The 72,089-nt window shown below is 43.2% G+C and overlaps 1 protein-coding gene across 1 annotated transcript; it reads right to left on the bottom strand.

Annotated features, from left to right (window-relative positions):
- Positions 1–24,752: 24,752 nt before the first annotated feature.
- Positions 24,753–47,779, bottom strand: LOC148183332 (uncharacterized). The gene is given in 6 exon segments (XM_088061441.1): positions 24,753–25,537; positions 31,661–31,855; positions 42,879–44,438; positions 46,849–46,945; positions 47,198–47,378; positions 47,673–47,779. Coding segments are annotated over 6 exon segments (2,925 nt in total).
- Between the last annotated feature and the right edge of the window lie 24,310 nt (positions 47,780–72,089).

Raw genomic sequence — 72,089 nt, 5'->3', positions numbered from 1 at the left:
CCCCACTGGCTCATCTTTCAGCACATAGGGGCAACCTGCTCCTGTGCCTTCAAGGTTTCTTCCTTGAAGTACGTCCATCCTTCTTGGACCCTTTTGTTTTAAAGTCTCCTGGAGTGACTTTATGATGCTGTGTATTCCCTATTGCCTGATCTGCTGGGTGGCCAGAAAGGGGTCCTGTAGATATAAGCTAGGCCCAGAGAGAGGGGGGGGAAGCAGTGGAATTTTTTTCCGCTTGTATTCAAAACACAGAGATATAAGGCTCTCAATTCTCTCAGAGTTCTTGGCTTTGCAGAGAGAGAGATGGGGAGATTTCCTTTGCTTTTTTTTCACTGGTTTCCTTGTTAGCTAAGGCAAGAAAAGTTTTCCCAGGACTGTGGCTTCTTCTTCCGGAACCGTTCAGCTTCTCCCCGGTCCAGAACACCAGGACAATTTCCCAGCACCCCCCAAATCTGCACTGCAGCCTGGACACTGGGCCCAAGCCCTGGAGATACTGGACTATGGATGCAAACTATGAGGAAAAGCAGGGAGCACAGTGCCTGTGGAATAGCAGGCCACATAATTTTCTCAGACTCGCCTGAGAAAGTGGCCTGGGAAATCATAAGAAGGAATTAAAACAATCCTCAGACATAGAAGACAGCCTTGCAGGTGCTGTTTGTCAGTTTCTTGTTTTCTTGCGAGAGAAGGTTGAGGGGTGGTGTACCCCACTGACCAATGATGGCGATGTGTTAGTTCACTAACCAATAAGAGTTTTACTTTCTGTACTTTTCACGTATTGGTCTATAAAAGAAGATCTGAAGTAATAAACCTTAAAAGAGGAACTCTCCTGTTCAACTCACAAGAGAGTCTGTGTCGTTCTTCTCGCTGTTCCCAATAGAGTGACACTGGATGAGACAGACACACCCACAGAAGGACTCTGAACCACAGAAGGTCTGTCTGAATTTGCCATCTCTTCAGAACAGCGAGAGGTTTCACTGTTGTAGTGGTTTAGATTTGCTAATTTTGTTTTCCCAGCCAATGCACCAAATAAATGTCGTGGTTTTAAAGCAGCAACTAAAAAATCTCTAGAAAACTTTCTTATTTCTTGCTGTGAGAGATGGATTAGAACAAGACCAAAACAGGCTTAAAACTTAAAAGGAATAAAGAAAGTTTATTAACAAAACTACAAGAATAAGAACACTAGAATAAAACCTCCAGAAAACTTCCTTTCTCCCCCACTACCTAACCATTCCTTTGTTTACATGACAACATAGAGACAAAAAACTTTGGAACTTTGGTGTTTAAAACAGTCCCAATTTTTGCCAGAGTCTTTTCATCAGTCTTTGTAGCGAAACAGAAGTCTTCTCCTAATCTATGGAGTTTCTCACAAGAAAACTCTTTCTGTTATAGCTTTCTATTTCTCTGATGCCAGCTGCCCGGAAATCTGTCATCAGTTGTCTCCTCCCATTTCACATCACTCTGAGGTGTGCTATGGTCAATGAGTCAAGATGGGATGTCATTTTTAAGGATGAGTTATTCAAAGGCAAAAGTTCTCTTCATCTGTCTCTGTGAGCCTCCCTGGAAACACAAGTTTTCTCTTTGCCTCTCAAGGCCACAAATCTTCAACTATTACTTCTCCCCCCTCTATTCCAGCACCTCACTGTATCACAGTTAGTCCACCTTTTGCTCAAAATCCGCACTTTGAACACTCCATTCTTCCCAATATACTCTGTCATGAATTAAAGGAGTTTTTTTTAAGAACACTACTGTCCATCTCCACAGCTTTAAGAGAAAAATATTTCAGCTTATTAAAGCATTTCCTTATTTTCTCTTTCCCCTCGAAAACTTAACTCTTATTGTCACTTTCTTTGATGGTTTTATGATGTCTTCTTCATGTTGACTATCTCCCTCTCTCTCTTCTTTCTTTCTCTCTGGGAAAAGGATTAATCTGTAAGTCTCATCCAGGCAGTAAAAGAGTTAAAGTCTTAGAAAAGCTGCAGATGTTCATGGTGTCAGGTTTCAGTTCAGCAGCAGAAACTGCAAACCAAGTCAGGCCAGCCAGCTCTGTTTCTCCCCCCCTGCCCTCTGTGGCCTTGTCCGGCCTGGAGGAAGGGGAGGAGGCTGAGACCGAGCCCTGTTACCTCATCAGAAGCCGGAAACCAAAGAGAGCAAGAGAACCCTGGCTTTACATCTTAAAGTGGTGTTCACAAGTTGATCTCACTTCTCAATGGTTAAAACCATCGCTAATTCTCAGAAATGACCAATAATTGGTCACAAGAAAAAACTCCCATCAGCCTCCAGCAGCTTCAACTTCTCCCCAGCTCCCGAAGCTATCTTAAAGGTAAAGTCACCCCTTCAGCTGTTTAATATTATTCATTTTTCCATGCTTGTGAATACTTTGCTTGTTAAATAAACAGTTTTTTCCATTTTCTCCAAGGAGATTTTCTCCTGAACTGGCTGGGAGAGGGGCTGGCTGAAATCTGCCTTTTCAGAGGAGACAATTTTTGGAAAGTTCCCTCCCAAATTTGTCTCAAACCAGGACAAATATTTAGACAAGCCAAGGTGGGGCTTGAGAGAGTGGAAAAAAAACTGCTTATTGCATTTTAGTTATACTTACTCTGTATTGGGATAAAGCAGTCAGTAGCCATGCTGCTTGAATTTATACTGTCTCTCTGGTTTGAGTTATTCATGTTTCTCTGGTCCCTAGGCCTGTTTGAGGTGTTAATTCTTTTCTGGTCCCTCGGCTTGTATTCCTATCCAAAGATAGCTCCAGTATTGTCCCTGGCATGTAGCTTTTATAGTAGAGGGGCAGGGATTCGGGTTGCTATTTTGCTACGTGTGGTGATAATGATTTATAGGGAGTGAACAAAGGTACTGGGGTTTGTTGAAAATATGTATGGTCTGTTGTTTCTCCATCCTAATCTCCATCCTAGTTTTGGTAGCCTGAATTGGGGGTTTATTAGTAATTGCACGTAGTTTATTAGGGGAAGAGCAGGGGATAAGGCTTTTCAGCCTTTCCTTCTTCTCCTTTGAATCTGTTACATGACTTTTTGAGAAATTCAGTTTCCCTTGAATGTAAGAGACCACTTTCCTGGTAGTTTACCTGGTAAACTTCCTCTATATGGTCTGCAGCATGTCTAGAGTGAGGGCTGATATGTCCAGAGGAGCTGATGAGACGATGTAGTGGTTTAGATTTGCCAATTTGAGGCTCCCAGAGAATGCACCAAATAATGTGGTGGGTTTTAAGCCAAGCTAAAATGACAAGGGTACTTACTCATTTCTTGATGTGAGATATGGATTAGGAGAAGGGAAGAAAAACAGGCTTAAAATTTAAAAGGTATATACAATTTTATTAACAGAACTACAAGAATAAGAAACATCAGAATAAAACTTCCAGAACACCTTTCCTCCTCCTGCCCAAATTTTTGCTTTCCCAGCTGACTACATAGAGACAAAACCTGTGATGTTAAAGCAGTACCAAATATACAATACTCTTTCATCAGTTCTTCTAGGGAGAGGAATTTTCTCTTGTCATTCTATGGAGAGTTCTCCACAAGAAACAGTTTTCTTGTGGCTTGTCATTTCCATGAATAGCAGCCTCCCAAGCAAAAAAAATCTGCATCATGACATTTCTTCCCATTTTCACAGCCCTCCAAGTGGTGTGTCCATGGGCCATGCACTCATGGAGTGTTAAGTCCAGTCTTAAGGCAGGAATCAGACAGCACACCAATGTGATGTGGAACTGAGACCTTTATTTCTTGCTCTTGCATTGCTTATATAGTTTAAGCCAAGTATCTAAAAATAGAATACAAACTTATAGCTCTATTTTATAACACTGTTTTCGTTCTTCTCTAAACACGTTACTATCCTTATCTTAAAGCAAATTACTAGATGCTTGCAGACCTTTGTTTGATCCTTTTTCTTGCTCAACAAGCAGGAATATTTATCACCTTGTTTTCTTTGGCAGTCAACTGTTAGGGTCAGCATGCTCTGTAAAGAGGCTGTAAGCCAAGCATACCTGCAAAAGCCCTAACACTTCCCCCTCTTTTTTCAAAACCAGAATCAGCTATGGCTGATATATGACTAGACAAACAACGGATCAAACATGGGCCTACAAGTAACACAATGATAACAATCAATAAAATCCAACTAATTGTTTTAACAATTTCTTTTATCCAAGAGGTAATTCTCTAAGATTCTAGCTATTCATATAAAGGACTACGATTAACAGTAATTTTTTCAGCATGATCCTTCATCGCAATCAGGAGACAAAGTAGATATATTTCTTTTGACTTTATTTGCCGTGAGAGATCTCAAAATTTCGGCATTAGGTGTTAACATTGCTAAAGTACCTAAATAGTATGGACTTCTTTGAGCATATCTCGGAATACCTTGCCATGCACGATCTCCACAAATAAGGTAAACTTTCGGGGGTAAAGCTTTTGCAGAGTCATCTATGAAAATATGAACATGAGAACTATCTCAGCCATAGGATTGACGTCGACACAAAAACGTTGCATCTGTTAATTCGGGTTGTTTTGGGGTAAGCTAAAGCATTTTACGACTAGTAAGGTTTTAATGTCTAAATTTTACACATCTAGTCTCATTGGGGTGGAATCGCTTGCTACTAAGTAAATTTATTTCTTGAGGATTTCATGGCAAAGATTTAGTTAAACTTTATAATAGCATGGTAGTACAATGACTAGTGTTTTTAGCAGTAGAACAATTGTTGGTGGTCTAACCATTAAAATCGCCAAGGTTATACTCAGGAGCTCTAACTAAACAGGTGTGAAAAGGATCAGTAGCTGCTGTCAGGTGCAAACAAAAGGCAGGATTGTTAGTTCAATTGGCCCATGTAACTCAAAAATTAGCTCGAGTTTCTAGTCCTTGATTCATTACAAACGACATCAAAACAAAAAGATTCATTATCGCTATAATACTCTTCATAATGCTTCATACACAAAATACGATATTTGGAATCAGCTATTTTAATAAATACGATAAATTTTACTCTTTTTACTAATTGTGGAAGACTTCTAAGGCAACAGCCTTAGATTGTGCTAATACACGAGTATTCAGTGCAGCTTGTCGCCGTGGGTCACTATAAACACTCGTGCCCATTAACTGTTCTAGGGAAGCTGCATGCAGTGGATCTCATGTGTTCAGAGGCACACAGTCTGGTCAGATGAACAGGTGACCTTTTTGAACCTGCCAACAAAACACAGACACTTCTCCCTTTGAAGTTAATGAATTACACTAATTAAATGCTTTTAGGGCATCAATCTCTCCTGTTTTCTTAAAAAAAATAAAAATGAGATGTACTTCTGTTATAAACATCAACATCAACACAAAACCATATACACAATGAATAAGAACCTATAACAGTTAAAAATCAATTAAATCATAAATATTATTAATAACATATGTAATATAAAACTACTATTAATTACTAAAACACTGCACCAGCATCTCATAGTTAGCAAACAAACAGAAACAACAAAAAAATCAGTGAAGGATTGGATAATCACCTCCGGAAATGATTCTCCAAGCTCACTTCAAAATTGATCCAGCTGTCATAATAATAGGGTCAAATTGCTGAGTCAAAAAGTGACTCAAATACTGATTTGGTGCAGAAAACATCTGGATCTGTTGGCAAACATTCTATCCAGGTAAAATCAAGGCATGGCCAGGGCCTAGGCTTTAACCTGGAAAGATGCCTCTTAACATATTTATAAAACAAGGTTCTCAATAGTAGCAGCTATGAGATGTTTACAGCACAGCAAACTGTTGAAATGCATTTGTACAAAGCAAATGATCAGAAGCCGTAGGTACCAGACTAATTAAACTATGCAGTAGTTGGTTTAATCTGAAGCTTCTCCCATGGCAGTTGATTTTCAGCAATGGTGCATCTTAAAATTCTGGAAACACTGAAAAATAAGAAAGCTATAATAAACAAAAACTGCAGAGATTGCAACAACTAATAGAGCTCTCGATAAAATCAAGGGTGTCACAGTCAGCATTCACTTCTATCCCCAAGCAGGTGTTTATCAGTGTTCTATCACAGCTATTTCAGTTGTGGCTGTCTTCATATGTTGCTATATTTTATATATTAGTAAAAGCCTGTATGCACAAACCAGCCTTTGAAATAAGTCATGATATTAAGGGCTAAAATCCTTGAAACTTGCCTGCAGAAGAGAGAGTAAAGCAAAACAATATTCTTGTGTGTAGGAGAAAAAATGTAAACTGTGTGTGTTAGCCAATAGTAGCTTGCTCTGCCCGTGGACCCTGTAAAACCCTATAAAAGGTGTGCTAAAGACAGAAATAAACAGCGTTCACAATTACTTCTGTGAAGACTGGTGAATAGCTCGGGGGTCCTTCAACATCTGGCGCTCCGACCAAGGACACCCCTGTGGGCAGAGGGGCTTTTTTAGCGGAGTGGATCTGGGTGTTAGACGTCGTGGGCTTGGATCGGCACCGGATAGGCAGCCTGAGCACGGTGAGACGCGGAGCGGTTGGACGTGGAAGTAAGGCTGCTGGGGGGGGCCCAGGCAGGCAAGGGCGTAGTAGAAGGGTCGCAACCTTCCCCCTTGCGGGTTGCCGTCAGCATGGATGTGGAATTTGCGGCAGCAGATAAACTGCTTCTCTGCATCCTCGTTAAACGAGGCGAAGCAGCCCAGGAAAAGGACCTGGATATGCTCATTATATGGGCTAATTGTCATGGGCATTTAGTAGTGCCATCACTGCTTTTTGCGGTGCAAGAACGGACTGATATATCGGCTCTGATATGGGAAACGGCAATTACGGAAAAGAGCAAGGACACTGTGTCTCTCGGTCGAACTTGGCAGATTGTAATTAATACCTTAAAATCAGAAAAGCGAGATATGCTGAGGCTGTGAGCTCCGTAATTCTACCTGCGTCACAGCGGCAGATGCCTTTACCTCCCACTGCTGCAAGCACTCCTATCTGTGCTGCTCATGGAGAGAGGGAGGGAGAGTCAAAGAGAAGAAAATAATGAGAAAAAAAAAAAGTTCCACAGCAAACGCTGAAACAACGAACAGAATCTGTTCAGTTATGGCAGGATGTGATACATCCAGAAATATTTGCTTCATTTTTGGAGTCACTTTTAGCATTACAATCTTATTTAAGTTCCATCTTTACCACCCTGGAAGAAAAGATGTCGTTCTAATTAGGAACGGCGGGAAAGAACGACACAGACTCTCAAGGGAGTCAGAACAGGAGAATATCCTAGTTTATTGCTCCAGGCCTGTTTTATAGACAGATACGTGGAAAGTACAGAAAGGAAACTCTTATTGGTTCGCAAACTGCTACATTACCATCATTGGTCAGTGCCTCACCACCCCCCTGACTTTCTCTTGCAAGGAAAACAAGGAATAGAAAACAACACCTGCAAGGCTGTTTTGTGTCCCTGAGGATTGTTTTGATTCCTCCTTAAAACTTCCCAGGCTACTTTCTCAGGCTGGACTTGAGAAAGCTGTGCGGCCTGTAATTTGTACGGGCACTGTGGTTCAGATTTAGCATCCATAAAAAGAAGCCGAATTTAAATTGGTTTCCACCCGAACCAGGGGGACATGGGGGAGAGAGGTGGGTGCAGAGAACAAAGGCACCCTGGGGGTAGAAGCAGCGCAAGAAAAGTTCCAAGGCCACGCTGATAAGGTGCAATGATCGCCGCTGTTAGCACCTGGCCGTGAGAGACTTTTCGTGTAACATCACCTGCTTCTGTAAAATCGTGCCCTCTTTTCCTCTATCGGCGAACAACAAGAGAGATTGAGAGAAAAAACTGCATTTATTAAAGTTAACTTTGTGAGGTTTTTTTTTTTTTTTCTTTCTCTCCGTTTTTCCTCGCTGTGAGAGTATGTAGAGAATATGAAGGAAAATAAGAGCAGAGCTGCAGCAGCAGCAGGGCGGGCAGTTCACCCCCCCCCCCCGCTCCCTCTCTAAGAAAAAGCATCAGGATTGTACCTAGTTTGTTAAAAAGTCATGATTTATTGGGTTTTCAAAATGTTTTTATATATCCATTTTAGAGTTAATTTTGTGTTTTAAGTAATTATGAGTTTATGCAATTGCAGTTTTTAGGATTTTACTAGAGAAGTTATTGTGATTCTTTGAACGATTAAAAAAAAAAAAAAAAGAGAAAGTGTTTAACAGAAGTTGCCTTGCAATAATTGGTTTTAGAACCCAATGTTAAAACATGGTGTGATTTACAGCTTCTAGGAAAACCTTCCAATTAATGTTATCTACAGAAGAGATTTATGGTTTAAAAAACAATTAGTTAAGAGAACTTTACTGTACAAGACAAAGTTAAGTTAAAGCATATATTATCTATTTGCTTGTTTTTTCCACAATTTTAATAAGGTAATTTTAATGTGAGTTCTTTTGTTATATAAAACACATATAACTGCATATACACCAATTTGGATTTTGGGTTTTAGTTTAAGAATTGGACTTAATGTTTCTGAAAAAATGTAAATGTAGTACTTTTCAAAAGTGCTACAAAAGCTAAATGGCAACCTGCCAAATCCTGTGTTGTTGTGGTTTTTCTCCAGAAAAACTACACTTTAAAATCCTAACCAATTTAAGCATATACTAGGTAAATTCCTGTTATGAATGAATATTTTTAGTAACATTTGCAGTTATTGTGGGTTATTCTCAAAGCGAGATGACATAGAATTGTGATGTATTTGTTACATTTTTATAATCTTTATAGTGAATCCATGTTATTGTTATATTGTGTTTAAAAGGTATATATCAAACTTTTAGTTGCTTTTTTGTAGTAACAGAATAAGATTAAGTTATGTTTTCATTTAATATAGATTAAGTGTTAATAGAATTAAGGATAGTTGAGTTTTATTATGCTTAGGCTTGAATGTTTTTAAGTTAAGTTTTCTAACTTAGATATTCTTTTAAGGTTAAGTTTGTTATTTCCTTTTGTCATAAATAATTATTTTTAGGTTTAAATATTGTTTAATTTAAATTGTTTTATGTTTTATTGGAGATACTTGTTTAAACTGCAAAGTATAGTTATTTTCCTAGAGAGATGAAGACAGCCACAACTGAAACAGCAGTGATGGAACACTGGTGAACACCTGTTTGTGGATGGAGGTGAATGCAGTCTGTGACACCCTTGACTTCACCGGGAGTTCTATTGGTTGTTGCAATCTCTGCAGTTTTTGTTTGTTATAGCTTTCTTATTTTTCAGTGTTTCCAGAATTTTAAGAAGATGTATCATTGTTGAAGATCAGCTGCCATGGGAGAGGCTTCAGATTAAACCAACTGCTGCATGGTTTAATTGGTCTGGTACCTGAGGCTCCTGATCATTTGATTTGTACAAATGCGTTTTAACAGTTTGCTGTGCTGTAAGCATCTCATAGCTGCTGCTATTGAGAACCTTGTTCTAGAAATATGTTAAAAGGCATCTTTCCAGTTTAAAGCCAGGCCCTGGCCAAGCCTTGACTTTACCTGGATGGAATGTTTGCCAGCAGATCCAGATGTTTTTTGTACCAAAAGAGTATTTGAGTCACTTTTTGACTCAACAATTTGACCCCATTAATATGACAGTTGGATCAATTTTGAAGTGAGCTTGGAGAATCATTTCCGGAGATGATTACCCAATCCTTCACTGATTTTTTTTGTTTCTGTTTGTTTGCTAACTATGGGATGCTGGTGCAGTGTTTTAGTAATTAATAGTAGTTTTATATTACATATGTTATTAATAATGTTTATGATTTAATTGATTTTTAACTGTTATAAGTTCTTATTCATTGTGTATATGGTTTTGTGTTGATGTTGATGTTTATAACAGAAGTACATCTCATTTTATTTTTTTTTTAAGAAAACGGGGGAAATGGATGCCCTAAAAGCATCTAATTAGTGTAATTCATTAACTTCAAGGGGAGAAGTGTCTGTGTTTTGTTGGCAGGTTCAAAAAGGTCACCTGTCCATCTGACCAGACTGTGTGCCTCTGAACACACGAGATCCAGTGAACAGAGATGTCATCACACAGCCTTGGTACTCCAGACATGGATCAGAAGTGAACCTGTCAGGACACAGTTGTGTCTGAACACTATACAGACAGTTTACCAACAGAACTTTTATGTTGTTATTATGATGTTGTGTCTCTACCAATTTTTCAGGTATCCTTTGTTTTAAGATTTAGAAGGATCTGAAGAACAACCTGAACATCAAAGCCCTCAGTCACCGATCAGCTGCCAGCTGACATCACGGGAGCAGTGAACGTTCCAGGACTGAATCGTGTTAGAGAAATTCTGTAGAAGATCTAAGAAGTGTAGAGACTCCATTTAACTGTATATAAAGCAAATTGTAGTTGTGTGTTTACCCTTTCAGCAAATTGCTTTCACGCTTAGACTACATATATACCAGAGCACGTGTGTTAAAGGTAGCTAGATAATAGTTTAAGATAAAGAGTTTAGCCTGTGTAGTAATTGTTATGTTAGTATAAAGTATAAGTATTCCCCCTTCAAGAGGTAGTGTAAGCATCTTTGAAAGTTCATTTAACGATTGAAGTTTTAGCTGTGAGTTTGTAAGTATGGTGTCATTTACATGGAACAAACTGCTTACGGTAATTGTGATGTTTATAGTCATGACCAACTGTCTGCTAACCAACATCCAAAAGCGACAGAACATATGGGTCACTCTGGCACACTGAACTGGCCAAAGGTCAATGTGTTTGAGCCTAGCCACCCCTGGAGATCCTTTCGCACCTATCTCATAGGAGTCCCTGAATGGGATCCTCCAGCATTTAAAGGTTTAATTAGTAATGAGACTCAACTGAATCAATTGGCAATGTTGCAAGAGTGCAGTCGCACTGTTGGCTTCACATTAAGACAACTTGAAGCCTGTTGGCAAGCAAAAATTACCAAAGTTCTCAATGTTACAACCCTCAGAAGAATTAGATTTGTTAAGTTCCACCAATACCTCAGGTGGATGGATAATGTTTGAACCCCCGACAAAAAGTCATTCTAACAAAGTAATGTAGCACTGAGCTGCAGTCAACCCTATAGCTGATCTCATTACTACCATTAAAAGTAAAGCCTTTATTTGTGGTGCAATCTCATAGGACAATTACCAAAGCGATTACCGAGTTCCATATTCCTAATCTGTGGAGATAGAGCATGGAATTAGATTCCTGCTAGTCCACAGAAGACCCTGTTATCTTGGGAAACTTAACTTTGTTCCACCCAAGCCTACATCAATTGCTGAATGTAGCTAGCAAAATGAAAAACATCACAGTCAAAGCGAAGCCTGAATGAATTAAAGCCTAGCCACTCTAAAAAGGCTCGCTTGCTAGACTAAGAAAGAATTAAATTTAATATCCACAATGTTAAGTGAGCTTTCAGCCGATGTGAGTAGTGTATGTCATGCAGTATTATGAAATCGAGCTGCAATTGACTTTTTGCTCTTAGCACAAGGACATGGTTGTGAGGAGTTTGAAAGCATGTGCTGCTTGGATCTTACTGATCATTCAGCTTCCATCCATAAGCAACTGCAACAGCTACAGGATGGGTTACATGCCCTGAAGGAAGATAGTGACCCCATTGGAAGTTGGTTCGCCAGGTGGGGCATCACTGGATGGTTGAGGTCTCTTGTGCTAGAAGGGGGATGGACTTTACTTATAATGTTAATCGGGATGACAGTCTAAGTTGTATGATATCCAAAGCCTGGTTTGTGCAAAAAGAGAAAGGGGGAATTGTTGTTATATTTTATATATTAGTAAAGGCCTGTATGCACAAACCAGCCTTTGAAATAAGTCGTGATATTAAGGGCTAAAGTCCTTGAAACCTTCATGCAGAAGAGAGAGTAAAGCAAAACAATATCCTTGTGTGTAGGAGAAAAAATGTAAACCTGTGTGTGTTAGCCAATAGTACCTTACTCTGCCTGCAGACCCTGTAGAACCCTATAAAAGGTGTGCTAAAGATAGAAATAAACGGGGTTCACAATTACTTCTGTGAAGACTGGTGAATAGCTCGGGGGTCCTTCAACATTCATATCTCTAGGAAAATAACTATACTTTGCAGTTTAAACAAGTGTCTCCAATAAAACATAAAACAATTTAAATTAAACAATATTTAAACCTAACAATAATTATTTATGACAAAAGGAAATAACAAACTTAACCTTAAAAGAATATCAAAGTTAGAAAACTTAACTTAAAAACATTCAAACCTAAACTTAATAAAACTTGACTATCTTTAATTTTATTAACACTTAATCTATATTAAATGAAAACAACTTAATCTTATTCTCTTACTACAAAAAAATTAGCTAAAAGTTTGATATATACTTTTTAAACACAATATAACAATAACATGGATTCACTATAAAGATTATAAAAATATAACAAATACATCACAATTCTATGTCATCTAGTTTTGAGAATAACCCACAATAACTGTAAATGTTACTAAAAATACTCATAACAGGAATTTGCCTTGTATATGCTTAAATTGGTTAGGATTTTAAAGTGCAGTTTTTCTAGAGAAAAACCACAACAACACAGGATTTGGCAAGTCGCCATTTAGCTTTTGTAGCACTTTTTAAAAGCATTAAGTCCAATTTTTAAACTAAAATTCAAAATCACAATTGGTATATATGCAGTTATATGTGTTTTATATAACAAAAAGACTCACATTGAAATTACTTTTTTAAAATTGTGGAAAAAACAAGCAAATCGATAATATATGCTCTAACAACTTTGTCTTGTACAGTAAAGTTCTCTTAGCTAATTATTTTTTAAACCACAAATCTCTTCTCTAGATAACATTAATTGGAAGGTTTTCTTAGAAGCTGTAAATCACACCATATTTTAACTTTAGGTTCTAAAACCAATTATTGCAAGGCAACTTCTGTTAAACACTTTTTCTGTCTTTTTTTTTTTTTTTTTTTATCTTTCAACGAATCACAATAACTTCTCTAGTAAAACTCTAAAAACTGCAACTGCATAAACTCATAATTACTTAAAACACAAAATTAACTCTAAAAGGGTATATAAAAACATTTTGAAAACCTAATAAATCATGACTCTGTAACAAACTGGATATTATCCCGGTGCTTTTTCTTAGAGAGGGAGCGGGGGGGTGAACTGCCCACTCTGCTGCTGCTCTCTGCTGCTGCCATCCTCTTATTTCTCTCTTTTCCTCTGGAGTTATTCGAGTCACAGTTCCATCCTTAGAACAAAGATAACTATCAGCCTCCTCCACAGACCATTCCCTATCTTTCACATAATTCAAAAGGACTTTGCTTTTGCTAATGACAAAGATTGTGACGGCTTCTGAGATGGCTGTTTAGGTGTTAAAAGGGAAGGTCCTGGCACACTATCATTTAGATCTCTTAATTGACTTTCAGTGTTCTTAAGTCTACTCACAATTGCATCGTGTGCCTTTTTATATGCTTGCTTTACAGTAGCAGATTTTACATCCTGATCTAAAAGTTGCATTTCTTGTAAAAGTTGTGTCATAACGCCTGCTTGTTGTGATAATAAAGTTTTTAATGTCTCTGACTCAGTCTTGGGATCAGGAGGGAGGGGGACTGCAGCTGGGTCAATTTCCATGGGCAGCGGGAGAGCAGAGGGCGGCACTGAGGGATTTACGAGGGACGATGTCTGCGGGACCTGGGAATTGCTGTCCCATGGTGGAATCAAATCGTCATAGGGTCTCTTACGCACTGGAGCAGCAACCATATGAGGGGTAGGAATATTTTCGTTACTCCGATCACAGTCATTTTCACTCCCTGGCTGCTTGTTACTCGACTTTTCAGCTGCTTTTCTTTCTGTGGCAGCGTAAATTCCCTTCACAGCTGTGTCGATCTCAGCCTCTGCACCCAACTGCTCTATCATTAATCTAACTTGACCATACATTTGCGCTAGAGCTTTAGCTTCTTTTGAGCCAGACTGTACAGCTAGCCACAAATCTTCTCGCACCCTTTTCCAGGTGGCATTAGTAAAAACATCGGCAGTCTCAGTGATTAATCCCTGCCGCTTTGCCCAAAATAATAAATCTGTCAGAAGCGTATGATCTAAAGGAGTCTCCGCTTTCTGACTCATCCGGAGCAAGGCTTCTATTGTAGCTTTCTCCACGGCTGATACAGCATTGCCCATCCCACCAATTTCCAGCTCAAAAGCTGCCGACTCACCAGTCAATCCTGTGGCCACACGCATCTCTTGGACGCCCAGTCGCAACCGCCGTGGGATTCTTCTTCTTTTCAGCCTTAGATTATGCCAGACTCTTCACACGCGGGACCAAAGCTCATCATGCCAGGGTCCCCAGATGTTAAGTCCAGTCTTAAGGCAGGAATCAGACAGCACACCAATGTGATGTGGAACTGAGACCTTTATTTCTTGCTCTTGCATTACTTATATAGTTTAAGCCAAGTATCTAAAAATAGAATACAAACTTATAGCTCTATTTTATAACACTGTTTTCATTCTTCTCTAAACACGTTACTATCCTTATCTTAAAGCAAATTACTAGATGCTTGCAGACCTTTGTTTGATCCTTTTTCTTGCTCAACAAGCAGGAATATTTATCACCTTGTTTTCTTTGGCAGTCAACTGTTAGGGTCAGCATGCTCTGTAAAGAGGCTGTAAGCCAAGCACACCTGCAAAAGCCCTAACAATGGAGTATTATTTTAAGGATGAATTGTTAAGGCAATGGTTCTCTTCATCTGTCTCTGTGATCATCTCTGGGAACAGAGGTTTTCTTCAACTCTCCCTGGGGGCAAAGGGTTTTCATCAACTCTCATCTCTCTCTCTCTCTGTTTAAGTGTCTCATGGGATCACAGCTACTCCAGCATTTGCTTAACTTCATCAATGGATGCCTCTGTTGTAATGCAGTTAGGAAAAATGGTATGATCCAAAGAATGTACCCCCAAAAATGTAGAATTGTAAATTTCTTTCCCTTATCTTTTTCACCCCAGTTCCCCTTATTGGTTGTGTGAATGTAACCCACTCTTTCCCCCTGCCTTCAAAAAGGGGTGCTTATTGATACCTCTTCCTCTTTCCCTCTTGCTCTCCGACTCCATAGGATCCCAAGAAAATAAAGCTGCAACTGCCATCTCAGCTAAGGGATAGAGCCTCATTTTTAAGTTCTTCTTTGCTAAGCTAAAACTATTTCCTCTGTCTCCCTGGCTGCTGCTGGGCAGATAGTGGTGACAGGGAGTCAGGGGACATAGGAAATATAGCATGCCTCTGCTCAAATCTACAGCTTGAATACTTTATCCCCCATACTCTCATAAATTAAAGGAGATATTTCAGTATATCATTGTCCATTTCCATGGCAATACCAAAAGAATATTTCAGCCATATTCAGCATCTCCTCATCCTCCTTTCATCTGAGGCTTGACTCTGTCTTTACTGATTTTGGTATTTTCATGTTGTCAGTCCTACGTGTTGTCACTGTCCTTTTCTGTCCCTGAAGAGAGGAACAAGGTCTGCAGGTCTCATCTGTGTAGTGAAAGGGTTAAATCTTGCTCAGGCCACAGCAGTCATGGTGTTGGATTTCAGGCCATGCTGGGCACCTCCCTCCGCCCGGCAGCCGCTGGGGGGCCGGGAAATCGTCTTGAAGCCATCTTCACGGCCGGAGGGGGTGTTGCAACGTGCCTCAGGGGAGACAAAGAGTTACATTGTTCCACCCTGTCCTGGGGTGACTTTATGATACTGGTATCCCCAATCGTCTAGTTTATGTTATATATTAAGTTCTGCACCTTTAAGACTGGCTTTGAGAGCAAGAGAGGGGGATGAAGAAGCACGCAGTTTGTGTTAAAGAAAAACATCACTCCCACACATCCCGCTCCTGGACTGTGGTGTCTGCAGCACGGACAGACAGCGGGATAGAGCTTCTCTCTGGCTTTTAGTTAGTTCTAGCTAGCTGAGGCAGAGGAGTTCCCTGGACCTTTGTTTTTTTCCCAATTTTCTTGGATCTGTGCAAGCCTGCTCTGGACTGAACACCCAGCCAAACCCCGGGAGCTCACGCCTGTGGCCCACCGGGGCCTGGGCCTCGGCACTTTCCAGCGCCGGAGGGACTGATAAGAACCTGAGCGAGCCCAGCTACACCACATGAAAAGGACTTTTCTTCATAGACTTGCCATTCCATCGAACAGCGAGAGATTTTACTGTTTAATATTATTCAATTTCTGTTAAATAAACAGCTTTTTCCACTTCTCTCCAAAGAATTTTTTTTCTTTCCTGGACCAGTTGGTGGGGAGGGGGCATTTCCCGGGGGAAACCCCCATTTGGAGTTTTCCTCCCTAATTTGCCCTAACCTAGGACAAATACAGTTATTGGTGCCCAACGTAGGGCGAAAAAGTTAAAAAAACCTGTACTGATTGTTAGTTGCATTTTTAGTTGTATTTATTCTGTATTGAGATAAAGCAGTCAGTAGCCACGTTGTTTAGATGCATAATATCTCTCGGGGTAGAGGCCTTCATGTGGATCTGGTCCCTAGAATTTTTTGAGGTTTTAATACCTGTCTTTTCCCTCTTTTACAGTAGAGGGGTACGGATTAGAATAGTTATTGTGCTGGGCTCGGTGATAATTATTAATAAGAACTTCATAGAACCACTGAAGTTTCTGTCAAGTATGTTTGGCTTATAGTTTCTTTGCCCGACCCTGCTTCCCAGTCCCAGTAGCACATTTTGAGAGTTTATTAGTAATTGTACCCAGTTTGTTAGAGGAAGAGCAGGGGATGAGGCTTTTCAGCCTTTCCTTCTTCTCCTTTGAATCTGTTATGTCCCTCTTTGAGAATATCCAGTTTCCCCTGAGTGTTAAGGATACCACATTCCTGGTCACTTTCCTGGTAGTTCAGCTGTTAAGCTTCCTCTATATGGTCTGCAACTTCTCTAGAGTGAGGGCTGAGATATCCAGAGGAGCCAACAAAACCCCTGCCCCAGAAGTAGACTCAAGTGTAAGAAATCCTGAGTAGTGTAGGGAATGAGAGAAAATGAGCCGAACTCTGAAGAAATTTTCTGATCCCCCAGCCTGGGAATTTTCACGTGAACAAATTCAGAACCCAGATGAAGTAGGGAAATATCTGGAAGAGAATTGCTATGATGATTCTAAGGAGAAAAATATCATTGCAATAAGCTGGGCCCTAGCGTATGCTTATCGCACGCTGCTAGATACTGTAGGGCAGGGAGATAAATCAGCAGCTACCCCAGTCACTCAGGCTGCAGCCAAGCTAGCAGCCAAACCAGACAGTGAGCCTAAGCCAGTGTCTGTTGCTCCTACCACGAGAGGCATGAAATTCAAAACCAAAACCGATCGGCCAGTAGATGATGATAATGGTGATGCGGGGGAAGGACCCTCAAGACCAGCAACTGATCAAAAATCAGAAGGCACTGGTGAACCTTTCTCCCTGAAAGACCTTCGTGGCCTGAAAAAAGATTACACTTGACGACCTGATGAATCTATAATTAGTTGGTTAGTCCGTCTGTGAGATGCTGCAAGTGAGGCTACAGCTCTGGATGGCACTGAAGCGGGGCATCTGGGATCCCTGTCACACGATCCGGTTATCGACCAAGGAATGATGAGGGGGGCTGACCCTTATAGTCTCTAGGAACGAGTCCTAAGAAGTGTGGCACAAAGATATCTGTGTGCAGATGATCTCTATATACAGCAAGCTCGTTGCAAGACCATAGAACAAGGGATTCAGCACTTGAGAGAAATGGCAATAGTAGAGATTGTCTTCGTGAGTGACTAAGGTACTAGAAATCCAGACTTGGTGCCATGTACATCTGTGATGTGGCGAAAACTTGTTCGACTTGGGCCACAAGAATATGCTTCTGCTTTAGCAACAATGAAGTGGGATGACCGGGGAGGAGACAGTGCTGGATATGGCGAAGAAGCTCCGAGCATATGCAGATACCGTGCATGGCCCCATACAGGCAACAATTGAAGTTATGGGAACACGCATGCAGAACTTCCAAGACAAAATAGAAGAGAATCTCAAGAAACTCAGCGAGGACCTTCTTCCAGTCTCGGCAGTACAGACCAGGAGCCCTGGTACTCAACGCAGAAGTTCTCCAGATAGGGAGAAAAAGCTACAAGCTGAGCTGTGGTTTTTCCTACGTGACTGTGGAGAAAACATGAAAAGATGGGATGGAAAATCTACTGCTGCTCTGGCAAAATGGGTGCATGAATTAGAAGACAGCAAGACTCAGGGGGGATACTCCACCAAAAAGAAAGCCTCTCCAGTAACCTGTAGTCAAACTGACAAGTATGATAATGATGACATGTCTGATTCCCTTGAAAGAACCTCCAAGACATATACCCAAGGAAAGAAGGAGAACCACGCCTAGAGGGGCCCTGCCTCTAGCCAGGTAGAGGCTAGGGAAAACCGTGTCTTTTGGACTGTGTAGATTCGTTAGCCTGGCACATCAGAACCAGGAAAATATGAGGCCTTAGTTGACACTGGTGCACAGTGCATGCTAATCCCATCAAGACATGTAGGGGCAGAATCTGTTTCTATTGCTGGTGTGACAGGGGCATCACAGGACTTTACTTTAGTGGAAGCTGATGTGAGCCTAACTGGAAATGAGTGGAAGAAACACCCCATTGTGACTGGCCCAGAGGCCCCGTGCATTTTGGGCATAGACTACTTCCGAAGCGGGTATTTTAAGGACCCAAAGGGGCTTAGGTGGGCATTTGAGATAGCAGCTGTAAAAACAGAGGGCATCAAGCAATTGAACACCTTGCCTGGACTATCAGAGAACCCATCTGCAGTAAAACTCCTAAAAGCAGAAGAACAGCAAGTACCAATTGCCACCTCGACGATGCACCGCCGACAGTATAGGACAAATCGAGATGCTGTGATCCCCATCCACAAGATGATCCGAGAACTAGAGAGTCAAGGAGTGGTCAGCAAAACCCACTCACCCTTCAACAGCCCCATTTAGCCTGTTCGTAAATCTGAAAGAGATTAGAGATTGACTGTGGACTATCGTGCATTAAATGAAGTGACTCCACCGCTGAGCGCTGCCATGCCGGACATGCTAGAGCTCCAGTACGAGTTGGAGTCCAAGGCAGCAAAGTGGTACGCCACTATTGACATTGCCAATGCATTTTTCTCCATTCCCCTGGCACCAGAATGCAGGCCTCAGTTTGTCTTCACATAGAGGAGAGTGCAGTACACCTGGAACCGACTGCCCCAGGGGTGGAAGCACAGCCCCACCATCTGCCATGAACTGATTTGGGCTGCTCTGGAAAAGGGTGAAGTTCCAGAACATCTGCAGTACATTGATGACATCATTGTTTAGGGAAAGACAGCTGCAGAAGTCTTTGAGAAAGGAGAGAAAATCATCCAGGTTCTCCTGAAAGCCGGTTTTGCCATCAAGAAGAGCAAAGTTAAGAGACCTGCTCGAGAGATCCAGTTCCTGCGAGTAAAGTGGCAAGATGGATGGCGTCAGATTCCTACTGCCGTCATCAACAAGATCACAGCAATGTCTCCACCAGCCAACAAGAAAGAAACGCAAGCTTTCCTAGGTGCCATAGGTTTTTGGAGAATGCACATTCCTGAGTACAGTCAGATTGTGAGCTCTCTTTACCTGATCACCAGCAAAAAGAACACTTTCCAGTGGGGCCCTGAACAACAACAAGCCTTTGCTCAGATCAAGCAGGAGATCGCTCATGCGGTAGCCCTTGGCCCAGTCAGAACAGGACCAGATGTGAAGAACGTGCTCTACTCTGCAGCCGGGAACAATGGCTTGTCCTGGAGCCTTTGGCAGAAAGTGCCTGGTGAGACTTGAGGCCGACCACTGGGATTCCGGAGCTGTAGCTACAGAGAGTCCAAAGCCAACTATACTCCCACAGAGAAAGAAATTTTAGCTGCCTATGAAAGAGTTCAAGCTGCCTCAGAAGTGACTGGCACAGAAACACAACACCTCCTGGCACCCCGACTGCCAGTGCTGGGGTGAATGTTCAAAGGAAAGGTTCCCTCTATCCAACATGCCACCAATACCACATAGAGCAAGTGGATTGCCCTCATCACGTAGCGTGCCCGTATTGGAAACCCAAATCACCCTGAGATTTTAGAGATAATTACAAACTGGCCAGAAGGTGAAAACTGTGGTCTCACTGATGAAGTGGAGCAGGAACAAGTGACACGGGCTGAAGAAGCTCCACCGTACAACCAGCTGCCAGTAGAAGAAACATGCTGTGCTCTGTTCACTGATGGTTCCTGTTGCATTGTAGAGATGAACCGGAAGTGGAAAGCAGCAGTATGGAGCCCCACACGAGATGTCGCAGAAGCTACTGAAAGAGAAGGTAGATCAAGCCAACTTGCTGAACTCAAAGCTGTTCAACTGGCCCTGGACATTGCTCGAAGAGAGAAGTGGCTAAAGCTCTACCTCTACACTGATTCATGGATGGTAGCCAATGCTCTGTGGAGATGGCTAGAAAGGTAGAAAAGGGCCAACTGGCAATGCAGAGGAAAGCCAATCTGGGCTGCTGATCAGTAGAAAGACATTGCTACAAGAGTAGAGAAACTGTCTGTGAAAGTCCGTCATGTAGATGTCCACGTCCCCAAGAGTAAGACTAATGAAGAGCACCGAAACAATGAGCAGGTAGATCAGGCTGCAAAGATAGAGGTGTCAAAGATAGACTTAGATTGGCAACACAAGAGAGAGTTGTTCCTAGCTCGATGGGCCCATGATGCCTCAGGTCATCAGGGTAGAGATGCTGTCGCTCTATTAGGAACGGCGAGAAGAACGACACAGACTCTCTAGGCGTCGATCAGGAGAATTTCTCCTCGGTTTATTGCTTTAGATCTTTTTTATAGACCGATACGTGAAAAGTACAGAAAAGAAGCTCTTATTGGTTAGTAAACTAACACATCACCATCATTGGTCAGTGGGGTTCACCACCCCTCGACCTTCTCTTGCCAGAAAACAAGGAAGAGACAAACAGCACCTGCAAGGCTGTTTTCTGTCTCTGAGGATTGTCTTAATTCCTCCCATGATTTCCCAGGCCACTTTCTCAGGCAAGACTGAGAAAGCTATGCGGCCTGCAATTTCTACAGGCACTATGCTGCCTGCTTCAGAGTTAGCATCCATAAGATGCCACCTATAAGTGAACACGAAACTGAAGAGTAGATCTAACCATGGACAGTATTTCTCAAGTTATCCATGACTGTGAGACGTGTGCCACGATCAAGCAGGCCAAGCAGTTGAAGCCGCTATAGTACAGTGAGCGTTGGTCCAAATATAGGTATGGAGAGGCCTGGCAGATTAACTACATCACACTGCCCCAAACCCGCCAAGGCAAGCGCTTACGTGCTCACGATGGTAGAAGCCACCACTAGGTGGTCGGAAACCTACCCTTTGCCTCATGCTACAGCCCGTAACACCATCCTAAGACTTGAAAAGCAGATCCTTTGGAAGCATGGTACCCCTGAGAAGACTGAGTCAGACAATGAGACTCATTTCAGGAATAACCTTATAAACACCTGGGCTAGGGAACATGGCATTGAGTGGGTGTACCATATCCCCTACCATGCACCTGCTGCAAAGAAAGTAGAGAGGTACAATAGACTGTTAAAGACTACCTTGAAAACGTTAGGTAAGAGATCTTTCAAAAATTGAGAGCAGCATCTAGCAAAAGCCACATGGATAGTTAACACCCGAAGTTCCACCAACGAAGCAGTCCCAGCCCAATCCGAGCCCCTGCATAAAGTAGATGGAGACAAAGTCCCAGCAGTACATCTCAGAAGATTGTTAAGAAAGACAGTTTAGATCAATTCTACTTCGAGTGCAGACAAACCCATTCGTGGAGTTATTTTTGCTCAGGGACCAGGTTGCACATGGTGGATAATGCGAAAAGATAGAACAACACAATGTGTACCTCAGAGAGATCTGATTGTTAGGTGAAGATCATGAATGAATGCCCTTGTCTGTATATAATGTATGTGTTGTAGAGTTAAAATATATATATATTAATTTTGATAATAAGTTGACAATATGGGGATAAGGGGTGGAATGTCCTGGGGTGACTTTATGATACTGGTATCCCCAATTGTCTGGTTTATGTTATATATAAAGTTCTGCACCTTTAAGACTGGGTGTGAGAGCGAGAGCAGAGAGATGAAGAAGCAGAGTTTGTGTTAAAGAAAAACATCACTCCCCCACATCCCGCTCCTGGACTGTGGTATCTGCAGCACGGACAGACAGCGGGACAGAGCTTCTCTCTGGCTTTTAGTTAGTTCTAGCTAGCTGAGGCAGAGGAGTTCCCCGGACCTTTGTTTTTTCCCTTTTTTCTTAGATCGGTGCAAACCTGCTCTGGACTGAACACCCAGCCAAACCCCGGGAGCTCATGCCTTTGGCCCACTGGGGCCTGGGCCTCGGCACTTTCCAGCGCTGAAAAGACTGATAAGAACCTGAGCGAGCCCAGCTACACCACATGAAAAGGACTTTTCTTCCTAGACATGCCATTCCATTGAACAGCGAGAGGTTTTATTATTTAATATTATTCAATTTCTGTTAAATAAGCAGCTTTTTCCACTTCTCTCCAAGGAATTTTTTTTCCTTTCCTGGACCAGTTGGTGGGGAGGTGGCATTTCCCAGGGGAAACCCCCATTTGGAGTTTTCCTCCCTAATTTGCCCTAAACTAGGACACACCCCAAACCCCTTGTGAAGTGCGGCCCAGGTGTTCTGATTGGGTTTGAGTCCCTGGGGGTTTCTCCCTTGGTGTGCTGTTACCGCTGAAGATCAGTAGATCACGCGAACACAGGTTGAGGTGTGGTGCAAGAAAGAGCAGAGTTTATTTTTCCTCCCAGGATTTATAGGCTTCCTACCACGGCCAGGGACTGGATGGTCAGGATAACACTTTCTCACTGCACTGGCCATGAGAGGTGCCCATTACAAGACGTGTAACAGAAGGAATGTACACATATCTATGTTTATAGTTACTGTCCTGGGAAAGTCTTTAGAAAACTATGTTAGCAAGCTCAGAGGCTGAGTTTTCAGGGCGACATCTCACCCTTTTTAGTTTAACAAAAAGAAAAGAAAAAGAAAAATGAACAAAGAAACTAGCAACGTTATAAACAATCAAAAAATAAATAATAGAAAAATACAATACTCCATACAATCAGAAGGCTGTAATTTCAGGGTGATATCTCACCCTTTCGTTATTACAAAAAAAAACAAAGAAAAAACCAGAAAAACAACAAAACTCAAAATAAATGACACAGTTGTCCAACATCAACACCTGCTTGTGGATGGCTCTCAATTTGGTCACGGAGGCAGAATCCATGGCTAAATTGAAAGGTGCCTGGGAAAACTTATGAAATGCTATGACAGCAGCCCGTAATTCTATCAATTGGGCTGATCCAGCCTCATGACTCTCTAAAAAAAACCCCAAAAAACAAACCAGCGACATCAATGGAAAGATTAACGTAATAAACTTGAGAAGGAGAAACTGCTCACAGAACCTTCTTCAGCATCTACTGTGCCAGTGGGTCAGTGTCAGAGGTGACTTTAAAATCAGAGTCCCCATTTAATAGACCAAAAGAGGGAGACAGTTCTGTCGTGGTCAGTCCCATATAAGGACACAACCATGTAAAAATCCATCAATATCTGGACATCATTCATGCAATGTCTGCACTGAATGCAAAAAAAATAATTGCACCTCCAAATGCGGGACTGTTTGTCCCAAAATTATTTTGACCCTCAAATAATTTCAAGGAGGTTGTTTCAGGAGTCACTTGCAGCTCCAGAGAGGGCTAAAGCCCCATATCATCGGCAAATGCCGGCAAATTTTGCATGCCTTATGGCAAAATCTCCATTGATATCTCTGCATGGGCTCAGCATTAATGATAGCTGGCACCAGAAAAGCAAATTTCGGTCTGTCATCGGGATGCAAAGGAATAGCAAAAAACAATCCTTCAGATCCACAATGAGGACTAGCCAATCAGCAGGAAACATGGCAGGCGAAGGCATGCTAGCCTGCATCATCCCCATGCTTTCCATCATAGCAGTAACTTTCTGGAGGTATTGCAGTAACCTCCATTTCCCAGACTTCTTGATACAGAAAATTATAGCAACCCCCATTTCCCAGACTTCTTGATACAGAAAACAGGAATGTCCCAGGGATTGGTTGAAACTCCAGATCACTGTGATCCGATTGTCCTTGCATAATGTCACGGATGGTGACTAGTCTATCATGAGAGAAGACAACAGAAAATGCTGAACAAAGAGTCAGTATCAAGTTCTTCTTTGTGTTGAATGTGTCAGCATCGGGTCCATCAGCAAACCTGTCAATTGTGATGTCCATGCCAGTGTCAAAACTCACGGAAGCTAGTCTCTGACAGCATCTCACCAAGGATGGACCGGGTGCAGACCCGTTCAGGATGATCCCTGGCTGTCAAACAACAGTCCGTGAACCCAGGGAGGTCCAGGGAACCCGAAGCCACCATCTCCCCGCAGCTGGTTCTCAGCTCTGCAAACATAAAACTCAAAAGGCACAAGGTGAGCAAATCCAGGTCCCACAGCGATAGAAACAGGAGGGGTGCGTGTGGAACCCATGGCAGAAATGCACCCCAGGAATTCCGAATCAACGTCCCCTAGGTGAGCAATGGTGCCTTGGGCAGTGACATTCAACCACGCCACAAGAAGAGCACTCATGGCCTCACCCACCGGACCAAAGCATTTGGAAGCACATGGAATGCCTGATACGCTCAGCTGCACAGTCATTTCACAGAAGGACAAAGTCCACAGGCCAGCTGAAGAGGCTCCAGCAGCCTGGGACCCCTGGCCCGTCAAGGCCACCGGCTTTTCCCCCGCGGCATCACCACCCGAGCCAGTGGTAAACAGCTCAGGACCTTGGTCTGACACAGCCGCAGGAGGCGGCGGGGGAGGGGTGGCTCCAGCCGCAGGCTCGGGCGATGCCCGAGAACCCGAGGCGGGGGGGGGGGTGGGGGCAGTTCAGCACAGCCCGCCTCCCGCGCCGGGGAGGGCCGAGGCGCCGGTACAGGCCCAGCCTGCGAAGCCGCGGCATTGTCCTCCTCCGCTGCCAGGGAACAGCCCGGGCCCGCAGGGGGAAAAACCGGCAGCGTGGGGTCCGGGCCCGGCCCGTCCCCCACCCCGGGGCAGGGCACTGCCCAGCCGCAGCAGGGACACGGGACAGACCCTGAGGCGCCCCCCAGGGCCGGCGCGGCCCCCCGTTCAGGCACCCCCCCCTCGGTCTGTGCCGGGAGGGCACACGGAGGTGGCGACCCCGACCCGGGCTTCCACCGCCGGGGTGCGGGCTGAGGCGGCGTTACACCCCCCGGGTCCGCGGCGCCCCGGACAGCCTGCCGGCAGAAATCCAACCCCGCCCCGGGCTTCCACCGCCGGGGCGCTGGCCAAGGCGGCGTTACACCCCCCGGGTCCGCGGGGCCCCCGTTCAACCTGCTGGGGGCCCCGGCGATCCCAGGGGAGCCACCTCGGGACCCGACCTCAGAAAGCCACACCTCCGCCAGATCCCGAGCAGCCGGAGCACCCGGGGCTGATAACCGACCAGGAGACACTCGATCAGGGAATCGCCTAAAGCCTCCCAAGCTGACTGCGAAAAAATCGCTTCAACCACAGGGAAAAACCCCTCTATTCTGCCATACTCACACAATCGCTGGAAGTCAGCATACGAAACATCAATCCCTCTTTGATCAGGCACCGCATGCCATATCTCCAGAACCAGGCCCTCCGTAAGAGAAAGCCCAAAACCATCCATAGCCACAGTCTAGACAGTACCCTGTAACACATGTGCAAGACACGGCGGGGTTCACCAGACGTTACCGCTGAAGATCAATAGATCACGCGAACACAGGTTGAGGTGTGGTGCAAGAAAGAGCAGAGTTTATTTTTCCTCCCAGGATTTATAGGCTTCCTACCACGGCCAGGGACTGGATGGTCAGGATAACACTTTCTCACTGCACTGGCCATGAGAGGTGCCCATTACAAGACGTGTAACAGAAGGAATGTACACATATCTATGTTTATAGTTACTGTCCTGGGAAAGTCCTTAGAAAACTATGTTAGCAAGCTCAGAGGCTGAGTTTTCAGGGCGACAGTGTGCTTCTATTGGTCCCTGACCCTGAACTCCACCCTCAAAGCTGGAAACCCTCGGGGGTTCTGTCCCTGAAAAACCCCTGCTGTGCCTCTGTTCAGAGCTCTCTGTTCTTGACCTGAGTTTGTTCCCATGCTGAATAAATGGTTTCATGAACGGGAGCCCGTCTCGGTTGGTGTTCCATGCTGGTCCCCAGAATCCTGCGGCTTCCCTGGACGAGATCCTGAGGTTGCTGACTGCAACAAGGGGGGGTTTAGTATTAGCAATATGTCAGCATCTGTGGCTCGGCCCAGCCTGTGGCTGGGACCCACAGCCTCCATCCCCTGCCTGGGAGCCTCTGGGGTCTGGCCCAGCCCCCCCAGGCCCTGGGGGACCAGGGCCGGCCTCACCATGTTGAAGTCTGAGGCACAGAGTGCATGCCCTTATCTCTGATACCTGGCTCTGACATCCAAGAAAATACTGAATTTCATATAACACCATAAAAACAACTGTTGAAGTTAAATAGAAAAGCTAAAGTGTGTGTAAATTAGAAGGTTTTCTTAAGTCACTGGGTGAAAAAGTTAAAATTCAGATTTTAAACTAGTTTAGAGAACAGAAGACAATATGGAGGATTTAGGGTGTTGTCTCTTGTCCTTCTTTTTGCTTCATCTTCTTCTGGAGGTTTTTAGGTAATAGTAAATGATTGGATAGAGAATGCTGCAGTGCAGCACACAGGTGTTGGGTCATTGGGTCGCTAAGAAAAATAATTCACATGTCTATTGTTAATTGGGTGAAAATAAGTATAAAGATAAAAGAGATGTGTATTTTGAGGCCATTTTGTGCCTTTCAAGCCAATTTGAGCCAGGCGATGGTGGGTTGAACTTGAGCAGAAAGTCTGGGGAAGACATGCCAAGTCTTTTGATAATACATTAATAAACATGAGAAACAAGAGCCTAACGAGCCTTTGGAGTATCCTTCCTGACACACAACCAAGATAAGTGAAACTCCCCGTGAGGGAGTATCCCAGAAGAACTCGGCCCTGAAAAGACCGAGATCGAGCGACACACCAGAGCTCCATTCCTTTCTGAGGCTGGAAAAAAAGAGAAAAAAGTTCCTGGGCTTGTGGTTTTTAAAATGTGGATCATCACAGAGGCAAATCTAATTTCTAAATGGTACAAAATGTTGTCACTTCTCAGAACTAACCAGCTATTGGCCTGTCTCAGGCACAGAGGAAGCTCCCAGCAGTTTCTCTCAATGAAATCACTTCTGTGGGTGGTTCTTACTTCTTTTCCTAAATGTCACTGAATGTCAACCTACCACAGACCCCTGACGAAGGAGTAGACCAAAGCATGGAAAATCCTGAATGGTGTAGACAAGGGGAGGATATGGGCCAAACCCTGAAAGAATTTTCTGACCCTATAGCCTGGGACTTTCCATGTGAACAAATACAAAACCCAGCTGAGGTGGAAAATGTCTGAAAGAGAAGTGTAATGATTATTCTAATGAAAAAAACCTGATGGCAAGAAGCTGGGCCCCAGCATACGTTTATTGCACACTGCTAGATACTGTAAGGCAGGAGATAAAGGCAGGGGAGCAGGGAGATAAATCAGCAACTACCCCAGTCACTCAGGTTGCAGCTAAAACAGACAGTGAGCTTAAGCCAACAGCTAAACCAGACAGTGAGCCTAAGCCACTGGCATTTGCTACTGTGGGAAAGAAGCACAAAACCAAAACAAATCAGCCAGTGGATGATGATGATCCGGGGGAGGGACCCTCAAAGCCAGCTCCAGCAACTGACTCAAAATCAGAAGTCACTATTGAGTCCTTTTTCCTGAAGGACCTTTGTGGCCAAAAGGATTATACTCAATGACCTGATGAATCTGTAATTAGTTGGTTAATTTGTCTTTGGGATGCTGCAAGTGAGGCTACAATTCTGGGTGGTACTGAAGCAAGGCATTTGGAATCCCTGTCACATGATCCAGATATTGACCAATGAATGATAAGAAGGGTTAACCCTCACAGTCTCTGGGCACAGATCTTGAGAAGTGTGGGACAAAGACATCTGTGTACAGACAATCCCTATATGCAGCAAACCCAGTGGAAGACCATAGAACAAGAGATTCAGTGCTTGAGAAAAATGACAGTGGCAGAGATTGTCTTCTCAGCTGACCAAACAACTAAAAATAGACTTGGTACCATGTACATCCATGATGTGGCAAAAACTTGTATGACTTGGGCCACAAAAATTCACTTCTGCTTTAGCCATAATGAAACAGATGACAGGAATGAGACCGTACTTGATATGGCAAAAAACGCTCCAAACATATGTAGATGCTGTGCATGGCCCAACACATGGAAAATCACAGCTCTGGAATCATGTCTGCAGAAATTAGAAGATAAGATAGAGGAGAATCACAAGAAACTCAGAAAAGAGATTAAAGATGACCTTCTCCAAATCTCGGCAGTACAGATCAGAAGTTCTGGTACCAAACACAGACATCCCCCAGATAGGGAGAGAAGGTACATCCCACTAGGTGAGCTGTAATTCTTCCAGCATGATTGTGGGGAAAACATGTGGAGATGGGACGGAAGACCCACTGGTGCTCTGGGGCAACGGGTGCAGTAACTGAAGGACAGCAAGACTCAGAGAGGAAGTTCCACCAAAAATGAAACAGCTCCAGTTACTCGTAGCTGAACTGCCAGGCATAATGATGAAGACATGTTCTTGAAAGAACCTCTTAAGACATATGCCCAGGGAAGGAAGGATAACTAGGCTTAGAGGGGCCCTACGTCTAACCAGGGAGAGGCTAGGGAAAAATGTATCATTTGGACTGTGTGGATTAGTTCACCTGGCACATGAGAACCACGAAAATATGAGGCTGTCTCAGTTTTGGAAGACAGGTGTCTGCTGGGGAGGGCAGGAGCCTCCCTTGGAATGAAAATGTAGACCCCCTCCCTCTGAATTATTATAATTTTGAAATCAAGGGGCTCTCAGGCAGACATCTGGGGATAGGAATAACAGTTCTTTACTAGTATGCATAACGAGGCAAACAAACAACAATAACTACAGCGTTAACAACAAAACAGAACTGGGGACCTCGTGACAGCCTTCTCGGCCGAGATGGGAAGGGTAGGAGGAGAGAGAGAGGCTTTGCTTCACAAACCTCCTCGGGCGGGCAGTCAGTCCTGGTGCTCCTGCAGGACTCTGAGGAACACTAAGCTGGAACAGCAGGAATGAGCAAAGATCCCAGGCCGGTGGATGAGGTGTATCAGCAGCTTCGCAGTGGTGGCTGGCACTGCTACATGTCCCGGCAGGACAGGGGGTGCGACGCCCACCAATGAAGAGGGAAGAAGGAGAAAAAGAAGCAGCAGCTTTGTCTGGGTGACGGCAAATCCCCTTCTCCCCGCAGCAACAGCTCCCAGCAAGTGTCCTTCTCTGAAGCCAAAGAAAATCAGCAAAACTGCCTCCACCCTCCCTTTTTCCTGCCCCACTTCCCCCCTGGGCTCAGCCGAACTCTGTTTCTCAAACACCCACTAAGTACCAGCAGTCAGGTTTTCCCTGCAACTAATGGGTAAGAATTCCACAGGTGAGCAAGAACTAAAGGAAGGACTCCTAACCCCCAACAATGGTTCATATCCCATAGCCATTTTTTGTGCCTGGAATTGTCACTGCTCCCTGCCCCTCCTCCCCCAGCTTGGGGATATTGCAATGGGTGAAGTGCGGCCCAGGATCCTGCAGGGGGCTGGGCCCAGGGACTGTTTTTCCTTCCGGTGGGGGTGATCGGCACAGCGGCCATGAGGCATGGTGGATGAGTCTGACCTGAGATCCTGTTGCCTTGTGGCTTTTGGTTTATTTTCTTCTTTTGGCGCTGTAATCAGGCCCTGGCAGCTTGCTTCTCTGCTTCTCTGCTGCTTGGAAGCCCAGAGCCAGTGCATGTGGTGCCGAGACTCGGGAGACAGGAGCATCCCAACAGGGCTGTTTTCTCTGTGCGATGGCCTGACTTCAGGACCAGCTATTGCCAGTGAGCTGTGCAAAGGATCAATCCCCTGCCCAGCCCCCTGCTGTTTACTGCAACTGCTTTGTGGGGTTTTGCTACACTTTGATTCGCTACCTCGGGTCTGCTCACCTCTGCTGTTCCAATCCTCCACTCTGAGGTTCCTGCTGCAATCCAGCTTGAGTTAAGAAAATTAGGAAATTAAGATTTTAACTAGAATGTAATCCTATGCATATGTAATAATTTAGGGAATAAGTAGGGAATGAGGGGCAGTGGTAGGGCACACACATCTTTGAGAGGTGACTTCACGTGCCGCCTGGCCATAATAAACATACCCTCTCTAACTTCAAATAGTTAGAGCCCTTTGTCCATAATTTTACTGCTTCAAGCTCGCCACCCAGAGTGGAACTGAGACCAGCTGGTCCCTGTGAATTTTGTAAGATGAGCCATCTCCCCTCTACCCCCTCGTCTGAGCCACCATTGCCAGTGGAGAGGGTGCTGACTTCACACCACCGTGCCCCCTGCAGCCACGGGGCAATCATCACAGCTGCCCTGCCTCTCTGGAGCCCACCAGCACCCCTGCCACTTGTGGTCATAACTACACCAAAGGGGGAACTGCTTGATGGGCAAGAGAAGGCTGTTGCTTAGTTTCTGTTTTGTTTGTTGTTGCTGCTGTTGTTGTTGTGTTTGTCTTGTTATATATATTCTAGTAAATAACTTATTTCTTTTCCCATATCTTTTCCTGAAAGCCCCGTAATTTCAAAGTTATAATAACCTGGAGGGAAAGAGGTCATATTTTCCATTCCAGGAAGGTTCCCACCTTCATGGGCAGACACCTGTCTCTTAAACCAGGATATCACTCTTGACTCAAATAGTTAGAAATGGTTTGCTTTTAAGTGGGGGATTCCAAACACTGGGTGGAAAGCACAGCTAACATGGAGTGTTCTACCCCATGGCTTCAAAAGAGCCCCATTATATTTGACAATCAGTTAAAAAAACAAGTATTAAAAAAAAATCTTAACAGAATTTGTCTTGGGGTGATTTTATGATGATCCTCTATTTCCTAATCTTCTGCTTTATGCAAAGAAATGGCTGCTGTAGTTTTAAGGTGAATAAAGGGGAGGAGCGGAAGCCTTTGAGCTCCTACACGGCCTTTATTCAAAGGCTCTCAGCAGTGTGCCTGCTGTGGTGCAGATCAGACTTTGCATTGTTGCTTTCGCTAGATTATTTTTTTGCTAGCTGGAGCAAGAAGTTTCCTTTTTTCCTTCCCCTGGCCTGGAGGCTGCACTGGCAAATCCTTTCGGCACCTTCTGTTTTGTTTTCTCTTGAACTGTTTGGCTTGGTTTTCATCCAAAGTCAGGTCATTGCTGAGGCGGTTGATCTGGGACCTGTGGTAAAACATTTCAACAGAGTAAAAGCATGATATTTTTAGTAAAAGCCTGTCTATACAAGCCAGCCTTTGGTATAAGCAATGATATTAAAGGTAGTGTCCTTGAAACTCTCCTGAAGCAGAGAGAATGAAAGAAAAACAATAGCCTTGTGTATTGGGGAAAGAATGTAAACCATATGTATTAACCAATAGTAGCTTGTTAAGCCCGCAGACCCTGTCAGACCCTATAAAAGTGTGCTAAAGATAGAAATAAACAACTTTCGCCATATTTCTGTGAAGACTTGGTGAATAGTCTGAGCAGTTTCTCAATATCTGGTGCTCCAACAGGAACTTTCTGCGGGCAGAAGGATTTGGTGGTAGAGCCAGTGGAGCGGATCAGTGGGCGGGAAGACGCGGACGCGGATCGGTACTGCGTAGGCAAGTCTGTGCACGGGAGGAGGCAGACGCGGGCCTCTGGGGGAGACCGAGGGCGAAGGAGCTGGGGCGAAGACCGAGGGCAAGGGCGCATCAGCACCCAGGAGGAGGGGCCACTACCCTCCCCTGCCCATGGCCACAAAGAATGGATGGGTTTGTGGAAGCACAAACTGCTTCTAAGAATTTTCATCAAACAAAGCAAAGCAATCAAGGATATGGACCTTGGAAAGACCGTTTTATGGGCTAGAGATAATAGGCGTGGGCACCTCCAGGTTTTGCTGCTGCCTTTTGCAGCGGAAGAATGGAAAGACAGAGGAGATTTGTTGTGGAAGAAAACGATTACAGGGAAAAGCAAGGACACTCTGTCTCTCGGTCCAACTTGGCAGATTGTAATTAATACCTTAAAAACAGGAAAGCAAGATATGCTCAGGCTGCAAGCGCCGTAATTCTCAGCCAGCAGCAGCCGCCTTTACCTCCCACTGCTGGGCAAGCATTCCTGTCTATGCTGCCCTTGGAGAGAGGGGGGGAAGAGCCAGAGAAGAAAATAAGGAGATGTTCAATGTTTTTAAATTGATTGTAGAAATACAGGGACAAGATATTAAATCTACTGTCGCCCTGAAAACTCAGCTTCTGAGCTTGCTGACATTCCCAGGACAGTAACTGTAAACATAGATATGTGTACATTCTTTCTGTTACACGTCTTATGTTGGACATCTCTCATGGCCAGTGCAGTGGGAAAGTGTTATCCTGACCATCCAATCCCTGGCCATGGTCAGAAACCTATAAATCCTGGGAGGAAAAATAAACTCTCTTCTTTTCACCACACCTCGAGCTGTGTCTGTGTGATCTATTCAGCACCAGCGGCAACAATCTGCCTTTGAAGAGAAGCCAAATCTAGATCAGTTTCTGCCCGAACCAGGGGGGCATGGGGGAAACATTGGAGCGTGCGCAGAGAACAAAAGCACCCCCCATGGCAGAGGCATTGCAGAAGAAGCTCCAAGGCCATGCTAGACAAATATCAGCAATTACAGAAACAGTTGAACAGAAACAGGTGGCTCAGACAGCTTCAAAGAGACACAAAATAGCCAAAAAATCGCTAACTATATGATATCTAGTTCTAAATTCGTCACTGTAATTAAAAGTTAAGAAGCTGCAATGATCAACGTTGTTACCACCTGGCCCTGAGAGACTTTTCGTGTAACATTGCCTGTTTTTGTAAAATCGTGCCCCTTTTCCTCTATCTGTGAATGAGAAAAACATTGAGAGAAAGAACTGCATTTGTTAAAGTTAACTTTGTGAGTTGTTTTTTTTTTCTCTTTGTTTTTCCCATCTGCAAGAATATGTGGGGGATGTCAAGAAAGATAACAGCATCAGAGCAGCAGTAAAGTGGGCAGTTCTCCCCACCCCACCCCCCACCCCCGCTCCTTCTCCAAGAAGAGGCACTGGGATAGCACCCAGTTTGTTAAAAAGTCATGATTCATTGGTTTTTTAGAATGTTTTTATATACCTTTTTAGAGTTAATTTTGTGTTTTAAATAGTTGTGAGTTTGTGCAGTTGCAGTTTTTTTGAGTTTTACTAGAGAAATTGTTGTGATTTTTTGAAAGTTTATAAAGCCCCTTTTTAAAAAAGTGTTTAAGGTGAAGAGTAACAGAAGTAAAAGTTACCTTGCAATAATTAGTTTTAAAACCTAATGTTAAAATATTGAATGATTTACAGCTACTAATGCAACAACCTTCCAATTAATGTTATCTACAAAAGATATTGATGGTTTAAAAATTACTAGCTAAGAAAACTTCACTGCACAAGACAAAATTAAGTTAAGCATATATTACCCATTTATTTGTTTTTTCCACAATTCTAATAAGATAATTTCAATGTGAGGCCTTCTGTTATAAAAAACACGTATAACAGCATATATATCAATTCGGACTTCAGATTTTAATTAAGAATTGGACGTGATGTTTTTGAAAAGTGCTACAAAAGCTGAATGGAAACTTGCCGAATCATGTGTTGTTGTGGTTTTTCCCTAGTAAAACTGCACTTTAAAAATCCTAGTAAACTTAAGCATATACCAAGCAATTCCTATTATGAATAAGTATTTTCAGTAACATTTACAGTTATTGTGAGTTATTCTCAAAGCCAGATGACACAGAATTGTGATGTATTTGTTACATTTTTTGTACTTCTTATAGTGAATCCATGTTGCTGTTATATTGTGTTTAAAAGGTATATATCAAACTTTCAGTTGCCTTATTATAATAATAAAGTTATGTTTTTATTTGATATAGATTAAGTGTTAATAGAATTAAGCAAAGTTAAGTTTTATTATGTTTAGGTTTGAATGTTTTTAAGTTAAGTTCTATAACTTTGATATTCCTTTAAAGTTAAGTTTTATGATTTCCTTTTGTCATAATTAATTTTTATCAGGTTTAAATATTGTTTAATTTGAATTGTTTTATGTTTTTTTGAGGACACTTGCTTAAACTGCGAAGTATAGTTATTTTCCTAGAGAGATGAAGATGACTAAAACTGAAACAGCTGTGATGGAACACTGATGAACACCTCCTTGTGGATAGAAGTAAATGCAGCCTGTGACACCCTTGATTTCATTGGGAGTTCTATTGTTTGTTGCAATCTCTGCAATTTTTGTTTGTTATAGCTTTCTTAATTTTCAGTGTTTCCAGAATTCCAAGAAAATGTATCATTGCTGAGGGTCAGCTGCCATGGGAGAGTGTAGTGGTTTAGATCTGCCAATTTCGATTTCCCGGCCAATGCACCAAATAAATGTCGTGGTTTTAAAGCAGCAACTAAAAAATCTCTAGAAAACTTACTTATTTCTTGCTGTGAGATATGGATTAGAACAAGAGCAAAACAGGCTTAAAACTTAAAAGGAACAAAGAAAGTTTATTAACAAAAACTACAAGAATAAGAAACCAGAATAAAACCTTCAGAAAACCCTTTTTTCCCCCCCACTACCCAACCATTCCCTTGTTCACATGACAACATAGAGACAAAAAAACATTGGTGTTTAAAACAGTCCCAATTCTTGCTATAATCCTTTCATCAGTCTTTGAAGAGAAAAAGAAGTCTTCTTCTGCTAATCTATGGAGTTTCTCACAAGAAAACTATTTTTCTTTATAGCTTTCTATTTCTCTGATGCCAGCTGGCTGGAAATTCTGCCATCAGTTTACTCCTCCCATTTCACATCACTCTAAGGTGTGTTATGGGTCAAATGAGTCTAGGGATGTCATTTATAAGGATGAGTTATTCAAAGGCAAAAGTTCTCTTCATCTGTTTTTGTGAGCCTCTCTGGAAACAGAAGTTTTCTCTTTGACTCTTAAAGGCCACAAATCTTCAACTATTACTTCTCCCCCTCTGTTCCAGCATCTCACAGTATCACAACCACTTCACCATTTATTCATTAACCACACTTTGAAACACTCCATTCCTCCCAATATACTCTGTCATGAATTAAAGGAGTTTTTTTTTTAAGAACACTACTGTCCATCTCCATAGCTTTAACAGAAAAATATTTCAGCTTATTAAAGCATCTCCTTATTTCTCTTCCCCCTCTAAAACTTAATTCTTTTTGTCACTGTTTTTGATAGTTTGTGGTGTCTCCTTACATGTTGATCACTCCCTCTCTCTCTTCCCCTCTCTCTGGGAAAAAGGATTAATCTGCAAGTCTCATCCAGGTAGTAAAAGAGTTAAAGTCTTGCTCAAGCTGCAGATGTTCATGGTGTCAGGTTTCAGTTCAGCGGTACAAACTGCAACCAAGTCAGGCCAGCCGGCTCCGATTTTGTCCCCCCCAGCCCTCTGCGGCCTTGTCCAGCCTGGTGGGGGGGCGGGGGGAAGAGGCTGAGCCGGAGCCTGTTACCTCATCAGAAGCCGGAAACCAAAGAGAGCCAGAAATTCCCAGGCTTACATCTTAAGGTAGGTGTTCACAGGTTGATCTCACTTTTCAATGGTTAAAACCACTGTCAGTTCTCAGAAATGGTTAGTTATTGGCTAGGAGAAAAAACTCCCATCAGCCTCCAGCACTTTCAACTTCCCTAGCTCTCAAAGCCAGCCTTAAAGGTGCAGAACTTAATATATAACATAAACCAGGCATTTGGGGATACCAGTATCATAAAGTCACCCCAGGACAGAAAGGCTTCAGATTGAGCCAACTGCTGAATGGTTTATTTGGTCTGTTACCTAAGGCTTCTGATCATTTACTTTGTACAAATGCATTTCAACAGTTTTCTGTGTTTTTAGAATCTCCTAGCTGCTACTATTGAGAACCTTGTTCTAAAAATGAGTTAAGAGGCATCTTTCCAGTTTAAAGCGTAAGGCCCTGGCCAAGCCTTAAATTTACCTGGACAGAATGTTTGCCAACAGATCCAGATATTTTCTGTACCAAATCAGTATTTGATTCACTTTTTGACTTGGCAATTTGACCTTATTAATATGACTGCTGGATCAATTTTGAAGTGGGCTTGGAGAATCATTTCCGGAGGTGGTTATCCAATCCTTCACTGATTTTTTTTTTGTTTGTTTGCAGACTATAAGATGCTGGTGCAGTGTTTTAGTGGTTAATGATAGTTCTATATTACATATGTTATTAATAATATTTATTATTTGGTTGATTTTTAACTGCTATAGGTTTTTTATTCATTGTACATATGGTTTTGTGTTGATATTGATGTACATGACAGAAGTATATCTCATTTTTTATTTTTTTTTTAAAAACAGGGGGAATTGATGCCCTAGAAGCATTTGATTAGTGTAATATGTGCATTAGAAATTTGGACCACAATAATGAAATATTTATTTTGAAAATTTAGAAAGATTATATAATCTAAATTTACAATTGGCTGTACCACAGCTAAGCCAAAATGATTCATTAACTTTAAGGGGAGAAGTGTCTATGTTTTGTTGACAGGTTCAAAAAGGTCACCTGTTCATCTGACCAGACTGTCTGCCTCTGAAAACATGAGATCCAGTGAACAGAGAAGTCACCAACTTGGTACTCCAAACGAGATCAGAGGTGGAACTGCCATGACACAGTTGTGTCTGAAAACTACACTGCTATATCTGTATATCTTCTGCCTCTCTATAGCTACTGTCCTCCCTGCAGTGGACAGGGAAGCAGAGGAGATACTCTAGCCTAGAACAGAGAAACTAAACCGAGGCCCTTTCCCTTGCTGAGATGGAAGTGTAGCTTTATTTCTTGGGTTCCTGTGGAGAAGGAGAGCAGGAAGGAAAAGGAAGAATATTGATAAGCGCGTCTTTTTGAAGGCAGGGAGAAGAGGGTGGATTACTTTCACACAGCCAATAAGGGGAACGGGGGAGAAAGAAATAAGGAAATTGAGCTTACATTCTACATTTTCGGGGGTACATTCTTTGGGTCATACCATTTTTTCTAAATGCATTACAACACTACACAGACAGTTTGCCAACAGAAATTTTATGTTGTTATCATGGTGTTGTGTCTCTACCAATTTTTCTTCACTTATTCTGTGTTTTAAGATTTTGAAGGATGTGAAGAACAACCTGAACATCGTTGCCCTCAGTCACTGATTGGCTGCCAGGTGATGTCACAAGAGCGGCGGATGTTACAAAACTGAATCGCATTAAATAATAGTCTGTTTGTGAGAAAAATTTTGTAGAATATCTAAAAGAGTATAGAGACTCCATATGACTGTGTATAAAAGCAAAATTATAACTGTATTTTACCCTTCAAGCAACTGCATAAATGCCAGAACATGTGTGTTGAAAGTAGTTAGATAATAGTTTAAGAGTTTAGCTTGTGTGATAATTGTTATTTGTAAGTTACTGATAATTTTAGAAAAGATACTAGTATAAAGTATAAGTATTCCCCCTTCAAGAGTTAAGGTGAGCATATTTGAAAGTTCATTTAACTTTAAACCTTAAAGGAATTCATTCAACAAATTACAAAAGCCTGATTAGCTGTGATTCTGAAAGCATGGTGTCATTTGCATGGAACAAACTGCTTATAGTAATTGTGTTGTGTATAGTCCCAACCAACTGTCTGCTAACTAACATCCAAAAGTGACAGAACATATGGGACACTCTAGCACATTTGACAGGTGTCTTAGTTTAGGGCAAATTAGGAAGGAAAACTCCAAATGGGGATTTCCCCGGGGAAATGCCCCTCCCCACTAAATGGTCCGGGAAAAGAAAAAAATTCCTTAGAGAGAAGTGGAAAAAGCTGTTTATTTAACAGAAATTGAGTAATATTAAATAATAAAACCTCTTGCTGTTCGATGGGATGGCAAATCTAGGAGGAAAAAAAGTCCTTTTCATGTGGTGTAGCTCGGCTCTCTCAGGTTCTTATCAGTCCCTCCGGCGCTGAAAAGTGCCGAGGCCCAGGCCCCGGTGGGCCACAGGCGTGAGCTCCCGGGGTTTGGCTGGGTGTTCAGTCCAGAGCAGGCTTGCAGAGATCCAAGAAAATTGGGAAAAAAACAAAGGTCCAGGGAACTCCTCTGCCTCAGCTAGCTAGAACTAACTAAAAGCCAGAGAGAAGCTCTATCCCACTGTCTGTCCGTGCTGCAGACACCACAGTCCAGGAGCGGGATGTGTGGGAGTGATGTTTTTCCTTAACACAAACTGCGCGCTTCTTCTTCCCCCTCTCTTGCTCTCAAAGCCAGTCTTAAAGGTGCAGAACTTAATATATAACATAAACCAGACGATTGGGGATACCAGTATCATAAAGTCACCCCAGGACAACAGGCCAAAAATCAATGTGTCTAAGCCTAACCACACCTGGAGATCCTTTTTGCACCTGTCTCATAGGAGTCCCTGAATGGGATCCTCAAGCATTTAAAAGTTTAATTAGCAATGAATGTTAGTCGCACTGTTGGCTTCACATCAAGACAATTTGAAGCCTTTTGGCAAAAAAAAATTATCCAAGTTCTCAATGTTGCCGTAAGGCCCCCAGAAGAATTAGACCTGCTAGGCTCCACCAATACCTCAGGTGCATGGATAATGTTTGAACCCCCGACAAAAAGCCACTCCAATAAAGTGATGCAACATTGGGCTACAGTTAACCCTGTAGTTGATCTTATCACTAATATCAAAAGTAAAGTCTTTTATTCACGGTGCAATCTCACAGGACAACTACCAAGGTGATTACCTAGTTCAATATTCTTAATTTGTGTAGATAGAGCATGGAATGAGATTCCTGCTAGCCCACACGGAGGACCCTGTTACCTTGGGAAACTTACTTTGTTCCATCCAAACTTACAGCAATGGTTGAATATAGCTGGTAAAATAAAAAACATCAAACAGTCAAAACAAAGCCTGAATAAATTACAATTTGACGATGTTAGAGACACAGACTTTTAAAGTCATGGTATAATATAGCTAGCCTCCTTTTTTTCACTCCAGGAGCAGCTGCTGCTAAAGGCTTGTCAACTCTAAAAAGGCTCGCTTGCTGGATCAGGAAAGACCTGAACTTAACATCAACAATGTTAAGTGAACTTTCAGCTGATGTGAGTGGTGTACACCACACCGTATTGCAAAATCAAACTGCAGTTGATCTCTTGCTCTTAGCACAAGGACATAGTTCTGAAGAGTTTGAAGGTATGTGCTGTTTGAACTTTACTGATCATTCAGTTCCAACCCAGAAACAACTAAGACAGCTACAGAATGGGCTACATGCCCTCAACGAAGATAGTGACCCCATCGGAAGTTGGTTAGCCAACTGGGGCATCACTGGATGGTTGAAGTCACTTGTGCTGAAAGGGGAATGAATTTTACTTATAGTATTAATAGAGATAGTTATTTTAAGCTGTATGTTATCTTGTATCTGTAGAATTGTAAAACGAATCGCGTCTAAAGCCTGGCTTGTGCTAGAAGGGAAATGGGGAATTGTAGTAAAACATTTTAACAGAGTAAAAGCATGATTTTAGTAAAAGCCTGTCTGCACGAGCCAGCCTTCGGTATAAGCGATGATATTAAAGGCAGTGTCCCTTGAAACTCTCCTGGAGCAGCGAGAATAAAGAAAAACAATAGCCTTGTGTTCTGGGGAAAGAATGTAAAACAATATGTACTAAGCAATAGTAGCTTGCTAAACCCGCGGACCCTCTTGGACCCTATAAAAGTGTGCTAAAGGTAGAAATAAACGACATTTGCCATACTTCTGTGAAGACTCGGTGAATAGTCTGAGAGGTTTCTCAATAGGGACCTGTGGGGGATTGGTGGGGGCTGATCCAGGCCCAAAACCTCGGAAAAACTGAACCAACAAGAGAAAGGACAGCAAAATCCACCAAATTCATCTGCTGTGAGGAGACGAAACCCAGAAGTTCAACAGGTTTCCATCTGTTTTGCCTGAGCTTCTGCGTGAACTTCTTTTTTCCCTTAGCAGAAGCAGAGCGGACACCCACCATTTTTGCCTTCCTCTCCCCACAGCCAGTCAGCCTCTTTATTTCTTCCCTGGGTATTTTGAGTTTTTTGTTCTACTTTGGGGGGAGGGGAGGGGATGGATTGGGGGGTAAGGTTCCGAAAGTTCAATATCTAGCATTTATTCAATCTTTTTCTGTGCCTTGCCAGCACCTTGCTTTGTTAATAAATAAGTTTTTTTTCACTTTCACAGACTGGTGTTAATTTCTCTCATTGGCAAAAGGGATTACTGAAGCCCTTCTCTTTAGAGGAAACACTCATTCCGGAGTGTTTTCTCCCAAATTTGTCTCTAAACTGAGACAAATTTTATGACAATGTGTAGATGACCAACAATCAAGACTAAAAGTAAGTGCCTTGATGCTGCTGTGTTAAATTTCTTGGGACAATCTGGACACAGGATGTAAAAAAAAAAGGCACAAATAGACAAAGAAGCAGTAATATATTTTAGTTCTGAGATCTTGCAGGAAAAAAGAAGCTTGGGAAGCAGCTGAAAAGAAGCTGTATGCCAGACTCCAGAGCTAAGGACTACAAGCCTTCTTAGGTATGTCCGGATGGTGTCAGTTATGGATTGCCAACTGGGGGTATTTGCAAAACCCTCTGTATGGTCCTCCACTGAAAATACTTGGTAAGTACTCCTGAGAGTCAGAGGGCCTAGAAAGCCCTGAAAGAACCTTGACGCCAACCCCTGAATTGGGACTCCCACACTTAAACCAAACCATTTGAGTTGTTTTTGCATGAAAGGATGTACCTGGCACTAGGGGTACTGGCACAGCATTTGGGTTCATGGAAGCAGCCTGTCCAAACAATTGGACAATGTAAAGTCTAAAGTGTCGCTGTTGACTGTTGCTGTAGGACACTCAATGATTCACACAGTCACGGCTCCCGTATGACAGGGAAAAAACTGGTTTTCTTCTTACAACTTCAGTATTAATAGATTCTTGGCAATGACCCGGGATTGCATAGTTAGGTTACCACCTTTCCAGTCACATTGGTCTTGCGAGACGTCCATCAAAAGACGTGTATCAGAAAGAATGTATACATATCTATGTTTACAGTCACTGTCCTGAGAAAGTTTTTAAAAACTATGTCAACAAGATCAAAAAACTGAGTTTTCAGGGTGACAGTTGACCTCCTTAAAGAAAGACACAGGACACACTTTTCCTGGAGCAAAAGAAGGTCTTGGTTTAATCATGCATCTCTTTATATAGAGTTGTACATCTTGTGTCTATCCCCAATTGGTCAGTAACAAGTTGTTACCCCATATTGATTGTTCACTCAATCCCCAAGTGTGTATGTGCAGAAAAGGGTTGTTTGTGCCATACTGTTTTCATTTTTCTACCTGATGGTTGAAAACAGTTTATACACATGGCTAGTGTTTTTCTCAGTCCTGGAGTTCTTAGGGAAAGCAGGTTGTTTATCACAGCCTTAGAGTTCTGTTCTCACGAAGGGCTGTCAGATTTCTCATGGCTTATGTCATCTCAAGTCAGGATTCAGTTTGTGAGGCCTCTATGGCCTTCTGTTTCACCACCTCAGTAAAGGATGACCCGGATACCTCAGTGTCGCTAAAGGACACTAAATGATTCACACAAACACCTCTCAGTGTTAGAACAGGAAAGAAGAAACTTTATTCTCTGACTCCAGTATTTATAGATTCTCAACAATGACCAGGGATTGGTTAACTAAGTTACCACCTTCTCAAGCACACTGGTCATGCGAAACATCTATGAAAAGACGTTTCTTAGAAGGAATGTGATAAACAACTTATGTTTATAGAACTTCCATGGGAAAGTAACTAAAACCATGAAAACATTATCAGAAGGTTTTAATTTTCAGGGCGACACCTGAGACAGGTGGTAGCTGCAGAAAAGCACAAAAGCTGATATGTGCCCTGTCACTGTCGGACACAAAATGATTCACACAGATGCAGCTCGAAGTGTGATGAAAGAAGAAAAAAGTTTATTTTGTTCTTTCAGTATTTATAGGTTTTTGACAACAACCAGGGATTGGATAGTCAGGCTACCACCTTCCCAACCACACTGGTGTTGCAGTCTGCAACCACAGGATTGATGTGCGGAATAAAGGGACTCTATAACTAGCAGAGTGGTTATAAGAGCAGGTATGAATTTATTCAGCTCTGAGGTGCATGGGGATATCTCCTCCAAAAAGCATGCACACCTTTTTGATTGGGTTTTCCCTTTTTATCCTTTACAGAGCAGGTTTACACGATATGCCTAATACATATTAATTTCCTAACCCCGCCTGTCTTCACTTCATATTACAATTAACCTCCATGCCCTTTTCAGTCCTTTGGCCGCTTTTTGGGACTTCAAATCCGTTTCTTCCAGCTTAGGGTCTGAGGAATCTCCTTTATCCTGTGCTGCCTTTGTCTTTGCATCTTGTTTGTGTATTCCAGCTCCTTATCTCATCTTGCAGTCTGACTCTTTTTCCTGTTCTTGTGGATTAGGGTGTCAGGGTATGGTTTTTGTCAGACACCCCTTTTAGTCAAGCATTTCTTTCTAATTCTTAATTTCTCTGTTTCAGTCCCCCCTTTTCTAGAAAATCAGTAAATTCTTTTACTTAGCCATACTAATGCCTTTTATTTTTCGGTCTACTTTTACAGCTTGCTCTCCTCGGTATGTATCCCTCATTGCATTACCATATGCTGCTGCTAGGGAAGTCAGTACTGCCATCCGTTTTAACATCTTCCAGTTCCAAACAAGCATTGAAATTGATAGCACCAGACTTAGACCTACTAATGCCAGTATTATAATGATAGGGTGGCAAAGTGTATTCAAAACTCCAGTTGCAGTTGGTGACCATCCAAAGAGTGCATCCCACCAGTGATGATTTGTGTCTTGGTTTACTCTTTGTAATACTTTGCTTATTTCCTTTGTATCATGATAGACAGTAATCAGAGTCTTTTGCCCGTTTTCCTGGATCTCCTTTAGGATTTTTGCCAAATCTTGGTGGTTCATTAGCTGTCTTACTAATGTCAGGTTCATTCCAATGGGTGTAGGTGATAATTTATGGTACATTGTATAGTTAGATCTTATCAACTGGTGGGATGTAACCGGTGCTGAATATAAAAAATCACACCCTACAATTTTAACAAAATTACAAATACAAAAGTTAGAATGGTTCTTAATAGGCAAATTTACATTGTTATCACCTATTTCTACAGAAACACACACAGTTCTTAGACATACACAGCCTAAGCCAATATATACAAGCACACTCTTCTGACTAGTATCAGGATGAATCTCAAAGTGGCAGATGCTTTGCTCAGTGTCTAAACATATGTCTTGTGCATCAATCGTGTTAGCCTCACAGATAAACCCTTGTTGTTCCCGGGTAACACAAGATTCCAAATTCACAGTTTGCCACCCCCCATTCATCAACCGGGCCCATGCTCTATGCTCCGAGGGGTAGAGAACTGCCCCTTCATGATTTAATCCTAATGCAATAATAGGGTGGATATTGTAAATTGTGGCATTACGTATAGTCAGCACAAAGGCAGTAGCTATTTCGGTGATAGGGTCATAAGTAAAATTTACCAGAGTCCACCAAGACTGAAGTTTTCTTTCTAAATTATTTGCATTGTCCCAGACAATTTTCCTAATTTCAATTGGAAAAGCACCTTCACTTCCTTCTCTTATTACTGAAGCAACTATTGATTGCATCCATAATTGTGCCTGTATGCAGCTAAGGGCTAATGACACATTATTTTGGGCAATATTTAGTGCTTTTATTATTAGCTTGTGGTCTTGGTCCCCAGCCTCTTTCCACCTTGGTAATATTTTAGAAACTTCCCATTAGTTAGTTCCTAGTGCTAATAAAGAGGATTGTATGGGTTGTTTTAGTTTCATCAAATCACTTGTTGCAGCAGCTAATTTATTCATTAATATTTCTGAATCAATTCCATTTAATACTCCTAACCCTGTTCTTAATATTCCAGTTAAGTCTCTTTTCATTCTGCTCCTGAAGTGTATCTGCTTTTGTAACCATGTTGCCCAGCCCTCAGATGATGTCTTTAGGAAAGAGGAGCAGGCTGGCTGAATCTCAGAGATGTTAGTTTGCATTAGTAATTCAATATGCTTGAGAGACCACTCTGGATTAAATAACAGTTGTTGTTGTCCTGTATTCCTTATTACATATGGACCAACTTCATAAATTTTAGGTTCATTCTTAGGTTTAACTTTAGATGGTGTGGTCTGAGCTTGGGTTACAGTTGATTTGGTCATTGCAATAGGCACGGCTTTCATTCTAAATTTGAATGTTAACCCTTTATCCCCACGACCCCAGAGGCAGACCACATCCACTGTTTGTACTAATGTAAAATTATACCAACAATCCAATTTACTTAAACGTTCACAAACTTCCCAGTGCTTGCCCATAGGAGAAGCTGAAACACTAATTTGAACTGCCTTTTCATAGTTAGTCCCATTAATCATCCGGCATCCTACCCTGATTACTTCTCCAATAGTCCCTTGAAGGGTCCATAACCTTTGTTTTTGCCATTCTTGCTTTTTATATATCTGGTTTTCATGCATAACTACATTGATAGGTTTAAATCTCTTATATCAGAGTGTTTTCACATGAATCCAGTGGATTGAATGAAAGCTTGGGACCAAGGCCATTGTCCTAGGGTGACTTTATGATACTGGTATCCCCAATCGTCTGGTTTATGTTATATATTAAGTTCTGCACCTTTAAGACAGGCTTTGAGAGCAAGAGAGGGGGAAGAAGAAGCGCGCAGTTTGTGTTAAAGAAAAACATCACTCCCACACATCTCGCTCCTGGACTGTGGTGTCTGCAGCACGGACAGACAGCGGGACAGAGCTTCTCTCTGGCTTTTAGTTAGTTTTAGCTAGCTGAGGCAGAGGAGTTCCCTGGACCTTTGTTTTGTTTTTTTTACCCAATTTTCTTGGATCTGTGCAAGCCTGCTCTGGACTGAACACCCAGCCAAACCCCGGGAGCTCACGCCTGTGGCCCACCGGGGCCTGGGCCTCGGCACTTTTCAGCGCCGGAGGGACTGATAAGAACCTGAGCGAGCCGAGCTACACCACATGAAAAGGACTTTTTCTTCCTAGATTTGCCATCCCATCGAACAGAAAGAGGTTTTATTATTTAATATTACTCAATTTCTGTTAAATAAACAGCTTTTTCCACTTCTCTCCAAGGAATTTTTTTTTTTTCCTTTTCCCGGACCAGTTGGTGGGGAGGGGAATTTCCCTGGGGAAATCCCCATTTGGAGTTTTCCTTCCTAATTTGCCCTAAACTAGGACAGCCATTCAGCATTTTTCTGGCTAGAGGTGCTTTCCAATTCTTGAATTACACTTGTGGTTACAAGTAAAACAAACAGACTGACTTTATTGACTAGGTTTTTTCAAGCTAGATCATGGAATGCTCCCAACTGCAATGTACTCATTTTGCTCTAGTAAGTTTAAGCTTCAGTTCATTGTCACCCAGTGTTGCTTTCCAAGGGGCTTCTGAAGCCTTCTTCACTCAAGAATGGTGAATCCAGGTGCTCTGTTCCTTGATCTTAACTGCAGTGAAGGTGGTGAGGATCACCTGGAACGGTCCTTCCCACTGTGGTTCTAAAGTTTTTTCTGTAAGAGACTTAACATACACATAATCTCCAGGCTGTATGTCATGCACTGGCCCATCTAGCCCTCTGCTCCGGGTTACAGCCACATGTTTCTCAATTGCTTTGAGCTGTTTGCCTAGGGCTATCATATAGGCAGTCAGCCTCTCCTCCCCCACTTGGGTAGACAATCCCTTTTGCACACCATATGGTCTCCCATAAAGCATTTCAAAGGGACTTAGTTTTTCTTTGGCTCTGGGCTTGGTTCGGATCCTCATCAATGCCAGTGGGAGAGATTGGGGCCAAGGTAAATTAGCTTCTTGTCCCAGCCTCACAATTTGCTGTTTAATTAAATGATTCATTTTTTCTACTTGGCCACTTGACTGGGGGCGATAAGGGGTATGGAGCTCCCAATCTATCTCCAGATATCGACTGATATGTTGTACTATTTTTGAGATAAAATCTGGCCCCCTATCTGAAGATATTGTGGCTGGAACCCCGAAGCATGGTATTACCTCTTGTAACAATACCCTGGTTACCTCCCGGGCTTTGGCAGTCCTGGTGGGAAAAGCCTCTGGCCACCCTGAAAAGGTATCGGTTAAAACCAACAAATATTGATACCCCCCTTTTCTTGGGAGTTCTGAAAAGTCAATTTGCCATTACTGTCCAGGCCCATGGCCTTTTCCAATTTGACCGAGTTTTGGTTTGGGGGTATTCTTAGGTTTAGTCTGGAGGCAAATGTCACACTGCCGAGTTACCTGAATGACAGTAGAGTATAAATTTCTGGCAGTAATCTTTTCAATTAGATAGCTATACAGGGCATCTATTCCCCAGTGTGTTTTCTGGTGCTCTTCTCTTACTAGTGACCATAACAAATGAGAAGGGATGACTATTGTCCCTTCTGCAGTAATAGCTCATCCCTCTTGGTTATATTTTCCCCCTTGATCTTGAATTAGTTTTCTATCTTTTCTAGTATATACTGGCTTACCTTCAAGGGACACCTGTCCATCAGGGATTAAGGCTCCCTCAATTGTTATCTCACCTTTTGCTGCTTCTTTTGCCTCTCTGTCCGCCAGCTCGTTTCCTTCCTCCAATTCTGAGCTCACCTTCTGGTGTGCCTTAATGCGCATAATTGCTACCTGCTCAGGTAGCTGGACTGCTTCCAGTAGCCGCAATATCTCCTGCGCATGTTTGATGTTTTTTCCTTGAGAGTTTAACAGTCTTCTTTCTTTCCAGATGGCCCCATGTGCATGTACAACCCCAAATGCATATCTCGAATCTGTATAGATGTTTATTTTTCTTTCCTTTGCAATCTCCAGGGCACGGGTTAGAGCGATGATCTCTGCCTTTTGTGCAGAGGTATCTGTTGGCAAAGGTCCAAATTCTATTACCTCTTTGCAGGTGGTAACTGCATACCCGGCGTGTCGCTTTCTATTGATGATGTAGCTGCTCCCATCAGTGAACCAGGTTTCTGCATCATCCAGCGAGGTGTCTTTCAGGTCTGGGCGGCTGGAGTAGGAAGCTTCGATGGTCTCCAGGCAGTCGTGGTGTACCAGCTCCCCTTGATTCCCACTGAGAAAAGAAGCTGGGTTGATAATGTTAGTTACAACTATCTCTACATCATCTTATTCTACCATGATGGCTTGGTATTTCAGGAACCTTTGTGGGGAAAGCCAGTGCCCACCCTTTACTTCTAGGACTGCAGACACTGTGTGAGACACCAATACAGTCATTTTCTGGCCCAGGGTGAATTTGCATGCTTCCTGAATATTCAGCACCACTGCAGCAACAGCTCTAAGGCATCCTGGCCAACCCTTGGCTGTTGTGTCTAGTTGTTTGGAGAAGTAAGCAACTGCTCTTCGGTACGGACCCAAGTCCTGGGCCAGTATTCCCAGGGCAATTCCTTGCTTCTCATGGGAAAACAGGAAGAACGGTTTACTAACATTTGGGAGTCCAAGCGCTGGAGCCGACATTAGGGCATTCTTCAGCTGGTGGAAGGCTTGTGTGGCCTCTTTTGTCCACTGGAGTTCTCTGTTCCCACTTGTAATGAGCGCATACAGAGGTTTCACAAACAACCCGTAGCTGTGTATCCATAGTCTGCACCATCCTGTCATTCCTAAGAATGTTCGCAGCTCCTTCACTGTTTGAGGTTTCGGGGTTTGGCATATTGCTTCTTTGCGATCTTGCCCTAGAGTCTGCTGTCCAGCACTGATCTCATAACCTAGATAAATTACTTTTGGCTTCACTACCTGGGCCTTTTTCTTTGATACCCTGTATCCCTGAAGTCCCAGAACGTTTAGCAGGCTTACAGTCCAGGCTATGCATGCCTCTTTTGTCCGGGTGGCTATGAGGATGTCATCCACATACTGCAATATCTTTCCTTCTTCTGGGGGAGCCTCCCAGGATTCCAGATCCTTGGCAAGTTGCTCTACAAACAGAGTAGGAGAGTTTTCAAATCCTGAGGCAGCACAGTACAGGTGAGCTGGGATTTGCGCCCACTTCTGGGGTTTTCCCATTCAAATGCAAAAATTTTCTGGCTGTCCTCATGGATAGGGAGGCAAAAGAAGGCATCTTTCAAGTCTAAAACAGTAAACCAAGTTAGCTCGGGTGTCAGGCACGTTAGTATAGTGTGTGGATTTGCGACTACAGGATAGAGATCCTCAGTTATTTTGTTAACAGCCCTTAGATCTTGTACTATCCGGTGTGACCCATCAGGTTTCTGGACTGGCAAAATGGGAGTATTGAACTCAGATGGGCACTCTTTTAACAAGCCTAACTGCAAAAAGTCTTCAATTATGGGACTAATTCCTTCCCTATCTCCTCTTTTCAGGGGATACTGTTTAATTCTAACTGGTTGTCTTCCTTCCTTGAGTTTGATTAATATTGGGAGTGCATTTTTCGCTCTCCCTGGTACTTTGGAGGCTCACACTCCTGGAAATACTTGATTTATTATTTCTTCACTAATTTCTCCCTCTGTGTGGACGGCGGTCAACATTAAACTCAATGCTTCTATGTACTGTTCATCATTTACCTCCAGAATAACCTCTCCATTTTTAAATTTAATAGTTACTTGTAATTGTTCTAACAAGTCTCTACCCAACAGATGTCTCAGGGATCTGGGCAGATATAGGAATTTATGAATACCCCATTGCTTTCCAAGCTTATACTTTAATGGCTTGCAAAAATATGCTTTTTCAGGTTGACCAGTTGCTCCTATTACTGTAACATAATCCTTCCCCACAGGTGCCAAAGTCTTATTCAAGGCTGAATATGTTGCCCCCGTGTCAACCATAAATTCCACCTCTTTCCCTCTTTCCCCCAGTTTCAATTTTATAACCAGTGGATCTTCTGGGGTGAGATCTACCGGTCCTCTTCAATCTTCATATGCAATCATTTTCCCTTTATCCCGGTCTCCCTTTTCCTGGAAGCCACCCCGTCTCCGCTCTGGGCACTGATTTTTCCAGTGACCATATTTCTTACAGATGGCACACTGGTCTCTGCCCAGTCGGGACGGGCCTTGTCTATATGATCCCTGTCCATGTTTTCCTCTCTCTCCCTCACCACAGCTACAAACTTCCTCATTCCTTGTTTATATCCTTCTTCCCGGTTACTAAAAACTCTCCACGCCTCATCCAACAAAGTCTCTAAGTTCCTCCCATCTGCCCCCCAAAGCTTTTGGAGTTTACGCCTTATGTCACCTGTAGACTGCCCCAGGAATAAATTAACTAACTGCTGTGTCCCTACTTCAGACCCAGGGTCCAGTGATGTGTGACGGCGCATGGCATCTCTTAATTTTTTGAGGAATTCGGATGGCAACTCAGAGGGACCCTGCTTGATTGCATATAAGGCTGACCAATTTATAGTTTTGGGGATGGCTCTTTCCATCTCCTTTGCGATCCACTCCTGGTAGCTTTCTAGTTTTTTTTAATTCTGTTAATCTGTTTGGATCCCACTGTGGGTTTTGGAGTGGGAAATAATCTTTCACATCCAATTGCTGGGTTTTATAATAATCTTCTGCCAGATCCCCTGCCGTTTTTATAATTAATTGTTTTTCTGTCTGTCATGGGGTGACTACCTTTAAGGTGGTTTTGGGAGCTAAGGAAGTTGAAGTTGCTGGAGACTGATGGGAGTCTTTTCTCCTGAGCAATTATCGGACATTACTGGGAATTGACATCAGTTTTGACCATTGAAAAGTGGGATCAATTTGTGAACCCTACCTGTCTTAGTTTAGGGCAAATTAGGAAAGAAAACTCCAAATGGGGATTTCCCCAGGGAAATGCCCCTCCCCACTAACTGGTCCGGGAAAAGAAAAAAAATTCCTTAGAGAGAAGTGGAAAAAGCTGTTTATTTAACAGAAATTGAGTAATATTAAATAATAAAACCTCTTTCTGTTCGATGGGATGGCAAGTCTAGGAAGAAAAAGTCCTTTTCATGTGGTGTAGCTCGGCTCGCTCAGGTTCTTATCAGTCCCTCCGGCGCTGGAAAGTGCCGAGGCCCAGGCCCCGGTGGGCCACAGGCGTGAGCTCCCGGGGTTTGGCTGGGTGTTCAGTCCAGAGCAGGCTTGCACAGATCCAAGAAAATTGGGAAAAAAAAACAAACAAAGGTCCAGGGAACTCCTCTGTCTCAGCTAGCTAAAACTAACTAAAAGCCAGAGAGAAGCTCTGTCCCGCTGTCTGTCCGTGCTGCAGACACCACAGTCCAGGAGCGGGATGTGTGGGAGTGATGTTTTTCCTTAACACAAACTGCGCGCTTCTTCTTCCCCCTCTCTTGCTCTCAAAGCCAGTCTTAAAGGTGCAGAACTTAATATATAACATAAACCAGACGATTGGGGATACCAGTATCATAAAGTCACCCCAGGACATTCCACCCCTTATCCCCATATCGTCAACTTATTATCAAAATTAATATATATATATTTTAACCCTACAACACATACATTATATACAGACAAGGGCATTTATTCATGATTTTCACCTAACCATCAGATCTCCCTGAAGTACACATTGTGTTGTTCCATCTTTCCGCATTATCCACCATGTGCAACCTGGTCCTTGAGCAAAAACAACTCCACGAATGGGTTTGTCTGTACTTGAAGTAGAATTGATCCAAACTGTCTTTCCTAACAAACCTCTGAGATGTACTGCTGGGACTTTGTCTCCGTCTACTTTATGCAGGGGCTCGGATTGGGCAGGGCCTGCTCGATTGGTGGAACCTCGGGTATTAACTATCCAGGTGGCCTTTGCTAGATGTTGCTCCCAATTTTTGAAAGATCCCCCACCCAACGCTTTCAAGGTAGTCTTTAACAGTCCATTGTACCTCTCCACTTTTCCCGCAGCAGGTGCATGGTAGGGGATATGGTACACCCACTCAATGCCATGTTCCCTAGCCCAGCTGTTTATAAGGTTATTCTTGAAATGAGTCCCATTGTCTGACTCAATCCTCTCAGGGGTGCCATGCCTCCAAAGGACCTGCTTTTCAAGTCCCAGGATGGTGTTCCGGGCAGTGGCATGAGGCACAGGGTAGGTTTCCAACCATCCAGTGGTGGCTTCTACCATTGTGAGCACATAACGCTTGCCTTGGTGTGTTTGGGGCAGTGTGATGTAGTCAATCTGCCAGGCTTCCCCATATCTATATTTGGACCACCGCCCACCGTACCATAGCGGCTTCAACCTCTTGGCCTGCTTGATCGTGGCACACGTCTCACAGTCATGGATAACCTGGGAAATACTGTCCATGGTTAGATCCACCCCTCGGTCTCGTGCCCACTTATAGGTGGCATCTCTACCCTGATGGCCTGAGGCATTATGGGCCCATTGAGCTAGGAACAACTCTCCCTTGTGTTGCCAATCTAAGTCTGTCTTTGACACCTCTATCTTTGCAGCCTCATCCACCTGCTCATTGTTTCGGTGCTCTTCATTAGCCCTGCTCTTGGGGACATGGGCATCTACATGACGGACCCTCACAGACAGTTTCTCTACCCTGGTGGCGATGTCCTTCCACTCATCAGCAGCCCAGATTGGCTTTCCTCTGCGTTGCCAGTCGGCCCTTTTCCACCTTTCCAGCCATCCCCACAGAGCATTGGCTACCATCCATGAATCAGTGTAGAGGTAGAGTTTTGGCCACTTCTCTCTTTCAGCAATGTCCAGGGCCAGTTGAACAGCTTTGAGTTCAGCAAGTTGGCTTGATCCACCTTCTCCTTCAGTGGCCTCTGCGACCTGTCGTGTGGGGCTCCATACGGCTGCTTTCCACTTCCGGTTCATCCCTACGACGCGACAGGAACCATCAGTGAACAGAGCATAGCGTGTTTCTTCTGCTGGCAGTTGGTTGTACGGTGGAGCTTCTTCAGCTCGTGTCACTTGTTCCTGCTCCTCTTCATCAATGAGACCAAAGTTTTCACCTTCCGGCCAGTTTGTAATTATCTCCAAAATCCCAGGGCGATTTGGGTTTCCTATACGGGCGCGCTGCGTGATGAGGGCGATCCACTTGCTCCATGTAGCGTCGGTGGCGTGGTGGGTAGAGGGAACCTTTGCTTTGAACATCCACCCCAGCACTGGCAGTCGGGGTGCCAGGAGGAGTTGTGCTTCTGTGCCAATCACTTCTGAGGCGGCTTGGACTCCTTCATAGGCAGCTAAGATTTCCTTCTCTGTGGGAGTGTAGTTGGCTTCGGACCCTCTGTAGCTTCGGCTCCAGAATCCCAGTGGTCGGCCTCGAGTCTCCCCAGGCACTTTCTGCCAAAGGCTCCAGGACAGACCGTGGCTCCCGGCTGCAGAGTAGAGCACGTTCTTCACGTCTGGTCCTGTTCTGACTGGGCCAAGGGCTACTGCATGGGCGATCTCCTGTTTGATCTGAGCAAAGGCTTGTTGTTGTTCAGGGCCCCACTGGAAAGTGTTCTTTTTGCGGGTAACCAGGTAAAGAGGGCTCACAATCTGGCTGTACTCAGGAATGTGCATCCTCCAAAAACCTATGGCACCTAGGAAAGCTTGCGTTTCCTTCTTGTTGGCTGGTGGAGACATTGCTGTGATCTTGTTGATGACATCAGTAGGAATCTGACGCCGTCCATCTTGCCACTTTACCCCCAGGAACTGAATCTCACGAGCTGGTCCCTTAACTTTGCTCTTCTTGATGGCAAAACCGGCTTTCAGGAGAACCTGGATGATTTTCTCTCCTTTCTCAACGACCTCTTCAGCCGTCTTTCCCCAGACAATGATGTCATCAATGTACTGCAGATGTTCTGGAGCCTCACCCTTTTCCAGGGCAGCCTGGATCAGTCCATGGCAGATGGTGGGGCTGTGCTTCCACCCCTGGGGCAGTCGGTTCCAGGTGTACTGCACTCCCCTCCACGTGAAGGCAAACTGAGGCCTGCATTCTGCTGCCAGAGGAATGGAGAAAAATGCATTGGCAATGTCAATAGTGGCGTACCACTTCGCTGCCTTGGACTCCAGCTCGTACTGGAGCTCCAGCATGTCCGGCACGGCAGCGCTCAGCGGTGGAGTCACTTCATTTAATGCACGATAGTCCACAGTCAATCTCCATTCTCCTTCAGATTTACGCACAGGCCAGATGGGGCTGTTGAAGGGTGAGTGGGTTTTGCTGACCACCCCTTGGCTCTCCAGCTCTCGGATCATCTTGTGGACGGGAATCACAGCATCTCGAGTTGTTCTATATTGTCGGCGGTGCACCGTTGAGGTGGCAATTGGTACTCGCTGTTCTTCCACTTTTAGGAGTCCTACTGCAGATGGGTTCTCTGACAGTCCAGGCAAAGTGTTCAATTGCTTGATGCCCTCTGTCTCTACAGCTGCTATCCCAAATGCCCACCTAAGCCCCTTTGGGTCCTTAAAATACCCACTTCGGAGGTAGTCTATGCCCAAAATGCATGGGGCCTCTGGGCCAGTGACAATGGGGTGTTTCTTCCACTCATTCCCAGTCAGGCTCACATCAGCTTCCACTAAAGTAAAGTCCTGTGATCCCCCTGTCACACCAGCAATAGAAACAGATTCTGCCCCTACATATCTTGATGGGATTAGGGTGCACTGTGCACCAGTGTCAACCAAGGCCTCATATTTTCGTGGTTCTGATGTGCCAGGCCAACGAATCCACACAGTCCAAAAGACACGGTTTTCCCTAGCCTCTACCTGGCTAGAGGCAGGGCCCCTCTAAGCCTGGTTATCCTTCTTTCCTTGGGTATATGTCTTGGAGGTTCCTTCAAGGGAGTCAGACATGTCATCATCATACTTGTCAGTTTGACTACAGGCTACTGGAGCGGCTTTCTTTTTGGTAGAGTATCCCCCCTGAGTCTTGCTGTCTTCCAATTCAAGCATCCGTTTTGCCAGAGCAGCAGTAGATTTTCCATCCCATCTTTTCATGTTTTCTCCACAGTCACGTAGGAAAAACCACAGCTCAGCTCGTAGCTTTTTCTCTCTATCTGGGGAACTTCTGCGTTGAGTACCAGAGCTCCTGGTCTGTACTGCCGAGACTGGAAGAAGGTCCTCCCTGAGTTTCTTGAGATTCTCCTCTATTTTGTTTTGGAAGTTTTGCATATCTGTTCTCACAGTTGCAATTGTTGCCTGCATGGGGCCATGCACGGTATCTGCATATGCTCGAAGCTTCTTCGCCATATCCAGCACAGTCTCCTCCCGGTCATCCCGCTTCATTGTTGCTAAAGCAGAAGCGTATTCTTGTGGCCCAAGTCGAACAAGTTTTCGCCACATCACAGATGTACATGGCACCAAGTCTGGATTTCTAGTACCTAAGTCACCCACAAAGACAATCTCTACTATTGCCATTTCTCTCAAACGCTGAATGCCTTGTTCTATGGTTTTCCAACGAGTTTGCTGTATATAGAGATCGTCTGCACACAGATATCTTTGTGCCACGCTTCTTAGGACCCGTTCCCAGAGACTATAAGGGTCAGCCCCCCTCATCATCTCCTGGTCAATAACCGGATCGTGTGACAGGGACCCCAGATGCCTCGCTTCAGTGCCATCCAGAACTGTAGCCTCACCCGCAGCATCCCACAGACGGACTAACCAACTAATTATAGATTCATCAGCTCGTCGAGTGTAATCTTTTCTCAGGCCACGAAGGTCCTTCAGGGAGAAAGGTTCACCAGTGCCTTCTGATTTTTGATCAGTTGCTGGTCTTGAGGGTCCTTCCCCCGCATCACCATTATCATCATCTACTGGCCGATCGGTTTTGGTTTTGAATTTCATGCCTCTCGTGGCAGGAGCAACAGACACTGGCTTAGGCTCACTGTCTGGTTTGGCTGCTGGCTTGGCTGCAGCCTGAGTGACTGGGGTAGCTGCTGATTTATCTGCCTGCCCTACAGTATCTAGCAGCGTGCGATAAGCATACGCTAGGGCCCAGCTTATTGCAATGATATTTTTCTTCTTAGAATCATCACAGCAATTCTCTTCCAGATATTTCCCTACTTCATCTGGGTTCTGAATTTGTTCACGTGAAAATTCCCAGGCTGGGGGATCAGAAAATTCCTTCAGAGTCCGGCCCATTCTCTCCCATTCTCTACACCACTCAGGATTTCCCACACCTGAGTCTACTTCTGGGGCAGGGGTCTCGTTGGCTCCTCTGGATATCTCAGCCCTCACTCTAGAGAAGTTGCAGACCATATAGAGGAAGCTCAACAGCTGAACTACCAGGAAAGTGACCAGGAATGTGGTATCCTTAACACTCAGGGGAAACTGGATATTCTCAAAGAGAGACATAACAGATTCAAAGGAGAAGAAGGAAAGAAAAGGCTGAAAAGCCTCATCCCCTGGTCTTCCTCTAACAAACTGTGTGCAATTACCAATAAACTCCCAAAATGTGCTACTGGGACTGGGAGGCAGGGTCGGGCGAAGAAACCATAAACCAAACATACCTGACAGAAACTTCAGTAGTTCTATAAACTTCCTATAAATCATTATCACCGAGCCCAGCACAATAACCATTCTAATCCGTGCCCCTCTACTGTGAAAGAGGGCAAAGACAGGTATTAAAACCTCAAAAACTTTTAGGGACCAGGTCCACATGAAGGCCTCCACCCCAAGAGACATTATGTATCCAAACAACATGGCTACTGACTGCTTTATCCCAATACAGAATAAATACAACCAACACTCAGTACAGGTTTTTCCACTTTCTCTTGCCCCACGTTGGGCGCCAAAAAACTGTATTTGTCTTAGTTTAGGGCAAATTAGGAAAGAAAACTCCAAATGGGGATTTCCCCAGGGAAATTCCCCTCCCCACCAACTGGTCCGGGAAAAGGAAAAAAATTCCTTAGAGAGAAGTGGAAAAAGCTGTTTATTTAACAGAAATTGAGTAATATTAAATAATAAAACCTCTTTCTGTTCGATGGGATGGCAAGTCTAGGAAGAAAAAGTCCTTTTCATGTGGTGTAGCTCGGCTCGCTCAGGTTCTTATCAGTCCCTCCGGCGCTGGAAAGTGCCGAGGCCCAGGCCCCGGTGGGCCACAGGCGTGAGCTCCCGGGGTTTGGCTGGGTGTTCAGTCCAGAGCAGGCTTGCACAGATCCAAGAAAATTGGGAAAAAAAAAACAAACAAAGGTCCAGGGAACTCCTCTGTCTCAGCTAGCTAAAACTAACTAAAAGCCAGAGAGAAGCTCTGTCCCGCTGTCTGTCCGTGCTGCAGACACCACAGTCCAGGAGCGGGATGTGTGGGAGTGATGTTTTTCCTTAACACAAACTGCGCGCTTCTTCTTCCCCCTCTCTTGCTCTCAAAGCCAGTCTTAAAGGTGCAGAACTTAATATATAACATAAACCAGACGATTGGGGATACCAGTATCATAAAGTCACCCCAGGACACTACCTTAAGAGGTAAAGCCAGAGCTCTCTTGTTCTCTTTGTTTTCTGGCTGTGAAAGGTAACCGAGCTCCGGCTAGCCTCCCGTTCCCTGCCCGGCCATGCTGCCGGGCGGGGGCTGGGCTGAGCCTGCCGCATCTCTCGGGCAGATGGGGGCCTGCGGAGCTTGCCCCGGGTTCTGGCCGGGCCAAGCCAGTTCTGGCTCGGCTGCAGTGACGGAATTCACCAGAGACTGCCGAGTAAAGAAAGGAAAAAAAAAGCTCTAGACCTGCGGCAATCTGAGACAGCGACTACACTCTCTAGAGAAGCCATGAGGAATTTTCTATCGCAGACAGCTCCAGCTCCTACACCGGCAGAAGTCACAGAACCATCTACAAAGCCTGGGCAACATTTTAAACTTTTCATTACCCAGATGAGACTTGCAGATTAATCCTTTTATCCAGAGAGAGGAAAAGAGAGTGATCAACATGTAAAGAGACTTTATAAACTTTCAGAGACAGTAAAGAAAAAGAAGTTTCAGAAAAGGTAGAGAATGAGGAGATGCTTTTATGAGCTGAAATACCTTTCTGTTGAGGCTATGGAAATAGACAATAAGGTCTTGAAAAAACTCCTTTAATTCATGACAGTATACAGGGAGGAATAGAGTGTTCCAAGTGTAAATTTTAAATAAAAAGTAGAGTGATTGTGATACAGTGAAGTACTAGAATAGAGTGAAGCAAAGATCTGAAGCCTTGGGAGGCAATGAGAAAACTGTTTTCTAGTGAAGCTCACAGAGACAGATGAAGAAGACTTTTGCCTTTGAATAACTCATCCTTAAAATGACATCCCTAGACCCATGGCCCATACACACTTCAGAGTGAGGTGAAATGGGAGGAGTGGGCTCTGATGACAGCAGTTCTGGGCAGCTGACATCAGGGAAATAGAAAACTATAACAGAAGTAGTTTTCTTGTGAGAAACTCGATAAATTAACAGAAAAATACTTCTGTTTCTCTACAAAGACTGAAGAAAAGACTGTAGCAGGAATTGAGACTGTTTTAAACACCAAAGTTCTAAAGTTTTTGTCTCTGTTGTCATGTGAACAAGGGAATGGTGGGTAGTAAGGGATAAAAAGGGTTTTTTCTGAAAGTTTATTCTGGTGTTCTTATTATTGTAGTTTGTTAATAAACTTTCTTTATTCCTTTTAAGTTTTAATCCTGTTTTGCTCTTGTTGTAATCCATATCTCACAGCAAGAAATAAGTAATTTTTTAGTTACTGGTTTAAAACCACGACACTGTCTCAGTCAGTGCATCCAATAATAATTGCATATCACTCCAGTCTGGATTGTGTTGTTTTATTATATATCGCAGACGTTTAGCTGTGTTAACTGGATCATTGTGGTAATTTTTAGCAACCTTCTCCCATGCCTCCAAATCGATTGTGGAGAAGGGAACCTTAACCAACACCACTCCTCCCTCTGGTGCCACTGCCTCTTGCAGCGGTGCCTGTAATATGTGTGTCTGTTGTCTAGTGAGGTGTGCAACCGGAGGGTTGCCTACATCCCCTGAGTCCACATCCTCATCCTCCTCCCTTTCTGGTCTTATGTGGGGAGGCTTAAGCAAATCGTCTGCCAGATCTTGTTCTTGGGCCACAGTCTGGTCAGCCTTGTCTGATTTTGTGCATCTTTGCCCTATGCTACACGCTGAACAACACCGCTTAAGCCTCCCCCTCTTAGTCTTATTCTCCTTCTCCAGGGCCAATACCAGAGGGTCAGAGGGAGCCCTGATCCCACAGTCCCTCTGCCATTCGGGGTGATTTCAAAGGGAGAAAAACATATCAGCATATGTTACCTCTGCCCATTTCCCTTCCCTCCTGAGAAAGAGCATGAGCTGCAATAGCGTGTTATAGTCCAAAGTTCCACTAGGTGGCCACTTCGCTCCCTCATCCAATTTATATAGTGGCCACCAGTCCTTATAGAATTTGATTAAATCCTTCTTGCTCTCAATTCCGCCACGTCCAGCAATATTTTTCCAATGTGCAAGAATACAACCTAGCGGATTTGCTTTAGGGATTTCTTTACTTTGTCCATTGTCCATTGTTTCCCTTTCTTGTCCTTTCCCGTTTCCACCCAAACTTTTCCTCGCACAATTCCACTGCCTCTTCCCAGTATTCTTGTCACACACAATTGCAATTAGTGGGCACCCAATGTGACTGCTCACACACAAAGTTTTCACTTTGCACGTGAAGCATATGCCCTGATGGTTATTAAAGCAACAATACCAGTGTCTACCCACGGTTAAAACAAATATTAACCACTTCGCACTCAAGCACAACACTCCTCATTTACACTTGGGTTTGCTCCACACTGATTCCAGTCGCTTCGCCTTTTTCCGGCTGCCTTAGTCGCCCAAGGTCAGAACCGTGGATAGAGCTCCACACTCGCTCAGCACCTCTGGTGCGTCTCACTCGCTCATTCACACACCAAACACACTCAGTGACTCAGCGTGTCCAGACTTAGCATTCACACAAAACAAGTGTTCGCTCGACTCACCCCCAGAGTCGCTAGCGGGCTACTCTATCAGCTCAGCGAGAACCCTCCCCTTGTCGGCTGCGCTATTGGCCAGGATCAATCCCTTTCCCTCTGTTTCTGGCCCCTCCTGGCTGGCTGCTTGCAAGCCCACTGGGGCTGTGCTGTATGACAGACGTCTCTGTTCGGTTTACCAGCAGCCCTCCCCTTGATATTTAATTCATACCTTTATCCGCAGGCTGGCAGGTTGTTGTCTGTCCCTGCGGTGAGCGAACCGAGGCTCAGTGTCCCTCCCGGAAAGTCCTGGGGGCGCGCCAGGGAATCCGTTCCTCAGCCGCTCCCACAGGCAGAGACCCTCCTGGCTGGCTCGCCAAAATGATGTGCGGAATAAAGGGACTCTATAACTAGCAGAGTAGTTATAAGAGCAGGTATGAATTTATTCAGCGCTGAGGTGCATGGGGATATCTCCTCCAAAAAGCATGCACACCTTTTTGATTGGGTTTTCCCTTTTTATCCTTTACAGAGCAGGTTTACACGATATGCCTAATACATATTAATTTCCTAACCCCGCCTGTCTTCACTTCATATTACAATTAGCCCCGTGCCCTTTTCAGTCCTTTGGCCGCTTTTTGGGACTTCAAATCCGTTTCTTCCGGCTTAGGGTCTGAGGAATCTCCTTTATCCTGTGGTGCCTTTGTCTTTGCATCTTGTTTGTGTATTCCAGCTCCTTATCTCATCTTGCAGTCTGACTCTTTTTCCTGTTCTTGTGGATTAGGGTGTCAGGGTATGGTTTTTGTCAGACACCCCTTTTAGTCAAGCATTTCTTTCTAATTCTTAATTTCTCTGTTTCAGGATCATGTTCAGAGAAGCTACAGTTACTGGCAACCAGCATGGGACAGGAATGAGACAGGCTTCTCTTCATGAAACCATTTATTCATTATGGGAACAAAATCAGATTCAGAGACAGAGAGCCCTGAACAAAGGCAGGGTCAGGGGTTTTGAGGGACAAAAGTAGGGTGTAGTTTAGGGTCAGGGATCACTAGAAACACAACAAGGGAGAAACTCCAGGGGCTCAAACCCAATCAGAACTCCTGGGCCACCCCTCACAATGGGTCCTGCCTCCACTTTAACAATGCTTATTTGAAACTAGATCTTTGTTTCTCTGAGGGACCTCACAACACACTGGCCAAAAGAGTCATCCATCAAAAGGCATATCTTTAATGGAATGTATAAACACCTATATTTACTGTTACTTTCCTGGGAAAGTGGCTAGAAATTATGAAAACAATATTGAAAGGCTTGATTCTCAGGGCGACAGTGCCCCACATGGTAATAGATGGTTTGGAACAGAAAGGAGGACATTGGATATTGCCAGCAGGATACTGAAATACCTGGTTGCTCTATTGGAGTGGGACAATGTTGAATTTAAGGTAATGACTACTTTAAACCTGGCCTTCTATTGGTTTCAGCAGAAGCTCAGACACATTTGTGCCATGACTGCCTGGTAACCATTGAACAAGTGTGTTGAAGGACCCCCGAGCTATTCACCAGTCTTCACAGAAGTAATTGTGAACGCTGTTTATTTCTATCTTTAGCACACCTTTTATAGGGTTCTACAGGGTCCACGGGCAGAGCAAGCTACTATTGGCTAACAATCACAGTTTACATTTTTTCTCCTACACACAAGAATATTGTTTTGCTTTACTCTCTCTTCTGCAGGCAAGTTTCAAGGATTTTAGCCCTTAATATCACGACTTATTTCAAAGGCTGGTTTGTGCATACAGGCCTTTACTAATATATAAAATATAACAACAATTCCCCCTTTCTCTTTTTGCACAAACCAGGCTTTGGATATCATACAACTTAGACTGTCATCCCGATTAACATTATAAGTAAAGTCCATCCCCCTTCTAGCACAAGAGACCTCAACCATCCAGTGATGCCCCACCTGGCGAACCAACTTCCAATGGGGTCACTATCTTCCTTCAGGGCATGTAACCCATCCTGTAGCTGTTGCAGTTGCTTATGGATGGAAGCTGAATGATCAGTAAGATCCAAGCAGCACATGCTTTCAAACTCCTCACAACCATGTCCTTGTGCTAAGAGCAAAAAGTCAATTGCAGCTCGATTTCATAATACTGCATGATGTACACTACTCACATCGGCTGAAAGCTCACTTAACATTGTGGATATTAAATTTAATTCTTTCTTAGTCTAGCAAGCGAGCCTTTTTAGAGTGGCTAGGCTTTAATTCATTCAGGCTTCACTTTGACTGTTTGATGTTTTTCATTTTGCTAGCTACATTCAGCAATTGATGTAGGCTTGGGTGGAACAAAGTTAAGTTTCCCAAGATAACAGGGTCTTCTATGTGGACTAGCAGGAATCTAATACCATGCTCTATCTCCACAGATTAGGAATATGGAACTAGGTAATCGCTTTGGTAATTGTCCTATGAGATTGCACCACAAATAAAGGCTTTACTTTTAATGGTAGTAATGAGATCAGCTATAGGGTTGACTGCAGCTCAGTGCTACATTACTTTGTTAGAATGACTTTTTGTCGGGGGTTCAAACATTATCCATCCACCTGAGGTATTGGTGGAACTTAACAAATCTAATTCTTCTGAGGGTTGTAACATTGAGAACTTTGGTAATTTTTGCTTGCCAACAGGCTTCAAGTTGTCTTAATGTGAAGCCAACAGTGCGACTGCACTCTTGCAACATTGCCAATTGATTCAGTTGAGTCTCATTACTAATTAAACCTTTAAATGCTGGAGGATCCCATTCAGGGACTCCTATGAGATAGGTGCGAAAGGATCTCCAGGGGTGGCTAGGCTCAAACACATTGACCTTTGGCCAGTTCAGTGTGCCAGAGTGACCCATATGTTCTGTCGCTTTTGGATGTTGGTTAGCAGACAGTTGGTCATGACTATAAACATCACGATTACCGTAAGCAGTTTGTTCCATGTAAATGACACCATACTTACAAACTCACAGCTAAAACTTCAATCGTTAAATGAACTTTCAAAGATGCTTACACTACCTCTTGAAGGGGGAATACTTATACTTTATACTAACATAACAATTGCTACACAGGCTAAACTCTTTATCTTAAACTATTATCTAGCTACCTTTAACACACGTGCTCTGGTATATATGTAGTCTAAGCGTGAAAGCAATTTGCTGAAAGGGTAAACACACAACTACAATTTGCTTTATATACAGTTAAATGGAGTCTCTACACTTCTTAGATCTTCTACAGAATTTCTCTAACACGATTCAGTCCTGGAACGTTCACTGCTCCCGTGATGTCAGCTGGCAGCTGATCGGTGACTGAGGGCTTTGATGTTCAGGTTGTTCTTCAGATCCTTCTAAATCTTAAAACAAAGGATACCTGAAAAATTGGTAGAGACACAACATCATAATAACAACATAAAAGTTCTGTTGGTAAACTGTCTGTATAGTGTTCAGACACAACTGTGTCCTGACAGGTTCACTTCTGATCCATGTCTGGAGTACCAAGGCTGTGTGATGACATCTCTGTTCACTGGATCTCGTGTGTTCAGAGGCACACAGTCTGGTCAGATGGACAGGTGACCTTTTTGAACCTGCCAACAAAACACAGACACTTCTCCCCTTGAAGTTAATGAATTACACTAATTAGATGCTTTTAGGGCATCCATTTCCCCCGTTTTCTTAAAAAAAAATAAAATGAGATGTACTTCTGTTATAAACATCAACATCAACACAAAACCATATACACAATGAATAAGAACTTATAACAGTTAAAAATCAATTAAATCATAAACATTATTAATAACATATGTAATATAAAACTACTATTAATTACTAAAACACTGCACCAGCATCCCATAGTTAGCAAACAAACAGAAACAAAAAAAATCAGTGAAGGATTGGGTAATCATCTCCGGAAATGATTCTCCAAGCTCACTTCAAAATTGATCCAACTGTCATATTAATGGGGTCAAATTGTTGAGTCAAAAAGTGACTCAAATACTCTTTTGGTACAAAAAACATCTGGATCTGCTGGCAAACATTCCATCCAGGTAAAGTCAAGGCTTGGCCAGGGCCTGGCTTTAAACTGGAAAGATGCCTTTTAACATATTTCTAGAACAAGGTTCTCAATAGCAGCAGCTATGAGATGCTTACAGCACAGCAAACTGTTAAAACGCATTTGTACAAATCAAATGATCAGGAGCCTCAGGTACCAGACCAATTAAACCATGCAGCAGTTGGTTTAATCTGAAGCCTCTCCCATGGCAGCTGATCTTCAACAATGATACATCTTCTTAAAATTCTGGAAACACTGAAAAATAAGAAAGCTATAACAAACAAAAACTGCAGAGATTGCAACAACCAATAGAACTCCCGGTGAAGTCAAGGGTGTCACAGACTGCATTCACCTCCATCCACAAACAGGTGTTCACCAGTGTTCCATCACTGCTGTTTCAGTTGTGGCTGTCTTCATCTCTCTAGGAAAATAACTATACTTTGCAGTTTAAACAAGTATCTCCAATAAAACATAAAACAATTTAAATTAAACAATATTTAAACCTAAAAATAATTATTTATGACAAAAGGAAATAACAAACTTAACCTTAAAAGAATATCTAAGTTAGAAAACTTAACTTAAAAAACATTCAAGCCTAAGCATAATAAAACTCAACTATCCTTAATTCTATTAACACTTAATCTATATTAAATGAAAACATAACTTAATCTTATTCTGTTACTACAAAAAAGCAACTAAAAGTTTGATATATACCTTTTAAACACAATATAACAATAACATGGATTCACTATAAAGATTATAAAAATGTAACAAATACATCACAATTCTATGTCATCTCGCTTTGAGAATAACCCACAATAACTGCAAATGTTACTAAAAATATTCATTCATAACAGGAATTTACCTAGTATATGCTTAAATTGGTTAGGATTTTAAAGTGTAGTTTTTCTGGAGAAAAACCACAACAACACAGGATTTGGCAGGTTGCCATTTAGCTTTTGTAGCACTTTTGAAAAGTACTACATTTACATTTTTTCAGAAACATTAAGTCCAATTCTTAAACTAAAACCCAAAATCCAAATTGGTGTATATGCAGTTATATGTGTTTTATATAACAAAAGAACTCACATTAAAATTACCTTATTAAAATTGTGGAAAAAAACAAGCAAATAGATAATATATGCTTTAACTTAACTTTGTCTTGTACAGTAAAGTTCTCTTAACTAATTGTTTTTTAAACCATAAATCTCTTCTGTAGATAACATTAATTGGAAGGTTTTCCTAGAAGCTGTAAATCACACCATGTTTTAACATTGGGTTCTAAAACCAATTATTGCAAGGCAACTTCTGTTAAACACTTTCTCTTTTTTTTTTTTTTTTAATCGTTCAAAGAATCACAATAACTTCTCTAGTAAAATCCTAAAAACTGCAATTGCATAAACTCATAATTACTTAAAACACAAAATTAACTCTAAAATGGATATATAAAAACATTTTGAAAACCCAATAAATCATGACTTTTTAACAAACTAGGTACAATCCTGATGCTTTTTCTTAGAGAGGGAGCGGGGGGGGGGGGGGGGAACTGCCCGCCCTGCTGCTGCTGCAGCTCTGCTCTTATTTTCCTTCATATTCTCTACATACTCTCACAGCGAGGAAAAACGGAGAGAAAGAAAAAAAAAAAAAAACCTCACAAAGTTAACTTTAATAAATGCAGTTTTTTCTCTCAATCTCTCTTGTTGTTCGCCGATAGAGGAAAAGAGGGCACGATTTTACAGAAGCAGGTGATGTTACACGAAAAGTCTCTCACGGCCAGGTGCTAACAGCGGCGATCATTGCAGCTTATCAGCGTGGCCTTGGAACTTTTCTTGCGCTGCTTCTACCCCCAGGGTGCCTTTGTTCTCTGCACCCACCTCTCTCCCCCATGTCCCCCTGGTTCGGGTGGAAACCAATTTAAATTCGGCTTCTTTTTATGGATGCTAAATCTGAACCACAGTGCCCGTACAAATTACAGGCCGCACAGCTTTCTCAAGTCCAGCCTGAGAAAGTAGCCTGGGAAGTTTTAAGGAGGAATCAAAACAATCCTCAGGGACACAAAACAGCCTTGCAGGTGTTGTTTTCTATTCCTTGTTTTCCTTGCAAGAGAAAGTCAGGGGGGTGGTGAGGCACTGACCAATGATGGTAATGTAGCAGTTTGCGAACCAATAAGAGTTTCCTTTCTGTACTTTCCACGTATCTGTCTATAAAACAGGCCTGGAGCAATAAACTAGGATATTCTCCTGTTCTGACTCCCTTGAGAGTCTGTGTCGTTCTTTCCCGCCGTTCCTAATTAGAACGACATCTTTTCTTCCAGGGTGGTAAAGATGGAACTTAAATAAGATTGTAATGCTAAAAGTGACTCCAAAAATGAAGCAAATATTTCTGGATGTATCACATCCTGCCATAACTGAACAGATTCTGTTCGTTGTTTCAGCGTTTGCTGTGGAACTTTTTTTTTTTCTCATTATTTTCTTCTCTTTGACTCTCCCTCCCTCTCTCCATGAGCAGCACAGATAGGAGTGCTTGCAGCAGTGGGAGGTAAAGGCATCTGCCGCTGTGACGCAGGTAGAATTACGGAGCTCACAGCCTCAGCATATCTCGCTTTTGTGATTTTAAGGTATTAATTACAATCTGCCAAGTTCGACCGAGAGACACAGTGTCCTTGCTCTTTTCCGTAATTGCCGTTTCCCATATCAGAGCCGATATATCAGTCCGTTCTTGCACCGCAAAAAGCAGTGATGGCACTACTAAATGCCCATGACAATTAGCCCATATAATGAGCATATCCAGGTCCTTTTCCTGGGCTGCTTCGCCTCGTTTAACGAGGATGCAGAGAAGCAGTTTATCTGCTGCCGCAAATTCCACATCCATGCTGACGGCAACCCGCAAGGGGGAAGGTTGCGACCCTTCTACTACGCCCTTGCCTGCCTGGGCCCCCCCCAGCAGCCTTACTTCCACGTCCAACCGCTCCGCGTCTCACCGTGCTCAGGCTGCCTATCCGGTGCCGATCCAAGCCCACGACGTCTAACACCCAGATCCACTCCGCTAAAAAAGCCCCTCTGCCCACAGGGGTGTCCTTGGTCGGAGTGCCAGATGTTGAAGGACCCCCGAGCTATTCACCAGTCTTCACAGAAGTAATTGTGAACGCTGTTTATTTCTGTCTTTAGCACACCTTTTATAGGGTTTTACAGGGTCCACGGGCAGAGCAAGCTACTATTGGCTAACACACACAGTTTACATTTTTTCTCCTACACACAAGAATATTGTTTTGCTTTACTCTCTCTTCTGCAGGCAAGTTTCAAGGATTTTAGCCCTTAATATCATGACTTATTTCAAAGGCTGGTTTGTGCATACAGGCTTTTACTAATATATAAAATATAGCAACACAAGTGTGTTCTGGCAGACCAGATCTTGAGAGATCCCATCCAGGACCCAGAACTAGACCTGCACACTGATGGGAGCAGCATGTTATAAGCAGCTGGGTATGTAGTGGGAACCTCAACTCAGGAAGTAGAAGCCCAGGTTTTACCTTTTAACACATCAGCACAAAAGGCAGAATGAATGACCTCACACCAAGTGCTAGAAATCACTGAAAGGAAAAGGGTAAATATATAGATTAATTTAAAATATGTTTTTTGAATAATACACCCCTGTGGAGCCATATGGAAGAAAAGGCGATTGTTATCAGCGCAGAGGTCTCCTATTAAGCACAAAGAAGACATTAGTCAACTACTACAGTGTGCAAAAGCCAAAAGAAGTGGCTGTGATGCCCTTGTAAAGCCCTTCCGTTTGGAGACTCCCCAGTTAATACAGGGAATCAATTAGCTGACAAAAGAGCTAAAGAGGTTGCTGAAAAACATATCCTTGCTCTAATACCTAACAAAAAGTTGAATGTCCTGGAACAAAAACCAGATTATAGTGTCTTATTCATTTTTCCCCCTCCCTGGAGTTTACCCGGCTAGAGCCCAGTCCACTGGGGCGGGGGGGGAAAGATCTGACAAGGGACAACGGTTACAAACAAGGGGGCTCTTTCTCCATGGGACGCTGTCCCACAGTTTATTCATGGAACTAATTCCAGCGGGAAGAGAGAGTGAACAGTAGGTGGCGGGATATTTTAAACTGGGGGGAAAGGGGAGGAGGAAAACAGAACTACAACCAATGGGATACAACCGAAAGGTTGGGGCAAGGGGAAGGAACTAACACCACAAACTTGGGGGGAGCACAGGGAAAAACCACTCAGTGCAAATGCAACAACCAACTTGGTGCAACACAGCATTATAGTAATCAGGACATGCAGTTATCCCCATCATTAAAAGGTGTTTGGAAACCTTATGTGGGCAGGTAACTACCTCCACAATTAATGTATAGGATAATGGAACAAAACATCAGGAAACACATTAGAAAACAGAGAATATAGGAACTAGTCTATAAAGGAATATAGTGAGCCCCAAGATAACAGAAATTAATAAACCAGTTGTTAAAAAATATGTGCTTTTTTTGCAAAATAATCCTAAGAAAGGAAGAAGGCCACCTCCAGGGCTAGTAAAACAGGGAAATTTACCAGGTGATTACTGGTGTCTTGGTTTTAGAAGACAGGTGTCTGCTAGGGAGGGCAGAAGCCTCCCTTGGAACGAAAGAATGTAGACCCCCTTCCTCCGAATTATTATAATTCTGAAATCAAGGGTCTTAAAAACGAGATTCACTTAATAAATTATAAAAATAATTTAATATAAATAAAAGACAATTAGGAGACATAAGAAATAAAGCAAAGGGTTAAAACGGCCGGGTGCCTTGGCGCGCTGCCAAGAGCACACCTGGTATCCCATGGATACCCCTTTTATCCCATCCTTGCTGTGAGGGGTTAATGCATATTCAAGCATGTCCCCTCCCTGGTTCCGCCTTCTTAGATCATGCTTTTGCACAGTCTCAGTTTCTGCTGGTCATCATAATTTTTTTGCTGGTCATCATTATTCTTGCTGGTCAGCATTCTTTTGGAGTCTGGTTTCCTTTTTTCTGCAGATGGTCAGTTGTTGATAAGGGTCTGGGCCTCTCATCCTTCTTCTGAGGGCAGATGGGTTTCATATCTTCCGCTGATAACAGTTTGGCTTCTATTGTTCTCTTGATAAGAGTTTGAGCCCCACTGTCCTTGCCCTCTGGGGTTTCCTTGCCTTGTACCTAGGAAATTCTTTTAAGCTTAAGACTTGTTAGCAAGAAAAAAGTACATACATAGCTAAAAAGTATTTAACATATAATATTCATCTACGAAAGCCAATATCACAATACAAATTTATAACAAGGGGCTCTCAGGCAGAGATCTGGGGATAGGAATAACAGTTCTTTACTAGTAGAACCAGGCAAACAAACAACAATAACTACAGCATTAACAAGAAAACAGAACCAGGGACCCCGGGACAGCTTTTCTCGGCTGAAACGGGATGGAGGAGAGGTTTTGTTTCACAAACCTCCTCGGGCGGGCAGTCCCAGTGCTCCTGCAGGGCTCTGAGGAACAGTCGGCTGGAACAGCAGGGATGAGCTGAGATCCTGGGCCGGTGGATGAGGTGGATCAGCAGCTCCGCGGTGGTGGCTGGCACTGCCACACGTCCTGGCAGGACAGGGGGTGCAAGGTGTTGTAGTTAGGGCCTGGCACAAAGGAAGAATTCAGGATGTAACGGAAAGTTAGCAGACCCCCTCTCTGTCAGGATAGTAAGTTCTCTTGCAATTAGCCAATAGCACCTAGGTGTGACGTATGTAGATGGGAGTAACACAATGACCCAGGCTATAAAATGTTAAGTTTCCCTGCAATAAATCGCCATATTCGTCATCCATCACATTGATGCTGTGATAAATGAACTTATAAAAATTCGTAGAGATCTAAATAAATATATTTGTAGCGATAATAATATAAAATATAAAGTACAGTGTGGCCCACAAGTCCTTCCCAGATCTAGTCGCGAATTCCCATTTGAGAGATAACGATCCTAGCCGGCGCCCATCAACGGAAAAGAATGAGCAGGACACGGGCCATCAGGCTGACAAAGGGACGAGCTCGGATGAGATACTCATCACCGGACCTGAACACCCCGCCTTGCAGGCCACTGTTGGGGAAGCAATCAGGCAGACAAAGGGAAAAAGTCCAGCCGAGATATCCATCAGCTCCAACCCGGATCCAACCATCCCATCCAGATGGCCTGAACCAAAATGAAATCAAGGAACACTCAGAACTTCTTTACATATGAGGAGACTCTGCCCGGACGTCTATTTGACTCTATTCTCCAACGCCAGGAAATCAATTCATCCAACAATCAAGGACCCTTGGTGAATGGTGCCTGCCTGGAATTTGGCCTCAGGACACAAAATCCCTATAAAAACCCCGGACAGTCTACCCTCCTTCGTGGATTTGGGAACACCTATACCTTTGGGTATAGACCCCTGTCCACCCAGCGCTGCGCTGTTTATTTTATTGTGGTTTTTCCTCATTGTTTATTTTTATTATAAAAATTGTTTTATAATAAATTGTTCTTTTATTTAACCCAAATTTGCCTTTGCATTTATAACAATGCTGTGAGATATGGACCGAGCGGACGAGAGTGACCGCCGTGCTGGAGCTGATCGGGGTGCTTTTCTTGCTTGAAACCCAACACAAGGCCACCAACAAAGAGGGAAGAAGAAGCAGCAGCAGCTCCGTCTGGGTGATGGCAAAATTCTCTTCTCCCCACAGCAGCAGCTCTGCCGCCAACGTGTCTCCGAAGCTGAAGAAAGCCTGCCAAACTGTCCCCACCCTCCTTTTTTCCCGCCCCTTTCCCCCCCCCCCCCCGCCCTGGGCCCCGCCAAACTCTTTGTCTTTTGTCAAGCACCCACCAAGTACCCACAGTTAAGTTGTGCCTGCAACTAATGGGTAAAAATTCCACGGGCAAGCCAGAACTAAAAAAAAAGGACACCTAACCCCCAACAACTGGCAAATTGATTTTGCAGAACTGCCAAGGCAGAATGGGAACTGGTACATTTTGGTTTTGGTATATCCTTTTTCTGGACGGCCAAACACTTTCCCCTGTAGCACCAACAAGGCAAAGGAAGTCTCAAAAGTTTTGCTGGAATTAATATTTTATAGCACTGGGACTAACTCTTTCAAGTCTTAAAAGGAACATCGTTATCAACAGATCATTAGGACTTGACTTGCCTTTCTGACCAGAAGACACAGTATGCATCAGAACCTGGAATTTTAGATCAATCCAGGAGAAGTGGAAGGGACTATATCAGTTCCTCCTGGTAACCTACACTGCACTCACGGTAGAAGGAATTGAACCCTGAGTTCATCACATGCGGGCAAAACCATCAACCACACATTAAACACAGCAGAAACAAGACTAACATGGTGGAGTTTTTATACATATATGTAAATCCTATTGTTTTAGATATGATTTTCTAGGGGACTAATATTTATTTTGGGATAGATGAAGATAATAAATAATTGTATATTTATAATAATAATAGAAGCTATGTTCTTAACTTCTGGGAAGGGGAACGTGGTCTTAAAGTTAGTGCAAGATTTTGGCAGATTACCAAATGTAACCTTTGTAACAGTTTGCTTGCCAACACCAACCTCGGCAGAAGATCCCGTTTAGTGGAGAGCTTTAGCCAGCAATTTGACAAAAATTTGGGAACACATGTGGGACCTTAGAAAACAGATTATATGAACATGGAGTATACAGTTTCGTTAATTCAAACAATACTTCTTATGTGTACATTCTGAATGTGACTGCTAAATTGGATGATCAGATAAAGAAGATAAAATTAATTGCTACATCTAGCAGAGAATTAAGGGCAGAATTAAAAGTAACTGGTTAAATAAACTATTTAAAGGATTTGGATTTTCTCTGACTGGTTGGTAGGTCTTACTTCTGCAAAGTATAATCATGATCACACTAATAATTGTGACTATGATACTTTTTTTTAAGCTGCATAAAAACATGATTGCTAATGCAATGTGAGGAACTTATATGATGTTAATAAAAAAGAAAAGAGAGGCTTATGAAGGCTTGAAAAGAAGACAAGCTTCATAAGCCGCAAAGGGGGGGACCTTATCCAATGATAAATTGCCTTCTCCTGTTGAGCTAACACAGTGCTTGTTCTCCAAAATCCACTGGCCTATGGAACTGCACAATGCCCATTGTGTAAGAAGGAGAACTGGAAATTTGCCAGCCCCAGTTCCCTGCCAATTTGACCCAGTCAGCTGTAACATTGGGGTCTATGACCACCAGAGACACCCCCAGGACAGAGGATGCATGAATAAAGGGGAGGGGAAATAAGTTAATGATTTCAGGGAAATTATTATTATATATGTTTATTCTGGGACAATTAATGAATATATATGTAAAATACAGCATATTAACAGAAACTTTCCTGTACTCAGCATGCATGACTTTAGGAGGAGCTATCCCCTTGTGCATCTGACTGAATAAAGAATGCCTGCTTCTTAATGCTACATTGGTATTAAGGAGTATTTTTATTTTACCAAATTTTTGGTAACAGTCCCACATCTCATGCCAATCAGGATTTTCCACTACCGGGGCAGATCTCTGGGTAACCTTCCTGGAAATCTCATCCCTGATTCTGAATGTGTTGTGGGCCAAATGGAGGCAATATAAAAGAATTGACAACAAAAAACAGTGTCTTTAACATCCAGAGGGAAATGAACATTCTCAGAAGGTTGTGTCAGACCTGAAGGGGGAGAGGGAGGTTAAAGACTGGGAAAAATCATTCCCTACTGTTCCCCCAACAGTCTCAGGGCCATTATTACTAAACCCCCAGAGGTTGCAACCAAGACCAGGACAGGTAAACAGCAAAAAATGCACATCCCAAATAATCCTCATTGTCTCTGATGTTATCTCTACATAAA

This window comes from Pseudopodoces humilis, chromosome 12 (genome assembly GCF_049639895.1).
Source record: "Pseudopodoces humilis isolate 2021_Gansu_Grassland_sample_001 chromosome 12, ASM4963989v1, whole genome shotgun sequence".
Classification (NCBI taxonomy): domain Eukaryota; kingdom Metazoa; phylum Chordata; class Aves; order Passeriformes; family Paridae; genus Pseudopodoces; species Pseudopodoces humilis.
Note: the sequence above shows the minus strand (reverse complement) of the source record. Positions and strands in the feature narration are given on the sequence as shown.